This window comes from Strongylocentrotus purpuratus, unplaced genomic scaffold, assembly GCF_000002235.5.
Source record: "Strongylocentrotus purpuratus isolate Spur 01 unplaced genomic scaffold, Spur_5.0 spur5_scaffold_6, whole genome shotgun sequence".
In the NCBI taxonomy this organism is placed as follows: Eukaryota; Metazoa; Echinodermata; class Echinoidea; order Camarodonta; family Strongylocentrotidae; genus Strongylocentrotus; species Strongylocentrotus purpuratus.
This window is the reverse complement of record NW_022145612.1, coordinates 44,910,720-44,972,469: the sequence shown is the minus strand read 5'-3', so window position 1 is coordinate 44,972,469 and position 61,750 is coordinate 44,910,720. Positions and strand designations below refer to the sequence as shown.

General features: G+C 37.2%; 17 non-coding genes across 17 annotated transcripts; 1 reads left to right on the top strand and 16 right to left on the bottom strand.

Annotated features, from left to right (window-relative positions):
- The first annotated feature begins 33,810 nt into the window (after nucleotides 1–33,810).
- On the top strand, nucleotides 33,811–33,881 carry TRNAG-GCC. The gene has a single exon. It is a non-coding gene; the product is annotated as a tRNA-Gly (tRNA).
- Nucleotides 33,882–34,217: 336 nt separating this feature from the next.
- On the bottom strand, nucleotides 34,218–34,288 carry TRNAG-GCC. Its single transcript has one exon. It is a non-coding gene; the product is annotated as a tRNA-Gly (tRNA).
- Nucleotides 34,289–34,555: 267 nt separating this feature from the next.
- On the bottom strand, nucleotides 34,556–34,626 carry TRNAG-GCC. Its single transcript has one exon. It is a non-coding gene; the product is annotated as a tRNA-Gly (tRNA).
- Nucleotides 34,627–37,028: 2,402 nt separating this feature from the next.
- Nucleotides 37,029–37,099, bottom strand: TRNAG-GCC. Its single transcript has one exon. It is a non-coding gene; the product is annotated as a tRNA-Gly (tRNA).
- Nucleotides 37,100–37,709: 610 nt separating this feature from the next.
- Nucleotides 37,710–37,780, bottom strand: TRNAG-GCC. The gene has a single exon. It is a non-coding gene; the product is annotated as a tRNA-Gly (tRNA).
- A 412-nt stretch (nucleotides 37,781–38,192) lies between these two features.
- TRNAD-GUC lies at nucleotides 38,193–38,263 on the bottom strand. The gene has a single exon. It is a non-coding gene; the product is annotated as a tRNA-Asp (tRNA).
- An 812-nt stretch (nucleotides 38,264–39,075) lies between these two features.
- Nucleotides 39,076–39,146, bottom strand: TRNAG-GCC. Its single transcript has one exon. It is a non-coding gene; the product is annotated as a tRNA-Gly (tRNA).
- A 339-nt stretch (nucleotides 39,147–39,485) lies between these two features.
- TRNAG-GCC lies at nucleotides 39,486–39,556 on the bottom strand. The gene has a single exon. It is a non-coding gene; the product is annotated as a tRNA-Gly (tRNA).
- A 13,757-nt stretch (nucleotides 39,557–53,313) lies between these two features.
- TRNAG-GCC lies at nucleotides 53,314–53,384 on the bottom strand. Its single transcript has one exon. It is a non-coding gene; the product is annotated as a tRNA-Gly (tRNA).
- A 247-nt stretch (nucleotides 53,385–53,631) lies between these two features.
- Nucleotides 53,632–53,702, bottom strand: TRNAG-GCC. Its single transcript has one exon. It is a non-coding gene; the product is annotated as a tRNA-Gly (tRNA).
- A 557-nt stretch (nucleotides 53,703–54,259) lies between these two features.
- On the bottom strand, nucleotides 54,260–54,330 carry TRNAG-GCC. Its single transcript has one exon. It is a non-coding gene; the product is annotated as a tRNA-Gly (tRNA).
- A 578-nt stretch (nucleotides 54,331–54,908) lies between these two features.
- Nucleotides 54,909–54,979, bottom strand: TRNAG-GCC. The gene has a single exon. It is a non-coding gene; the product is annotated as a tRNA-Gly (tRNA).
- Nucleotides 54,980–55,753: 774 nt separating this feature from the next.
- TRNAG-GCC lies at nucleotides 55,754–55,824 on the bottom strand. The gene has a single exon. It is a non-coding gene; the product is annotated as a tRNA-Gly (tRNA).
- A 582-nt stretch (nucleotides 55,825–56,406) lies between these two features.
- TRNAG-GCC lies at nucleotides 56,407–56,477 on the bottom strand. Its single transcript has one exon. It is a non-coding gene; the product is annotated as a tRNA-Gly (tRNA).
- A 668-nt stretch (nucleotides 56,478–57,145) lies between these two features.
- TRNAG-GCC lies at nucleotides 57,146–57,216 on the bottom strand. The gene has a single exon. It is a non-coding gene; the product is annotated as a tRNA-Gly (tRNA).
- A 1,403-nt stretch (nucleotides 57,217–58,619) lies between these two features.
- Nucleotides 58,620–58,690, bottom strand: TRNAG-GCC. Its single transcript has one exon. It is a non-coding gene; the product is annotated as a tRNA-Gly (tRNA).
- A 1,405-nt stretch (nucleotides 58,691–60,095) lies between these two features.
- TRNAG-GCC lies at nucleotides 60,096–60,166 on the bottom strand. Its single transcript has one exon. It is a non-coding gene; the product is annotated as a tRNA-Gly (tRNA).
- Between the last annotated feature and the right edge of the window lie 1,584 nt (nucleotides 60,167–61,750).

The window sequence follows — 61,750 nt, the reverse complement described above, 5'->3', positions numbered from 1 at the left end:
CCCTCTTTCTACCCCCTCTCCCTTGAATATAATTATACAATCTTGTATTCGCCCCTTCTCTCGTTCCTCTCTCTCTCTCTCTCTCTCTCTCTCTCTCTCTCTCTCTCTCTCTCTCTCTCTCTCTCTGTCTGTCTATATAATACCCCCCTTTCTCTCTTCCTTGTCTCTTTGATTCCAACTTCCTGTCACATCTTCTACCCTTTTCCCTTCCTATCTATTTTCCTCATTGACGCCTTTACGTCAATACCATCACCGGGTCAAACTAAAGCCTATATCGAAAAACATGACCTCAAATTCAGAGTCGTACATCATATTTCGTAGTCTTATTTTCTTAAAATACATAGATGCTTGAAACGATCTGATAAAACCCACTGATGAGTTGCATTATCTCGCTTTTAACCCATTAACAAGGTTTATGACAATACGCAAACTTTCTGACAGAAATCTTGTTCAAGAAGCCATTTACTTCATAATCGACAACTTGACAGGGACTATACAAAATAAGAAATAATGATAAAAAATAGAATCTTTATAATATTATTTGACACGTCTGATGTAATAACTGAGTAATATTGCTTTTCACTTCAAGTATACGTTTTACAACACAAAAACAGACAACAAAAAACTCTCAGCATCCATATAAAAGTGTACCTTGCTATTGACATTGTCGTCGATCATATTTTGAATTTTAATCTAGGATAATTTGGGAATTTACCATCACTGTACAACATGTCATGTGGAATTACGCAATTATCATATTGTATATTATAATGATATATTCTATTATTTCTCGATACGGTATTATTGTTCAGATGATTTCTAAATCCCTTGATTTCATCCATTTTCGACTAATTCTTCTAGCAGAAGTTATGACGACAAACTTTTCCGAGACACTGAGGGTTATAATGGGGGCATTCGTTCGATGTATATCTCCAGATTCTTGTGTCCGTTGCAAGCAGTTCAAAAGTGGTTTATTATTTTCTTTGAAGAATCAAAATAAATAGTGAAGAATCACGAAACAATGTCGGCATCATAATTCATGCTATAAGAATATGTCCGAACACTTAGAAGCATTAAAGAGATTTGACAATGATCTTTTATGGCATATTTTATGGCACATTGCTTTTTTATGGCATCGAATCTGATATGCGTAGACGGACAAACTTTCACAGAATTTTACTCACTTCCTTTGTTCGCTCGCACTAAAAATGGGGTCATGGCATATCGATATGACTTTGTGGTGAATTTACATGGTAAATAAATTGCCCCCAAATCATGCTTTTCATATAGCCCTACACCTAAGCAAATTGTCCTCCAAAATGTTCGGATTTTCGAATTATCATCAACAATGGGCGCGAATTATCCAGTGGATAGTTTTTTTTATAGATTTTTACCAATTACAATCCATAGATGATAATCCACTCCAATTATTTACCCAAAATGCACGTGATACTGGTGGCAAATGGTTTATAAAAACCGATTTAAAACTTCTTTTTTTGTTTAAATCGTGAAGCCTGATTTGTAATGCGCATTGAGTCAATATATCGTATCAAGGTTATTATCGACGGTGCGAACTTCCCTCCAATCATACGTGCGAATGATGTAGTCCATGTATACCTCGCGCGGTTTGTACATGAGTGGCTCTCAATGCTGGGTCGAGTCAACGAGTAGAATTACTGCGTGTTTGCTCTTTCAATGTTCCTTATTTCTATATTTACAAGCAAATATAAGTAGTTCATTATTTAGGATAATGGAATGGGTTAACATCATTAATCAGAATAATTGTATATAATACCATGGACCTACATGATACTACCGTTGAGTACGTATATATATGTTTTTGTCAACGATGCATATCAGTCTATAGCATTGCCTAAAACATGAAAAGAAGGTCGGGTGAAGAGAATTTCGATAAGACTTTAATTGATCTTAATTTTTTATGGGAAATCATGTGATATCGGGCGTAATTCTGCCTTGACATTATCTGATTATTCACGCTAGAACTAAATATTCGATGACTCTTTGTCACTTTGTTAAATGTCTCGTTAGTATGTTTTTGTCGCCATTCCCTTTGAGAGCAAATAGTGATCAACGATTAATCTACAAAAATTACAATGTTTCTGCTTACTCATTTCAGAAACATAATACGCCGCAATCGATCGGATAACTAATTTCATTACAGCCTAACTTTGAAACTCAACATTCCTTTCCATTTTCAAAATTTCCCTGTACAGACATGCATTCTTCTTTCTTTCATTATGAGACAATAAACCGTTATGCTTTACAAACGAATGCTGATCTCTAACTTTTGATTGTCTCGAATTCTCAATAACACTTTTTTGATACTTATACATTTCACTCATTGTCTCAAAGTAAAAAAAAATAGTGTTATACGAACAAGGAAAAGTATGCGTGATCTTTTTCAAGTAAATAATGGGAAGCTATTTAACAATTTAATCAACGAGAAAGAATATTTCGCACTCACTAATTACTTGGTCTAGCAGTAAAGCCTTGAATAAAAAAAAAACTAAAGCTAAAGAGGGAGGGGGCTCCCGATGAAGGAAAAATTCATGGAAGTGGAGAAAAGAGAGAGAAAAGGGGGAAGAAATGTGTTTTCAATGCATAGAATAAAAATCTGCTGGTGGTTAGAACTTCTAGGAAGTGGACTCAAAAGGTTTTTAGAGTCTAGTCAACAACGTGCCAAGGCAGCACGAACAAGGCAGCCCGAACCGCACAGTAGCAAGGCAGAGCCATGAAAGCGCAGTCATCAGGTCGGTACGGAGTGGTGCCGGAGTCGAAGCCAGTCTGGCGCCGGGCTGGCAGCGTCATCGGACGGATTGTCTGTTCCAACAGGGTCTGCTTATCAATATACACTGCTCTGGTGTGAGCCTTGATTTCCTGTTTTCTCATAGATTGGCTTCGGTTTTTGTTTCTTTTTCAACGATTCGATGACGGGAAAAAAAAGAGCTTTTTTCTTTCAACAAGCGCTTTCTCGAGATCTAAAAAAGGATATATTCATATGTTAATATGTAGAGTTTGTCTATACCAGTTAGAGGTGCGCTCTTCTGTATAAACAAACCCTCTTCTATACTCATTATCTAATAGGTGCTGATATTATATACAAAAATCGTTACAAGATCCTAGAGAAATGGATAAACAAATATCATTTACATATCATACAAAAACAAACCAAATGAGACAGGGTAGGGTGAGCATGAGAGACAGAAACATCGGGATAGGCTCGGAATGGGCTATTCATTACCATATTGCTTACATGTGCCATCAATTCTACAATGACTTATTGCAAAGGAAATAAAACAATTAAACTGTGAAAACAAAGCGAAATTCGGAACTGACGACTCACATAATAACAAACATGTTTTCATGTATCGTTCCTCTTTAGCTACTTATGCATTAATAATTTTATATTCGAAAAAGTAGTCAAATGATCATTTGGCAGATATTCAAATCTTACCATGCACTGCTAATCTACTAATCTTCTTTAAAAACTAGTCCAGCAATGACTAATAATGTATGTTTTAATTAAGATTCTAGTTCTGCTTCTTTGCAAGTGTCTTTCGATTTTAAAAAAGCACGCAATATGAAAACACGAACCACAATCGAAACCATGGACCTACTATGAAACTCAGGTCGACGTAGCCCTAAAAAAAGTACTGTCAGAAATAAATATTCAATAAATAGCTAAGATAAATCTGAATGTAACGGGGGGGGGGGAGGACATTGCTATGAAATATATTAGACATACAAAGACAAGGATACTAACTGGATAAGCGATTTAAAAAAAAAAAATTCATTTACAATTCTTGACATAGAAAGCATTTGATTAGAAATGCATCTTGCCAAATTTGTTTATCAAAATTCGAGCTATTTAGAGGAAAATCAATACAGTGTCATTTTCAGAGGTTATTGATTCACAATGTCTCTAGCTCTCGATAAAATGACAATGTTCAGACATACTTTAGTAATTACATGAGAACAACTGTTGATGATGATCATGATATACCTTAACAGATGTCGGGTAATTAGTAGGGCTAATTAGGGAAAACCCCTTCCGTCAAGTGAGTCAAGGTAGAACATTCTACTCGTATGATGACACGGCTGCTTCATTATAAAAGTATAGCCTTGGGAGAATAAAGACAAAGATGAGTTCATTACTTGGTGAATTAAAACCACGTCCAGTTCTAAAAATATTTTCTTTTCCATCCATCAATTTCCTTCGATATTTCGCTACATGTAACTTCCATGTTCGTTGAATTAATAATGATTTTTCTTTCAGCATTTCACCAAGCTTATATTTCTAGGGCAATTTTTGCCAGAATCTGAGATATCAAATAGTAATGAAAATGGGAAAGGAGAATGGGAAAACGACGGAGAAAAGGGGGACTGAGAATAATTGATCGGTATGACTTGCAAGCATTCCCCCTTTTCCTTTTATATGTTTACTTTATATTTGTATCATTCTTTTCTTCTTAGTTTATTCGTCTTTCACAATAGAGGAGGAGGAATAAGGAAAGGAAGACGAAGAGAGAAGAAAATGTAGAGACAGTGAGGGATGGAGAAAGAGAGAGGGTTGTGGGAAGGGAGAAAGGGAGGGGAAGAGTGAGTGAGAGAGAGAGAGAGAGAGAGAGAGAGAGAGAGAGAGAGAGAGAGAGAGAGAGAGAGAGAGAATAAGAGAAATAGAGAGCGAGAAGGAGAGAGAAACAGAGGAACAGAAAAAAAGTGGTGCTGGTTCATTTCGTCTCTCACGTTTTATATACACCCTGCTCATGTATCATTGTGCACACATGTGGCTTGAGTTTGTTGAGCTTGTGCAGGGTCCTTCTAAAGTTCTATTCTTGAAAACCATCCACGAGGATTTTCGTCGAAGGCGGGCGCTCAACTCTTTCCGGTGACGGGAAGGAAATCGACAAGACGACGACACCGTCTGGTCGTCACTTACTAGTCTCATATCAAGACCTAACTTAACACTCTATCGTCTACCAGTTTGAATTTTAGTTACTACTTTAGACTTCAGTTATTGAGTTCATTTCTTAACCCATATTGCAATGGTTGTACCAATTATTGTCTCATTATTGTTTCATTACCGAATGAAATAACATCATCACTGTCCAATTAAAATGACTATCCGTATTAGTATGTAATTCATCATATTATTCGTTCTTACTCACACTATGTTATTCTCTTAAAGATATTTGCTATCCAAAGGGTCTTACGAATACGAGAAGCATGTGAGAGAAAGAGAGAGAGAGGGGGGAGTGTGTGTGTGTGTGAAAGAGAGAGAGAGAGAGAGAGAGAGAGAGAGAGAGAGAGAAAGGGACAGGGCCGTTACAAGACTGGTGACTTGCGAGGCATCCTTTCTGCGATTACACATGAGGGGTTATCATATTTTAAGACTAGGAATGGCGTCTCAAAAGTTAGCCTTAAATCAATGACTCAATATCAGTCATTAAGAAGGGATCTCCCAGTCTCTCTCCTCGTCTCGCTGGCATGTCATGCATTGATTAATTCCAGAATTAGTTAATGGTCAGTCTGTCGCCGATTAGCTCGGTCCAGCCTCAGACGTTTGGTCATCATTGCTGAATGGTCATTTTCACACGATTTCTCCTCATCTATACCATAGACGTAATCAGTTTGTGATAGAAATCTGAATGTCTGTATACGAGATTGTGGGAAAGGGGTAGGCGTCGAGATATTTGAAAAGCCCACGTTCCTAGGGAAACGAGATAGTGAGGATAGCGACGAATGTTCTTCGAGGGTCAGCATTTTCTAGTCTCTTGATCCGACTATGAACACGCGTGCTTGTATTATAAGCGTTTTAATATTACTGCTGTTAGATAAGGGATTCATCATTTTAGTTTGATTTATCAATCAATTACATTCTTGACGTCCATTGCGTACTTGCAATGTGGTTTTACAACTTGTAAAATCTGGAAACAAATCAAGTATCTTTCACGTGCACTCGAATGGTTTACCCAGGGATGATCCCTCCCATCTTTCTGGTTTACCCTTTCACATCTTAAAAATAAACTTAACGAAATTATTTCATTCAATGAACTAACTTTGACCAGGGGCAATAATAGAAAATGGCCAAATTTGCATACTACTGTGTCCGGCGTCCGTCCGGCCACGCATCGAAAGATAGGTTGTCAATTAAAACCCGTCTGCCTACATGATAAATTAAGATCAAATTAGACAGGCCGGACAGTGGAAGGGACAGTCTAAGGGACTCCTTGGACCGACCTACTGAGACACGGAAGGCCGGACATACCGAATCATCCTTTAATTACCTCGCTCTCTGTTCGGAGGGGGGTAACCAACCGCTCTCAATTCAAGCTCGCCTTATGATCATTATTCAGCCTGACAGGCCAGAAACTCAATTATGTCAGAATCATTCAAGCTTGTCCTGGTTATTATAGAAAGTTAGGATGAAGCCATTAAAATAGGGATAGCCCCTACATGTCAGTAACTATTTGCCATCACGGGGCTTGCAGATAATATATCCGATGAGAAAAGGAAATGTGAAAATAAAAGTAAATGGCCAGTCGTACAACGGATGTACGTCAATGCACTTAGGACGTTTGAAAATACAAATCCGGCAAGTGGACTAGATACCCATTTAAATTAATTTTTCATATTTTCAAAAATTAGATTATTTTCAAAATCATCTAAAGGAGTATATCTTGTCGATACATTTGACTGCAAAATTGAAAGAATATTTCTGTATTATTACGTAATTTGACCATAGCTTAATGAGGGTCAAAGAGACTAGGCCTTCTCTCGTGTATTCATGCTAAAATCAGTCGATGTTATCCTCCTATTCACGTTAAGTTTTTATTATACAAGTACAAAATCGGTTCACTTTAGATTTTTAGCATAACCCCTCACCAATCCTTGTAAAATGTCATACACTAGTCCAGAGGTAAACTATATCCCTCACTTAGATGACGTAACCATGTTCGTGCGAGACAATCATCGGTATACCTTTCCCATTTAGACAAAAACACACTTGAAAATTGTGATCCATTTGGGGTATGTTTTGTTTTTACAGGTAAATTTGTTAATTTGTTTGTTTGTTACAGGTATATCTGTTAATGTGTTTGTTTATTACGGTCTATTTGATAATTTGTTTGTTTGTTAGTTTGTTTTTTATGAGGAGGTTAGTTTTTGTCCGTGTTGTTGCTTTTTTGTTTAGCGTTGCTTGTCAAACTTGTCCCCCGCCCCCTCCATATCCCCAAAATGACAATCCTGCATGGACCCACCCCTTCATCATCTCCTTGTCAAACACAGGAGTTAAGACTTTCTAATATCAATTTTAAAGTTCATGAATGTAGGTCGACGAGTTCACATTGGCAATGTATTTGCCTTAGTCATGTTGTATGATAGGCTTCCTCCCAGGCATAATCGTGACAATCAAAGTTATTTTCTTCTTTTTTTTCATCACGTGTTAAAGGTACTGAAACATGCCAAATGACAGGACAAAAAGGTAAGCAGTTTCAAAAGGTTATAAGCATAAAAACAACCAATATAGTCAAGAGACATCGCAAGAAATATTTATCCAGAAGCTTGTTTATATACACATATGACAAGTTTGACCGTTTCATTTTCTTTGAATTCGTTCGTCGATCAACGTTAACAAAAAAAGTATGATGCTTTGAACCCCCCCCCCCCACAACTAAACTTTAAAAGAAAATCCCATGAATAATAAGGGTGTTCTTTCAACTCGGTCTTTCAACATTTAAAAATGATAATTCAGAGCTTGACGTGCGGAGTAGGATTAGGGATGGTGTTAGATATGCTACTGCTGTTGCTGATAATGATGAAAATGATAATTATAATAATCATTATAATGATAATGATAATAATAATAATAATAATGTAGTAATGCTAATAATATAAACAAAAATAACAATGATAATGATAACAATAATAATGATAATAACGATTATGATAATAATAGTGATAATAATTATAATAATACTGATATATGTAGTAATAATAACAATATTAAAGGTAACACAAAGTTTTGGGAAATTTTGAAAATTGGGTGGATGGTGAATCTTAACAATTTTGATATATTTGTATGCCCCTTTGGATGTATTATAAGCACTAAAAAAGTTAACCTCTAAAACACTTCTGTTTTCGAGAAAAGTTGAATACAAAAATTTACCGGTGCTCCCGGTAAATTTTGATAAATTTCAAATAGCGCCTACGGCCATGAAAATCTCAGAATATGTAGTTGTGATATATAATTTCCAAACGGGAATAGCTAATCGGTCGATTTTTAGTAAAGAAACATTGTTTCATAGTTAAATTGATATCTTGACCTTGAGAGGAAGCTATACAACATAAAGAGTTTATTATTTATAATTTCATAACTTTAGACTCGATTTCAACCGGGACAACGATCAATGAATATTGTAGGAACGCATATGCTTCCAATATGTTAATTTGAACCAAATTCATGACCCCATACCAAAACTTTGTAATACCTTTAAGAAATATTGATAATAATAGTTTCATTTGAAAGTCGTTTTTCCCTGAGGATGCAAAGGGTAGGATTTACGGTTATAGTGAAAGGATATTAAAGAACAAAAATACATGAAACGAACAGACATAAAGTAAGATACGTACACGTACAGTAAAAATAAGAATGTTTATCATGAAAACAAAATAGTAGTGAACATATAAAATGGTCAAGTTCCCGGATGTCAGACTAGTTTGGTATGAAGACAGAAGCAACCAAATAACTCACCAGGTTGATCATTAAAGTGACTGTCGTATCGCCGCCATCAATGACATGCCATGAAGAGGGGAAACAAACTTCCCGTCATGTTTTGGCTCGCTACTTCCTTCTTTGATCATAGGACATGTAATCCTTCCGGAACAGTGGGAGGGGTAAGGGGGAGGGGTAGTGGAGGGGATGGGGGTAACAAGGGATCTAAAGGGGGACAGGTGAGGTAAGAGGTGAGAGAATGGGGGATTCGATTCATTCGAGATGTGCATGTGTTCTGTCTAATGATGATTCACCGGGAGTGGGTGTCTGTCACGTTCCAACTATACTTTAGATGCATCCCAAACTCTAATCCTTACATACACGATACGGACGCATCCACACGGTCTGTTCGTCTCTCCATTATTTGCAATATAAAAGAATTAATTTAGGAAGAAATGGACCAGGGATAGTAAGGACACTAAAACATCTAACTCCGACAAATACGATTTACTGGTCGTTTGTCTTACAAACGAAGCGGGCATCCCCTATCAGTGAAAATGTATTCATATTGAATCTGAAGAAGACAAAGAAACCTCCTAGCTCCCACAAATCCTAAGAAAATTTATAACAATATTCAATGAGAATCAATTGAATGACACAAGCATTCGAAGCTGCCATTCCTTTCTTCTGTTTCGATTTAAAGAGGGCAAACAAATTGCGAACCGTTCAAACGGTCTGAAATAAGTGCCTCTATGTTTACTTTTGGCCGGATTTAGCATCATAATGATATTTGAGCCCCAAACACCATTCGTAATCATCTTCGACATTCATGATGTGACCTTAAACCTGGATGTAAGAGGCTTGGCACTGTCAGGTGATTAGGTAATGAACATTATCTCCCCCCAAACCACAGGAATGGTTCAGAAAGTGCACAATTATTTGCACTTTTCAAATGCTCCTCAGCATGACATGATCATAAAAGTATGTTTGGTTCATCCGCCTTGAACCATTCTTAGTTTAGATAACGATCAAAGAATACCATGAGGCATCGATTCTTCTTCTTTTACCATATCTGTTGTAGTGGGGGTTATTTTACCTGACTGCTAAGAAAGCATAAATGCTTGTTAGTAAGCAACCAGAGGACCAACGGCGTTAGGTCCTCTCCGAGAGACCTGATAATGAGGATTAATGCAAAGGGAAAGGCGCATCATCTTGATTTCAAACCCGGGTCGCCGGATTACGAGACCACTGCTCTACCATCTGAGCTAACGCGCCGCCATACCAGAAGTTATTCCTATCACTTTCAATTGCTAAAAATCTTTCATCCGTGTATGGACGCCCTGATTGGACCGTCATGCAAAAGGAAGAAGTGCAATCTCTTTTTTGATTTGCTGCTATATCAGCAAGAACGGTATGCGAGCTTGGGCTAAAAAAGATTCTGAGCTCTTGAGTGAACTCCTAAACATCTTTTCAAGAGGGGCCACATCCACATTTTGTCAGGAGCAAGATTAAAATCCTCCTTCTTTCTCATCCCTTCACTCTCTTCCTCCTCTCCTCCTTGTTATTCTCATTATCTTTGATGATACGAAATAGGAGGACTACTTTCCACATTATTACATTACTTTAATTTTTTGCGAAGCATGGTTTATCAGCTTGATAGGACTGATTCATCTGCCGAAGACCACATCCAACTTGCCACAAGACATGAAGGTGCCAAGATTTCAGACTCGGGAAGAGGTAGAGAGATACAAGAGGTTGCTTGCACCTTACCCCGAACCTAGAACACTCATAACTTTGAACTTTTCACCAACTCCTCTTCATCGTTATTAATTTGGATCCCTCTTTTGACATCTCTCTCATACCTTATGACAAGGAAGGTCGTGGCTTTCTAGGTTATTGTGTCATATTTGTAGGTCTTAATCCTCGCCAAGATTCATATTTAGTTTGTCGAAATTAGGGTGACGAGAGTGTCGCAATTAGAACTTAACCTAGATTTTGTCTCGATCTAACAGGTTTCGTTTCTTGTAAGTGGTCTTGACGAAGACGCGACAGAGGGAGACACAGTTGGAATATTACTATCAATTTGATTTGATATAATTATACAATCATGATGTATACAAACAGGCATGGGCTTACGTATCCGGAGAACTGCCCCCGCCCCCAGGACTCCCACCACCGGACAATTTTCGGCCGGACAACTATAACAATTACCCTATTACTCAGGACACCTACCCCTCGTCAATTTTGGAATTCTGGTGACAAGGTTTCATTCTTGTTTGAAAATTAAGCCATTGAAGAACCTTATTTATGCTTCTTGGAATACTTTCTCTGCTAACTTGACTGCAAAATTAGTTAATTTGTCGGTGCATTTTGAAATGGTCCAGTGATGGCCTTCAGTTCATGTTGAATTTTCGCGTGTCGGAAAACGATAAAGCATAGGAATAAAAGGGTAAAATGATTAGTCATTTTTAAAACAGATTGATAAGTATTAATCAAATTTAGCATGTTTGGAGCAATTATAAGCTTAAAGAAGGATAGAAGCAAAGAGGAAAACAGAACGATTGAATATGAAAATCAAGGATTTCTCTTCTTTTTTTAAACAAATAACATTAATGAATAGAAATCTCCACCACCTCCTTCCAAAAATGAAATAACGTTTATAAAGCATACTTTAATAAATCTCCTGAAAATTAAACAGCATGAAATTTGGTGTCATACAATAAAATCTAAAAAAACATAACTTAAAATTCTCGTATGTCCGTCGATGTGAATCAGGTTACTGTTTATCACTGTAGATTGTTTGATCTATACGTAAAATGTGATAAACCTGTTCAAATTGTCGTCTCTACAGTTATTCGCCATGCTCATATAGTTGGGAAGCTTTTATTGGTCTGTATATCCAATTCTTAATTAAATCATTCAGTCAAAAAGAACATACAGTCGTTTCAATTGGTAATATTGCATGAAATTTCATATTTGCATGATACTGGCATTATGTAATGAGCAATATTTTTTTAGTGTAGTCTCCACGACAGTCATCCCGTCGGTCAAGTGTAGTACAAGGCCACTACCGACAGACGACCAGGCAGGCTAAGCGGGTTAAAAAGATGCGCAAAGTTGAGGCGCCAGAAATTTGACAAGTCTGATCCCCTCATTTTGAACCGTTCCAAAAGATGTATTTCGCTCTACCTCATGATAGTGAATCTTTGGCTCGATGGAGAGACAGTCATTTGATTGAATAATCGGCTGAACTTCGCTTTCACTCGGTTTTCTGTTCGTTAATTAGGCTGCAAACAGACAACATAGAAAAGTAACCCTTTTCAATTTCAATGCCTCCATCTTTTTTATTCTTCAAACATTTATTATAAGATATACACATACAAATCTGTGGGCTGAGACAATATTCGAAAAAGCAAAAAGAACCTAACTAAACTGGTATTTTTACTATTCAATAGATTCCTTTCCTGTATTTGAGATGTTCATAGAAAGAAAAAAAACCTTGCACAGTCCTGTTGAGTTGTAGAATCGCTTATTAATTTCTGTTTGAAAGTTATAAGGGGATAATTTACACGATTGAAAAGGACTGATTAAAAGGGAGCAGGATATGGTATTTTAATTAATCAGAATTTATTATTATCTATGTTCTGTGATCTACGAAACGATGGTTAAGCTCTCTATATTGTATTCAATATATACGCATTTGTGATACTTCACATATGGTTTTCTTGTTCTTTTTTTTAACATCAGGAAAATATGTTTCAGTTTATTTAATACTATTACAAGAAATAATGTAGACCGTATTCAATAAATTTGTGTAAAATAGGTCGATAAAGCTTTTAGCATGCAGTCTATAAGTGTTGGTATAAATCTTTAAAATAATTATTTTAAATGCTGCACATTTGTGCTTTTGACGTAAAACCACAAGGGATTTCTTATCCCAAAAAGACAGTTATCTACAATCTGTACATCTTAATGCTCATATAAAATGTTTCATGTTAAATGTTAAAGCATACATATATTTTTCACTTTGTGCATGTCTAATCTGGTCGTTCTATGTTACTTTTGATGAGTCAACAATGACACAGGTTTCTACCAAAACATTGATTTTTATCAGTTGCCACGGTAACTCAACATTTTGTTTGTCTCGTCTGATCCACCATGAAAGTTTCGTTTATGCCTACATAGCAATTTTCTTTATTTACTTGTTTTCTATATAAGCGACTATTCTTGCTGAAATGGTTAGATCCTTTTAACCTCTACCTATATCGGCTACTCACTGAGTCAGGTAAGTCTTTTTGTTTAAACATTGCAACAAAAAAGGATAGAATAGTTATTAATGTTGGCATCAGTGATCATTTTGTGATGAAGGTTATCATTTCATAAGAACCTAATTATGCCTTTTACCTGAAATGGTAGTATTTTGACACTTTTGAGCTGATTTAAAATTTGATTAATGATGGTTTATGTCTCAAATAAATTTACAGAAATCAATTTACAGATTTTCCATCTACATGTACGTATTTTAGTTTGGTAAATGCAAATGTCTTTTTCATCTATTTGTATTATCATTGCATAGCATACATTTATAAATACCTGGACTGATTTGTAGCAGCAATGATTTGATATAACATTGATTTAATATTACTATTATTGAAAATGATTTTGATATTTTGACATTATTTAATTAATTTACTTCCAAAGTGCCCTGGATAGCATTACTATGGCTTTGGTTCCAAAAGCAGTTATATGCATTTCAAGGAAAGAATCAACATATATCCGTGAGAAAACTCTCAAAATGTCAAAAAAACATCCTTTGATATTATAAGTAAAAAAAGAGAAACCTTTAAAATCTTCTAAATGAAGGCTGTACGATAATGTTCATAAATGGCATAAATGATCATGGTGATTATAGTGATAATAATCGAGTTATGGTTTCAGTTGTGTGACACTACAAAATCGCTAGAGAAATCATTTTGAAGACGCCTAGAAATTAGATTTTCCAAAAATACTTATTGGAAAGTGTATATTTGGATCCAGCTGGATTAGATTAGATCTTTTAAAGATACTGAATTAAAGAAGTTAACACATATGCTGATAACAATTGTTTAAAAGTAAACGTATACATAAATCATATATCTAGCTCGTTAAAAGTAAGGTAGGACGGAAAAATTAATGCACGATACATGAGTAGATGGAGGGAATAAGTCGTAATGGTTCAGTGGAAGAATAATGGTAGGTCTCTGGTTCGAAACCCCCAAAGTTGGTGTGCTAATGCACTTCGGTTATCACCAAGTATCAGAATACCTATATCCACTTTTTACCTATCTATTAGGATAAGCATTATTTCCCTGTAGCGGATAGATTATAAGTATTTAACAAAAACAAGGAAAACGTAACATGTAGATAAAACAGAAGTGGGAGTAAAACGGAAGACAAAATGGAACATGATGACGAAGAATCAGTTTAGTAGCAGTCTGCCGGTGAAGTATATCATCATGGGTCTCTCATGTCCATATCACGCCCGAACGCCTCGTCTTTTATTTACACTCACATCATCACTATTACAGCAAGACCATTATATCAAAAGGTATCAAAAATATCGACAATGTGGATGAAATAAACCACAACAACATCTCTTCCCCAAATCAAATTCCTGCGATTTTTAATTCAATTCTCTCCGTATTTCGTCGATAACATCAAAACGATAAAGCCCTGGGCGGCGACACGCTAGCGTAAAAAATCAGAGCCACACTAAATTATCGCCTTCTCATTTTTTGCACAAAATTTCCTGAGCGCCTTTCAGCCCCCTTTTCCTTATTGAATTTCAGTCGCGTTGTAATATAGCGCGATATAATATGATAAGATGCATTGACTATAGTCAACGGGCAAGCCCAGCTATTTTTCTCCTATCTTTATTATATTTTCACAGTCATTTTTTCCCTGCATGCCGGAGGGCAAATAGCGTGTGAAATTGAGCGTTCAAAAATGGTGCATGATTGTTATTTTGTTAGTGATATTACGCTCACACTAAGTAAACCTTGGGTAGATTTCTTGTCTCGGTGTCGCCATGGAGGAAATGGTCGCTTATTTCAGTTTCCCTGGCAGGTTCCACCCGTACAAGGCTCGAGGGCTCGAGTGAAGAGAGATTGATCCTTCTGACTCTTCGTCACAAACCAACAAACCATTAAGCAAAAAGAGCATCGCTTTGATACACCATCTTGCTTTTCTATAGAAGTGCGCCACGAGAAATATGAAAATATATGTATTTGTGGAAAATATGTATGCTCGCTTTCACTGTGATTCCATTCAAAACCAAATAATATATATGTATATATAAAACGCAAAGAGTGAAGAGGGATGGACTGGAAAAAAGGGAAAAGGATTGAGAGAGAAAAAGAGAGAGAGAGAGAGAGAGAGAGAAGGAAAGAGAGAGAGAGAGAGAGAGAGAGAGAGAAAGAGAGAGAGGGGGGGGGGGGGAGGGAAGAAGGAGGGAGATGAGAGAGAGAGAGGGAGCGAGCGAGTTGCGATAGGGAGGGGGGAGGGAGAGAAGAAGATGATGAAGAAGAAGAAGTAGTAGAAGAGGAAGAAGAAGAAGAAAAAGAAGAAGAAGGAGAAGAAGAAGAAGAAGAAGAAGAAGAAGTAGGAGAAGGAGGAGAAGAAGAAGAAGAAGAAGAAGAAGAGGTAGAAGAAGAAGAAGAAGAAGAAGAAGAAGAAGAAGAAGAAGAAGAAGAAGAAGAAGAAGAAGAAGAAGAAGTAGGAGAAGAAGAAGAAGAAGAAGAAGCAGAAGAAAAAGAAGTAGAAGCTGAACAAGAAGAAAAGAAAGAAGAAGTGAAAGAAAAGGAGGTTTAGGAGGGTAGGAAGAGAGACGTGGTAGGAGTCGAAAGCAAACGGAGATTAGTGAGAAGCTTATTTATCCCATTACCATTTTCTTGCTAATGATTTCAATAACAACATATGTTTTTTCCTAGCAACGGCAATTTAATCTGCTGCATTTACACAGCTTTTCATTTCTTTTTAAAATTGAATTATTCTACTTGGAAAAGCCAAAGTGTATTTCTTCTCTCAGATCATTCCGTATTCACCAATCAAAAGTAAACAGCAAAGTTAGCAACCACTTTCATTTACGTCACTATTTGGGCGACAGGTAAAATAGGGATTAGGAGCTGATGACGTCATTACATCCTGATGGGGATCTCTGCTATTCAAATCGGACATTACTATAAGACTAAACGGTGATTGGTCAAGACTAGGATTGGCCAACTTACTGTCTAGGTGAATTTTTTCTGAAACTTTTATGGGTTCCTTTCATCTTCCCGTCAAAATATGTAGTAGTACTTAAAATGAACTATGAATTATATATTATGGAAGAAGATTATTTGTTAGATGAAAACTATACTTTGAATAATAATTGTATACAGTAAACATCTTTTTTCTATTTTAACTTTTACTTTGGCACTTATTTTTAAATTTGTGCAGCCTAAGCAGTTGTAATGTAATACATTTTATGTCCTTTACCATTCTCCTTCATACAAGAATAAGAATACTTTATGATAAATTACATTTTTTTCCCTTTAAAGCAGAATTGATGTTGATATTGCCTAGTAATCATTATATAGCTATTCTTAAAATGGTCTATAAGCATATTGTGGAACAATAATTATTTTTATTCTATTTCGATAGAAATGCACGATATTAACTTCATACAACTTTAATCAGCCAATTAATCTATTCGATAAGAGTTATTTTTCACCATCCATCACAACTCTTTACAAAAACTGCAAAAATGACATCACTCCGTTTTTCAATCAGTGATGGCACGCTGTTTCCTGTTGTCTGATAAAAAAAATAATGCATTCCAATTGGAAAGAAAAACATTTGCCTTTCGAAGTTTCAGCGCAATATGCCGATATATCAAGCATCGCATAAATAAATAGCGAAAATAGAAGTCAAATTAAATTGGGACGCCGATCGCCAGCTCAAGAAATAATTGTCCTTAATTGTCTGGGCGCCGGGCTTGGACAAATTAGTGAGGCCGATTAAAACCAGGGTTTAAAATGGTACATTCATGCCGCATTCATGACCTCTATTATACGGTTATATTTAACGTTTAACATACTGAAAACCGGTGTAGCGATGGTGATGAAGAATAGAGCGGCAGAGGAGGGGTTAAAGAAGATAGGATACACGAGATCAAGGCGAGTTATGGAAGGATTAGACTACTTACCGTGTGCAGGGAAAATTCGTTTTCATGATATAAATATTCTTTGTAAAATTCAAGAATTGTCTTTCGTCAAGGGCGTTGTTTTGTGGTAGACTGAATTATGGTGATTATTTTTCATTGTAAGAGGTTTTATGGGCGTCCTTGTCAATTTCATTTATTTTTTATTTTTTTTTAGAATGATAGATAATGTTAATTGATGTTTACAGGGTTTGAAATTTTCGAGCAGTATCTGAATTTCATCGGTTCCATGGAACAAAATAAAAAAGAGCATCGTTAGATATCTTTTAAACCGGTTTCTTTGTTTGTCATCCATTCAAAGCGGGTTCGCCTTGGACCCTTTATAGCTATTTAATTGAATAATTTTCATTATGAAGAAAATCAAGAAAGAACATGTTTTGTGTCCTATTTAAAAACAAATTGCTGTTTTGAAAGTTGAAGATAATTTTACCCCTAGCAAATAAGTAAAGTCCTAATTAGATTAAAAAATAATAGTCTATTCATTCATAATTTATTAATAGTGATTGCCTTTTTACAGTCTAAGGAGCATGATGCTAAAGAAATCAAAATTCTTTTAATTTCAAAAAGAAATTATACGATATATATACGATATAACCTTTCTTTAAGAGTTTTCGTAACAGTGTTAAAACGCATCTTTAAGAGGTTTTAAGATTTGTCTAAGATTCACAATTGATTTGCGGAAATATATTGCTCGTACATGGCACAATACAATGTAAATTAAATAGACAAATGTTTTGAAATCCCTCTTTCATATTGCATGTACTTTATATTTGTACGTTCAATATTCAATAGCTCTCTTAGACATTGCTATTCAAGTGTAATTGTTAAAAACGATATAAAATACTATTAATATTTTAAGAAATTGGTTGGATTAAACATAACTCTTCGAGTGTATGTGTATGTGGATGTGTGTATGTGGGGGGGGGGGTGGAGGGCTGAGTTGGGGGCCGCATGTGCTTGAAATTCATACCATCACATAAAACCATTGAAAGAATAGATGAGAATGTATTCACTCGAAGGTGCGTGAATAATGAATGAATAAGCAAACATTTTTTTTGCTAGCACCTGTTGAAATTGTTTCTGAGCAAATTAGTCCTAATCGAATTTGATTTTTACAAAGTTCCGATGAGGCGATTCCTTGCAGGCGAGTCGTCTCGGGCGGATGGCAGCTAAGACTTGAGAGGAAATTGGGGGCAGTGCCCAGTCGATTGGACCCCGTTCACACCTAGTATTAATGCGGTATTAAACATATCAGATATCATGTTACCCTCTAGCAATGACTGGCAGGATTAAAAAGGAATCAACTGGTGGCAATTTGTCAATCAACCTTCACCCGTTTTTTGTTCTACATAATATATTCACATAATTATGCTATTTCGTTCAAGTCTGAATTTTGCAGGAATATTAAGAAAACCTACTGATTGATCATTTCATAATTAACTTTCATAAGCATGCGTTATAGATGAACATAATACTAATTACATTTTGTTAATGTGTGTGTTATGTGTTACGTGTGTTTTAGTAGAACAATACACGTAAGAATGTTATTTTAGTACAAGACCCAAGTAAAGACTAAATTAATTGATTTAATCAACTCGGGTAACGTTATCTAGATTCTGTGACTTCATTATGTGAATTAAAAATGATAATCTAAAAGTGGAAGAGAAAGAGAGAGAGGGGGAGAGAGAGAGAAAGGGTGTGTGTGTGTGTGTGTGAGAGAGAGAGAGAGAGAGAGAGAGAGAGAGAGAGAGAGAGAGAGAGAGAGAGAATGGATCGAAAATGACATATAAGTGGAACGAAAATTACATGTTTTATATTAACAAAAACTAGCAAGAGCGCTTGATGAGGGTGAGCAGTTTTCATTTCATCGATTTGACTTCGGCGGTGATCTTTGAAGTATGAAGAGGGTCCCCGGGCAGGCTCCTGGAGTCGGTTGGTCTCTGGTTCACCATTCCTCTGCCACCATCTCTTTCCTCACCAGTCACTTAAATTCACTCATTAAGATCGGAGCAATCAATTTTCAAGCCAAAAGACTTTCAGTATATATATCAGCCAAGGTAAATGACACAATTAATTGAACGTTGTCGTCTCACAAACTCACAGACTCACAGACTCTTGTATACTCGGATGTCCACTTTATGTGAATTTGAGGACGAATAATGGTTGGTTTCCTTTTTTTCTTTAAAGTATTTAAATAAATAAAACCCTTGACTATTTTTTGTATTTTCCTCCTTTAATTATCCTTTTCTTTGAATGCTCTTCTTTCTCATTGATTCTTGCTATTAAATTCTTCCTGCTCTGGTGCATGTTTCTTTTCTTTTTTCCCTATGTAATGTTGACCCTCTTTTCTAATAACACTTTTTATTCGCTGAACCTATGTCTTAATGATATAATTTCGCATAATTCACCGTTGTGTATTATAATCTTCATGTTTAATATATTTAGATATCAAATTATCTTAATTGCAGTTTTAGAGCCCTCGCGGTCTGCACAAGGGCTCATTTTGAAAAGGATGAAATAGGATAGAGGAGGAACAATGTACATATCTGTACAACAAAAAGAGAATTATTATCATCATACAAATTATCTTGAAATAATGTTGAGAGAGTGACAGAGAGAGAGAGAGAGAGAGGGGGAGAGAGGAAGAGAGAGAGAGAGAGAGGAAGAGAGAGAGAGAGAGAGAGAGAGAGGCAGATATAGAGATAGAGAGAGAGAGAGAGAGAGAGAGAGAGAGAGAGAGAGAGAGAGAGAGAGAGAGAGAGAGGAGCAAGGAAGAAGAAAAAACGTTAGGAGAAAGAAAGGAAAAAGAAGGAGAAAACATGGAGAAAGGGAGAATAGGGACGAGAGAAATAGAGATAGAACGGTACAATCAAGCCTGTAGGATGCGTACACAATCATGCAGGTGAGAGAGCCCGAGAAATCACAGTATAGGAAGAACGGGCATGTTGGCGGGAAAGATGGGGGAGGGGTTCATCGTTTTAACTCTCCCTTATTATTATCTCCATGTTCCTCTATTCTCCCTTGTGATCAGTGATGAGAGGAAAGGAAATCAAACATTAAAGTTTATTAAATTCTAAATAAAACTACACATGACTCTGGAGTCTGCCCACATTAACCCAGTCGGCCTGTATATCCCGTACTTTTCCATATCAACCCTCACCTACTTTCAACCGAAGGTTCAACACATACGGTGACGTTCCACACCCCTAATCCTGATGAAATGAATACCTATACATGAGCACCTGTATCAGAATAATCTTCGTTATAAATTCACAGACACCTGTTGCGCGGCAACATTTGAAAGTTACACGCCATGGAGACAAGCAGTCCCATCCCTCGCATCCTCGTACTGGCAGGGGGGTATGCCGAGGAGAAGAAAGCCTCAGGTTCCCCGGGCGCCACTACCATGACTACACCAATCCACGTCTAAAGGAAGTGGGGCATGAAATATTGCCAAGGACTAATATATTTTGATTTTGAATTTGAATAAGTTTAGTTTTTCTCTATCTATGTTGAGTTATTAGATAAAGAACACATTGTACTTTCAGATTAACATGACAATTAAAAGTGACCTTCTATAATTGTTGCATGTTCAAACAATAATTATTAATGATGATATAGTTTTTTTGGCGTACATTTTGCTCCAGCTATATTTTATTTTTCGAAAACCGTTACTGTGATATCTGGCAGTTTCAGAATATCTTATGATGATAAAGCAACAATCAGATAAACCGATTAACCAAATTCGGGAGTGGCACTTCTTCTCTTTACCAGTGTTGACTGGAGTCTGTGCTAAATCCTAATCATCAACCTGTATTTTAGTCTTATACGTTTTCATTAAGAACCTTACCATTTATTGTGGAACAAAATTACCTTCTTATTCAAAAGTAAAAGATAAGATAAGCCTTTTTAAGGGATTCACATTTGATTTCTAAAAGTCATGTATACTAGTAGAATTAAACTTGAATTGAATTGAATTTATTATCTTCTGCAAAACATACAAATCAAATTACATTTCAACGATACAACATGTACAAAATATAACAATTATTTGAACGTATACACAATATGATAATAATAGAAATGTTGACATTAAAACAAAATGTAATTAGTAAGCGCACCTGTAATGGATTGTCGATTAGTAGCTCGAATCTGCTGAGGTTTTATCAATACAAATCTCCAATATAAAGGTAGTTTATGTTCCTGTCTAACTCTAAGGACAAGTCTATCCCCTCGCCCACGCACACTCTCAGTGCAACAACTGTTGAAATGGAATAATAACGTCCCTCTGAAGAGGTAAAAAGAAAAAAAAAATGTTGAATTGGGGGAAGGGGCAAGTCGTTCGATATTAAACTTACTTGAGCATCACAACCTGTGCATGGAAATTAACCGTCTAGCCAAAGTGTGATCAGTCAGATAACAGAATCATGTAGCAAAGATGATATCAGTTTGGTTTTATAGGAGCAGCAAGGTTTCCACCGACAACTCTCCAACTTCCAGAGAGTATCGGGTGCCATCGAGGAGGAACAACCGGACCACCTAGGGCCAAGTCAACAAACACCGTGAACGCACCAAAAGAAAAAGTGTTCTTGGACTTGAACACACAATATTTTGTTAATATTGACTGTGCTCGAGTAGCAGATATGAAATGGTGTCTTTAGGAATGGATCCTGAGTTTGATCTGAAATACTCTCAACATGCTTCAATGCAATTTTGTTCACAATATAACTAATGAGATGAGTTCAACCATTTTTAGGGTTCTAAACATATGCAGTATCATAATAGCAGGTATAAAGCGACAATCACATATTGGAACCTCACATTGCGTTTAAATCATACCTGCGTGTGAACAACATACAGACAATTCAAAGTCCCTGTAAAAACTCAAATGTTATCTATTTTTAACGATCAAACTATTCAGAATACAGTTAACTTTTTAAGCATGATAATTAGTCACATAAATTAAATTAAAATTCAGTAGCAAATGATCCTTTCATGGTTATGTCTGTTTTATATAAACCGCTATAACCAGAAACTAAATAACATAATGTATCTAAAGTTTTTATGAACACGTAAAGGATCGAATGCAGGAAAACGTCTAGTATATATAATTTGATAATGCAACCACTATGATGATTTTTCGGCGAATTCGGCATGCAGGTAATTGCATTATATTCCCTTTAAAAATGTATCGGATAAAACAAGACACTGGATTTCAATTACTCAGGTAGGGTTGGTTTGTCTTGCCATCATCCCTGAGGATAAAGCAACCGATTTCCTGATCTTTGGAAATAAAGTCTTGAAGAAATCGTTGTTTAGGTGTTATCAAGCAAGGTGCCGCAACAGGAAGAGATGGCGGACCTTGCTAAGACCCAGATCTGGAGCATTTTTCTTTAGTTGATTTGTCTTGCCATTGTGTTCCCTAGGTGCCCTTCTTTCCTATACTTTACATGGGAAGAAAGAATCAACAGGCAATTCTACCTTTTCAAAAGTGATCGAGATCTTGCCTTTTTGAAGTCTGTATTCATTTTGATGACACCCACGCTTTAGCGCGTGGGTGTCATCTATATTCTTTTCCACGAGTCAATATTCTTGACCATCAGATATTTCATATTTTATCGCAATAAAAAAATACCTATTTCGCAATGACATGACGTTTCATCTTCAGCATCATCACCCGGCGACAATCATTCTTTTCTCTGCATTCCCTCTACATTTTGTTCGGTTCGTTTCATATCTAAAAATGTATTTAGTCAAGCTTTGATCGATTTTTTCTCACTTCTTCCCTAATGATTTTATAGAGTTTGACGAAATATGATAATTGATATATTATCTTTTTTCCCCCTATAACTGTTGTTATGTATATTTGCTTATTCATTATTAATCGTCAGAAAGTACTTCTTATTATTTCATGTTTGTTATGTTACCGAAAATTGTTATATTTATATGGAATGCAAAAGAAAATAAAGAAAATAAAATAAAATATTTTTAAAACATTTCTGTTTATTTTACTTTTTAAATAAAGATAAAATTGAAATTGATGAAGAGCTCACATAGAAAAAAAAGCTCGTAAGTCTGAAGGAAAATAATGTAATGTATGAACGCATTCAATGATATTCTCGCATAAATTCTCATGTTTTCTGCAACAGGAAACATACAACTATGAAACATTTATCCATGATGATTCAGCACAATTTATTATTGAATAAATCCGTAAAGCACTGCGTCATGAACTAGCTGGAAACATAAACATTATCGAATTATGAAATCGTCAGACCGTCCATTGTTAAGTTCCGAAAGTTCTTCCGCCCAAATTATGATTTTTTTTATTTTGTACTCTACGAATAAATGTGTGTCGCTAAATAGAATCATAGGAACTTTTTGTCCATATTTCCCTTGTGTAAGATAAATCCAGAAAAAAGTTGAATTGAATTTGACTATAATAATAGTCAGAAAGGTTTGACCATCTAAAGGGGGTATCTCACTGAGCGGCGAGTGCTTGCGAACGTAGCGAATTAGGGGTTTCGCCAGGTTCGTAAAAGGTTGAAAAAGGTTGCAAGAAAGTTCGCAAACAGTTTTCATTGTCGCAAGGAAATTTTGAGCATGTTCAACATTTCTTTGCGAATTTATTTGTCAGCAAACAGTTGCAAGCATTTGCAAAACAGTCGTAAGCGTTTGCAAAACAGTCGTAAGCCTTTGCAAACGACTGTAAGACGGTGTCGCTGAAGTTCTTTTTTATTCGCCAATGCTAGCGATCACGTTAATATATATATGGTTCCTATATGAGATCGACCCATCGAGTACTAGGAGTTTGCAAAAGGTCCCAAACATTCACAAATAGTGGCAAAGGATTGGAAAAGGATTGGAAAATAGTTGCTAATCTTCGCAAAAACTGTCGCTCACATTTGCTTACAGTCGCTAATAGTCGCCAACTGCATGCATTTCGAAAACAATTTCGCAAACATTCTGTCATAATTATGTTGCTAATTGTCGCTAAACATCGCTAAAAGTCGCTAAATGTCGCCTAGGCGAACCCGATTTTGGCCAACATTCGTCAGAAAAGTTGACGAATCCAAATTCGCAAAGTTCGCAAGCATTCGCCGCTCAGTGAGATGCTCACTTTAACGAACAGTGCGTCACTTTCAACATTACTATCGCTACCTGTACCTATTTGCCTCCTATGTCAAATACTAATATTTTATTCACCATTATACAAGTCAAGGAAAACCACCTCAAACCTTCCTGTAATATATTTCCGTCCTTACAATTAAGTCTAAATCTCTAACATTGAAACGATTTCTCAATTTCTAATTCAATTACTTTTTACGATGAACACTCTGTAATTGGTGGCTAGCCAATAATATCGGCGATATGTTCCGTGTCTCCTTGCCAGTCTGTGACGTCATTGAAATAACAAACCAATCATAACGTCCTTCTTGGAGGAAATGAAATGAATGGTACAGCTTTCATCATTATGTAAGATGGGGACACGAATAAATGCAAGCAATTCTTGGACGCATTGTTAAGTTGAAATTTAAGTTGAAATAGTCATGATAGTACAATTTTATAGATTAATTAATAATTCTCGTTGTCCTTGTTCTCGTCATTATTTCCATAGTGACAGGAATATAACATTGGTAGCCTTTATCCTTATCAAGGAACCCACACTTTGTCCCCTCTCATCGTTCTCTCTCTCTCTCTCTCTCTCTCTCTCTCTCTCTCTCCCTCTCTCTCCATCTGTGTCTTTGTCATGTGTCGGGCTATCTCTGTCTCTCTTTCTGTATATATATATATATATATATATATATATATATCACCCTGCTCCCCTCTCTATATGTCTCTCTATATCTGTCTGTCTCTCTCTGTCCCCCCCCCCCCTCTCTCTCTCTCTCACCATGCCCCTCTCTCGCTCTCCCTTCACTCTTCCAACCAAACACCTACATATAAAAATATAAACATTACAAAAATGAAAAAAATACATATTATCAACGTAAGCTAGAGATAATACCAGCAAGAAGCCCTTACTCCTCCTTAACCTGAGGAAGTAGGATGCTGTGTATATGAATTCATATTTTGAGAAGGAATCATGATGTTGAGACGCCAGGGAATACCCACGGAAATCAGATAATCGTCCTAGAAAGTCGCCATGTCCGCCAGCATTAATGGTCAGGAATCCAATCTCGCTATCAGATCACAAACTATTTCGGATCCACAGAAATGAGAAATGGGGGAAATGGTAAAGTGGGCTTGGCTACGATTTTGCCACGGCAGAAACTCGGCTACAATTTACAAGATAAATTTAGTTGCCTATAGTTACCAGCAATTCCGTAATTTGCTGGGTGTCTCCACTGTGAGACTGCTAGAAGACAAGTCGAAACAAATTTAATCTCTATTTCCTTGCTTCATTAACAAGTCCATAGATTGCAATGAAAATTGGCAATAGCTTCAAGGCGTGTTATGCCTCTCTCTCTCTCTCTCTCTCTCTCTCTCTCTCTCTCTCTCTCTCTCTCTCTCTCTCTCTCTCTCTCTTCTCTTCTCTCTCTCTCCTTTTCTCTTTTTCATTCTCGCTTTCACTTTCTCTCTTTAATATTCTCTCTTTCCTTTTTCTCTATATCATTCTGTTTCTCTGTTTCTCTGTTTGTTTCTGGTCTCTCTCTCTCTCTCTCTCTCTCTCTCTCTCTCTCCCTCTCTCTCTCTCTCTCTCTCTCCCCTCCCTCCCGCTCCCTCCCTCCTTTCCATACACACTCCATCCATACATCCATCCTGTCATCTTCCTGTTCCACTCCTTGTTGGTCTCCTTCCTTACCCACGGCAGCCCAGCTAAACCCTGCTAACCATATATACACTGAGCAGACCCAGGGAGTTCGCTCTCCGGGTCACTGCCACGGTATCTCGATGTCTCCAAGCGGCCGACCAGCATCGACGACACACGTTATTATTAACAACAGCCCATCCTTAAAGTCACATTACCATCGACAAAAGTATCCAGGCAGATAATCTGATCTCATCTGCGCAGAGAAGTGATATATTGAGACTTTTTCCGACAATGATACAATAATCCTTCGTTTAAAAAAAAGTTTTACACTCGAATATAGGATACACGAGACTAAACGAAACATTAATCCATGGAAAACTAGCCCCTTGGTCAACGTCTTACATAAGGAAATTCCTAACTTTAACACAGGACCCCAACCCCATACCAATCATTAACCCCTCGCCCTAAATGTAATGTTAATCCCATTTGTAACCCTCTAACGCCCAGTCTATTATCCTAGACAAACTAAAGTCCATAGTTGTTGTTACCGGTGCAAATGTCCAAACAACATTGTATCGATACATTGATTCTGAAAAGTTGGAGATGTTAATAATTCAAACCCGTATTATAATGTTTAACAAACAAAATTGCTGTGCATATCGTTTTATATCAAACATTAAACATCTTTGCAGCTTCTTGACTTTGATTCTGGATCGATCGAATCAACTGAAACAGGGGGGAAATGAAATAAATTAAAATAAATTGTGTAAACTGAATCCAAAAAGAAGCGATGCAAGGTGAAACATAAGTATGTGACGTCTGCCAATTAATATATTTGAAATATAACAATCTTACATAGGTATAGTTACTTTCCCAACTACCGATAAAAGAAACATAATTATAGCCGATTTGATATGAAGAGATAGAAGGGAGCTTCGTCTCCTAGTTGTGAAAGTAGCTCGGAGGACTGAATAGATATGATTGTGTCTTTAACGTCGGGAGGGATAAATATTCGTTTGAGTGAGTGATGTGTTGCCCTGAATATGCGTGCAGATACACTTTCTGGAACGTGGTGACAGAAGTTTGGAAAATAGTCATCCGTGACGCGATACCAAGTAAGAAAATATGGGTGCTATAGTATACATCGAATAACATTGCACCAGACTTTTTAGCATCTAAGCAGAATGAATACATCACAGAAAATGTGCAGCAATAATCACACAAATTTGAATGTTCAAGTAATGAATCAAGATGGAATATTATAATGTTATGACTGGAATAAATGTTATATAATATGAAGATGGTTTGTCAACATAATTTGAAATATTCTTTTCCTACCACTGTGCCCTTTGTTTAATTCCAACATACATGTGTAGTTTTAATTGGAATTTGATTCTATAGACAGGATTTTGTGTTAATGAATTCGATGCAAAGTTAGAATGTTCTACTTGTTTTGTTTTATCAAGACGTGAGAAAATAGAACTAATATTATTTTGTCATCTTATATATAGTTTTATCACTTATGTTATGTTTACATATTTTCACATTTTCTTTTTTCCCCTATCACATCAGCAATGTAAGAATGTCAAAAAAAAACTTGTAGTTTCCCTTGATATTATATGATTGTGTGTTTTGTAGAACAATTCGTCTGTTCTTAGAACGGTTTATTTCTACAATCTACCAAGACCAAGCAGTAGTTCTGTGATAAATTGAAGAATCGAAATAAACACAGAGAGAATTTTCAATGCAATCATGAACCTAAAAAGGCAGTACATTTGGGATAATATCGTGAGCAGATGAGGTGTGAAATCGAGGGGACTATTTAAAGTGCACAGTCATGGTGAGGATCAAAATGAAATCCGTAACAGCTTCTGTAAACTATGTCATCCTCAAAAAAAAAATGTGTTCATCTAAATTCGCTCCTTAATCGTTGCTTAAAATATCAGCGAGTGTCGCCTCATGTGAGGTCCCAGAGGACGGGGAACTCCCTCGCTGTTCCGCTCATTAAAGGCAGGAGTAATTACGGTTTGAATCATGACTTCATTTGAAGACTTTACAGTTTGTCACGTATAAAAGCAAACTAGATATACTTGCGAGCAGACAAGAAAGTCGATTATGTACCCTACCATTGTAAGTATACTTTTAAATACAAGTGAAGGTCATTTTCTCATATATTGAAGTGTGCATTGTCAATTCAGTATGGATCCGAATAAACAAAATTCTATACCTTTGCCTCGTTTGCAGAGCTCTTCTTTGTTGTCTTCCGAGATCACTTATCATTCTTTTGATTAATGATATAGTAATTTGTTCTAATCAGATAACTGGGGAATTTACTATAAACAATTTTCCAATAAAACACAAAAGTATCAGCCAGCGGACAAGTGCCTCTGCCTCTGGGCTGCACAACGCCTCGCGCCACCACTGATATCATAAGACACTGGGGACTGAGGTCTTTAACCAAGCGGTTCATGGCTCTTGACTTCTTCAGGGATTAAATGAGACAACCGGATCCCCCTGAAGCTTCCAGGACTTTGACTTGACTTAAGCCGTCCACACCATCACTGGGATGTATGATGGCTTCTGTTTCACTATGGCTTGCCACACCTTCCTGTCTTCTGTTAACCTTGTAGCTTTAGTCAGGGAGTCAACTTGTCTGTTTTTGCAGTCCGCCTTGATGCAGTCTGTCCATCTCTTAGCTGGTCTTCCCCTTGGGCGTTTGCCATGTATATTTCCATTGAGAAGGATGTGGGGGTATCTTTTTGAATTCATTCGGTTGATATGTCCAAAGTATCTCAGTCTTTTTGTGGCAACCCTGTCGATGATAGTTTCTTCCATATTCAGTTGTGTTCGTATGTGTGTGTTCCTTAGCCTGTCAAATCTGGTCACACCCATGATTCTCCTGAGGCATGCCATCTCAAAAGTGTGAAGTCTATTTTCATCTACCTTCTTTAATGTCCATGTTTCTGCACCATATAACAGAATAGACAACACCAGGACTTTGTACAGATCTACCTTTGTTGAGCAGCGTATATCTTGTGATGCCCAGATTTTCTTGAGTGCTTGGAATGCTCCTATTGCCTTTCCAATGCGGTGCTTTACCTCTTCCGAGCAGGATCCTGTCTGGCTTATTGTTCCTCCCAGGTACGTGAACTTATCTACTTGTTTTAGCTGTTCTCCTCCAACGTTTATATTCAATAGTTGAGGCTGTTTGCTTATGGCTTGTACTTCTGTTTTGGTAATGTTTATTTTCAGTCCAAAGTTTGAGCTGCTCTGATGTACTAGGTCAACTATTGTTTGGAGGTCTCTGTCATTGTCAGCTATAAGGACTATGTCATCCGCAAATCTTAGGTTGTTGATTAGCTGTCCCTGTACTCTTACGCCGATCTTGGTGTCATGTATAGCGTAAAGCATCACAGCTTCGAGTAAGATGTTAAAAAGTTGTGGGGACAGGGCACATCCTTGGCGTACCCCAACTGTGGTTTTAAACCAGTCGGTCAATTCACCATTCACTCTGACTGCACTGCTTGATTGTTGGTAGAGTGCTTGAAGTAGGTGTATGTATTTTGATGAATATCCAAAGAAGTTCATTGCTTTCCACAGCCCTTCCTGCCAGACTGAGTCAAATGCCTTTTCGTAATCGATGAAGCAGCATAGGAGACTTTGATTTCTTTCAAGGCGCTTTTCCATTATCTGTCTGAGGGTGAACAGTTGATCCATAGTGGAACGTCCTGGTCGGAATCCAGCTTGTGCTTCGGACAGCACTTCTTCTGTTTTCTTCATGATCCTTCGCTGGAGGATGATACTGAATACTTTCCCTGCATGGCTTAGCAGGCTAATACCCCTGTAGTTTCCACAGTTGAGTTTGTCTTTTTTCTTGTAGATTGGTGTTATTATGGCTTTTCCCCAGTCAGCCGGAAAACTTTCTTCCCGCCATATTATGTTGCACAATTTGTGAAGTATGGTGATTCCTGTTGGCCCAGTAGCTTCCAGGACATGCTCCACTAATCCACTAGAGATTAACTAATCAGGAGCGGCGAGACAGCGTGGAGATAAACCACTTCTTGGAGTACAGCGCTGTAAGATCGTGGATGAGATCTCGATGGTTCGGGAAATTGAGAGTCAATTTTGATTTGTTAAGTGGGCATGGATGTTGCTTCAAGGCAAGGCACGAGGGAGGGAGTTGTGGATGCTATTTTCACCCAAGCCCCTTATCGTTGAGTTAAATATTAATTTTTGCAGTCTCTCTATGATATTTTTAAAGAACCCTTTAGACGAAAGAGGCGGGAACTCTTCTACCCCTTCCCCCTTCTCTGTAGTTTCTGTTGCTTTCTTCATGGCTTGTATACCTCTATACATACCTTAATTCCCTCTCTTTACCCGTCCATATCTCTCTCTCTCTCTCTCTTTCTATTTCTCCCCTCTCAGTCTCTTAAACACACACATACACATACATATATGTCCTCTCTCTCTCTCTCTCTCTCTCTCTCTCTCTCTCTCACCCACGTCCCCCCCCCCCCCTTACTCAATTTCTCTTTCACCCCACCCAATCTCTATATCAGTGTAACACACTATCCCATTCGCATTCACAAGCAATTCATGAAAAATTGAAAGATGTTTTTTTTTATTGTTTATCACTGGATATAAGCACTGGATAATAAATAAAAATAAATGATTAAAATATGGTTAATATTACCCCAGAGAATTTATCAAGTGGCACAGACAAATATTTTCGGAAACTGAGAAATTTAACCCAAATTTTAAATACACAGTCATTATTGATGATGATGAACAAAATGTATGAAAGAAGGGGGTGATAGTGATGTACAAAATGTGATGGTATACGTTTTACTGTTTCGCGTGCATGGAGTTCATAGCATGGAAGCGTTATTTGCAGACGATATGAGAGATACAGTTTTTAGTCAAATGTTGCTATGTTCCCGCCCAAACGATTAACCAAGCAGACTACTTCACACACCGACTTCCGCGATTATCATTATTGATATCCTGCCCGATCGATCACACTGATCACGATCTCCCACGCCCTGCAATAACGTCGCCCTTTTCGACCCTCTAACATCAAGATATATATGTATAGGTCTGTATCTAACAAGACTTCTCCCTTAAAAAGATTCTCTCAAATCACGATCACAGACACCGGGGTAATCGATTGGGCGACAGGACGAGGATGCCGAGCTACTGCGCCCAACGATTTCCCGCCAAAAAAATGGAGTCCACATCAGGCGAGTCTCTGATATCATAATCTGCTAATCGAAAAGGAGACGGAGTATTACAGGGCGACTCTAAGCGTCAACTGTAAGGACAGTGTCTATATTGGGACACCATGTGGTCTGTTAAAGCAACCCCTTGATGTTTAGAAAACTACAAAATACAAGATCAATAAAACCAATGAACACATGTTTTAGATAAATTTAATGAATGCATTAATATATGTTAAGGCCTACTAACATTTGCCTCGACTTTTTGTCACCACCCCTTAACGCGAGCACATCCACCATTTTCTTTCTGTTAAAGATCGGGGAAAGTGTTGCAACAATGTAGTTCATTGAATAAACTAACCCAGAGTGTTTATTTGAAAATAACATATCGCTTATTGTTCATTTTGCTCATTTCTTACAACGATGTACCAATAGTTTTTATGGATTCATTGTCAAAGCCCCAAAACGTTACACCGTAGAAGGTACCATTAACTAGAGATCTCTAATAACTGCTAGTCATTTAAAATGTGTTGTCGACAGCGTGTACCAAACGCAGTCAACAGTGTCTATACACCACGTGCTCACGAATGCAGACGACATCATTGCAACCACACATGACAATTCTATTTAAGAGGATGCATCATTAATGACCCAGGTACACTAGCAGACCTTGTCACATTGTCATTATTTTGATTTAATGTAAATGTTGTTCGGACTGTTATCGGGGTGTTGCCGGTCTGCATGGTCGGTGTGACTTGGGTATATTGTGTTCATATCGAGAGCAACGCCTTTCACTCACGCTTGATCCTGTGGGATTAACAGACATTGAACCCTGTCTGGATCTGAGATTTAAGGTTTGTAATTCGATTAAAGACTGATCTCAATTCAGGATGAAAACAACGACTTATTATAAGAAAGGCGTCGCTTCCAGTCTCACCGAAAACAGAAGGTTGGCTGTGTTAGGAAAGTATATCACGATCTGATACAAACCAATTTGTCCTCTCGAGCTTCACGACTTTGAGAACCATGTGCACGAATGATATCTTTCATTGATGATGTTTTTCATATTGTTATATGAAAGACACCATAATAAATTACGTCATCATCGCTGCTTGTTTCGTTAATCTTTGCGATTAAACAGGGTTTATCCGTCGTTTCCTGACACTAAGCGGAAAGGGTATAAGAAGGAAGTTAGGGGGGATGACGGGGGCGCAACAGCTTCTCAGTAGATCTTCTTGTATAATCTTGCGGTTTGCATGGTCGTACACACCTGTTTTCAAAGAAAGTTAAGGTTAGACATGGCTTGTATTCATCATCCTCCATTGTTCCCTGCTACCGATTGGCAAATTACGCTTCACAAAAAGTGATAATTTGAAGTTTTGACAACAAAACTCGCCCTGTACAAGCTGGAAATGGAAGATTATTGTTTAAACTCTTTTAATATGACTTGAGACACAGATAAAACATCTACCTACATCTAATGAAAAGATTTTAAATACATTCTGCGGTGCTTCTTCGTAGATAATTTTGTTTTAAAGTTTGTTTATTTCAAAACACCCTCTCCATTCCTTGTAGCATTAGCCCGATGGTGCCACAACCTGATATGGCTGACAAGTTTATTATAAGTTCATTTTCATATCATTTAGGGTGTGGATATTTAGAACGTTTAAATGATTGAATTCAGAAATTGTGGCCTTAAACAGGGTGTAGACCAGGACTTATTGTTGGAAGGCTTTTGCTCTCAGGGATGTCAGGCCATTAGGGCGTAGGGTCATAGGGTTGTCGTATTGATCAACGTGATCATGCACCTCTGAAAACTCGGTCACTTTGGAACGCCAAGCCAATGTGTTTTTGAGGGACGTTGGGCCATCGGACCATCATGACCATCGAATCATTGGATCGGTGGATCGTTTCGCATCCTTCATGATTGCACAACTTCAACCAGTATCGTTCCAACTGTCTGTGTAAGATGACAGGTATAAGGTTACTCAGGTTTATTTTCCAGCGTCAGGCATTAACTGCTGAGTCATTCTATAACAGCGACCCACCTGACCAGACCGGGGAGAGCAGCTGCCTAACAACCATCGAGACAAACCGGCGAGGCGGACCTGTAAATTAGTCCTGTAATCATCATACACCCAATCTAGGTCAAACTCAAAGTCAGGAGATAGACTCCAAGCAAACTCGGTTAGTCTGCCACCTGGTCTGCTTGGGTCTCAGAGGATATGATTTAAATTCTAGGGGACCGACCAGAACTTGGTGTAAGGAATTACTCAGCTTCTCTGTGGTATTCATGTAATCATAATGTTTGTATTATCCCGTTATGATTGTTTTAATAGGTGAAAATAAGTAATAATTGAATGCTAGTCTGTCTTCTCTGAATCCACTAAGAGTTGGTGAGTCAGCTGTGAGTATGAGTCAGCAGTGGGTCCATTTCCCTGTTCCGATGACATAAATTCCGCTGTTTGTTACTTAGCACCAGGTATCAGGATATTCATATGTCCGTAAATAATTGTTTAATTTGAACATGCATTGGCTACATTGTCTGTTAAGTTGACTTGTTAATCTGACTTGATAATTGCAATTCAAATTGAAGTAACATAAGTGACAATTTCTTTAATCAATTTAGACAGCTAATTAGCTCGGTTTATATTAGGACCTGACAGATTCAATGTTATCACTAGACTTGAAGTAATTTCAAAGCAGGGTCCCTAGTCTTTGTATCAATGATTAGAGATTGTATGTTCAAAATAAAATGTCGAATAAATTAAAGCACACGTTCTTTTAAAACTATATGATTTTGTTTTCTTAAACAACTTTATGATCTGGAGGCAAGAATCTAACCTCATCGATGATGAATGTGAGCGCATCGGTGGTTCAGTGGTAGAATTCTCGCCTGCCACGCGGGTGACCCGGGTTCGATTCCCGGCCGATGCAATTTCCTTTTGTTTTTAAATGTACATACAAAGTAATTAATTGACAAAACACATCGAAATAATTTACTGGATATCCTGCGGTAAACATAATGAACACAGTTAAAGTATTGTCGAAGTAAAAATATATTTCTGCTTTTGTAGCACTATATCTCATTTGCAGCCCAACAAAGGTTAAATTCCAACGGCATTTGAAAGATTTAGGACTAATTTAGGACTTCCCTCGAAAAGAAAGGGCTTGAAAATGTCTGGAAGTGGGAAAATAACGACCATTTTTTAAATGTATTATCTTGATGTTTTTTGTTTTTGTTATTTGGTACATTTAAAAACAAAGGGTACTTGCATCGGCCGGGAATCGAACCCGGGTCACCCGCGTGGCAGGCGAGAATTCTACCACTGAACCACCGATGCGCTCACGAACAAACCTGATGAAGTTAGATTTTTTTGTCCAGATCATAATGTTGTTTAAAGGTATTATGTCTCGTTTGCAGGCCAAAAAAACGAAAAGGTTAAATTCCAACTGCATTTGAAAGATAATACTAATTTAGAAGTTCCCTCAAAACGAAAGGGCTTGAAAATGTCTTTAAGTGGGAAAATAACGACCATTTTTTAAATGTATTATCTTGATGTGTTTTGTTAATTAATTCTTTGTGTGTACGTTTAAAAACAAAAGGAAATTGCATCGGCCGGGAATCGAACCCGGGTCACCCGCGTGGCAGGCGAGAATTCTACCACTGAACCACCGATGCGCTCACGATCAATATTGATGAGGTTAGATTCTTGGCTCCAGATCATAATGTTGTTTAAAAGTACTATGTCTCATTTCCATGCCAACAAATAAAAGGGTTTAATTCCAACGGCATTTGAAAGACAATAATATCTTAGGATTTTTCCCTCAAAACGAAAGGCTTGAACGTGGCTTTTAGTGAGATTTAACGACCATTAGTTGTCAAATCGATTTTAGTGATTGCAATCACTTAAGTAATAGTCTGATCTTCAGTGTTTGACTGTGAAGTCTAGAAAGTAAATGAGTTTCCTTGCCTAATTCAAATATTAGGACACTGCTAAGATAGGATAGGACATACGTGACATATTCATAATTCCTGAAAAGTTCTACAGAATTTGATGTTGGCTTCAAATGGAACATAGTAAGCCTACTTTTAATAATGAAACACAAAGCCCCTTACTGAACAGGTTTTGACGGGAGTTGAGGTAGTTGGGGACCAATTTTTCCAGTCTGTTATTGTGGTATGGACCAATATGACATTACTTCATTATATCCTTGTCGACAAATCTTTAGAACTTCTTGAGTAGGTGGGTCGGTCTGTAAATACATATATATATATATTTTTAATATTTATTTGTTTGTTGTTGTTGTTGTTGTTGTTGTTTTTTTTTTGGGGGGGGTGGCCAATTTATTAAATAATTTTCCGTGACACCCCTCCCTAAGTCTACTGCCCACTAGACCGAAAATGTCTGTATTTTGGGTCTGCTAGCCACTTTCCGGAGGGTTCATCAAACCAACGGTCCTCTAGAACGACAGCCGACAACAAATTATTCACTTTGTCGGTCTCTTAGACTGTCGGCCAACTGCATGGGAACCCTCCTCGATCCTTCCACCTTCCTCCTGGTTGGTCCTGTTGTTCCACTAAACGTGCTCCGGGGGGGGGGGGCATTTGCTCCGCGGTCATCATCTTTCACAAACCGAATTCATAACTTTAACTCTGTACCAAATTCATAAATTCAACTCTGAACCAAACACTAATATGAAGTTCCACTCCCAACCTAAACTACAATCCGATCGCAATCTTAACTCTAACCCTATCTAATAAAACCTTACTGGGGAACAGGCGATGTCTACTCCAACACCGCGTTTGGAGCAAGGGAGAAGAGTCTTCTTCGAATGCTGTCATCGTTGAACGAGGCAAGGGGAAATCCCCAACGAGTCTCAGAGTTAGGCAGCAGTGACGCCTCTAAGCCCACTCGGTGACAATACAACGGATATTGGGTAAAGCTTTGCTGAAAGATGCAGAAACAGAGCCCATGGATGGAGCCTTCATACAATATCTCCGAAATGAGCACAAGACATGAATTTCGAAATAATGTACTTCGTGGTACTGTTTGAGGATTGCTTATAGATAAAATTGAGTTCTGTGGGGGTGTTTCACAAAGATTCTAAGTCGAACTTAACTCTAAGTTGGACTTAAATATTATGTAGAGCCATTTGTAGCCTTATGATGAAATACATTCAAAAGCAAAATTCAAGTATTTCAGACTTTTCATAAATTCTATATCAAGAAAATGAAATCTCCCAAGATAATAGAAAATATGAATGATTTGAATCAACATTTTAAGCCTTTTAAACTATTTTTTACAAAATATTTACAATGATGCTAATGGTTCTCCATAATTTTTTAAGTCCAACTTAGAGATATGTTGAACTTAGGATCTTTGTGAAACACCCCCTGATCATGCAATTGCATTGTGAAGAAACGGAGTGGAATCCTCGCTACCCCTCTCCATCTCGTCCTGTCTATTGCAAGTTCCAAATCGATTTCTCTACCGTCTAAGTTCGTCCTCCTTAAAGGTAAAGACCAGTTATGGTCATGCGATTACATTGTGAAAGAAACGTTGTGGAATCGATCAGAAAAGGTTGATCATCTAGCATATAAGTATTGGTGTGTACTGCAAGGTTCTGGAATCATCAAAATGATAAGAAATATGGCCCAGTCTTCGTAAAGTTACAAGCACTGCACACAGAAAGATGTATATGGGACTATACGCACACGTGCGCGACACCGTGCGTTTATCTCTCACAGACCATGTAAATAAACTAATTTACCAAATATATCAATTAGTAAGCGATTTCCCGGCAAATTTTAAATCATCATGTATTAGTCAAAACATATTCTTTCACATGATTGGTAATAAGAGCTTCCATTTCATTTTTTGAAATTGGGGCGTTTCCAATACTGGTCTTTACCTTTAAACAATCTATCCACTTCTACCTGGGTCTTCTTTTTAAACCATATTGTCACATAAATTTCAGGAAAACAGGTAAAATAACGATCATTCCAACTAGTTTCATTATCTGGATGTTTTTTTTCCAGAACTTTATTTTCTTTATTTGTACATTAAAACAAAAAGTACTTGCATCGGCCGGGAATCGAACCCGGGTCACCCGCGTGGCAGGCGAGAATTCTACCACTGAACCACCGATGCACTCACATTCAAGTACAAAAGCAGTTTGTTTTTAATTCTAGATTATAATGTTGTTAAATACCCCTAGATGCTGTACGAAGTTCAAAAGATTTGACTTCGTGTCTTTTTAGTTGCACATGATGGGAGCGGCGAGAACAGAACAGGTGTTGACAAATGGGCAAAAATGGTTTTAGGTGGCGCGCGAAGAGGTCTAAATTGTGTCAATATTTGTATCCTTTATTTTTCAAATACATTATATATGTTGATTGAATCTTTGTGCAGCACAAACCGTTCGGTAAAAGGGTTTGAAAATGGTAGAATATTACTTAGTTAATTTCAATCACTTAAGTCGATTACACAACTAATGGTCGTTATTTTCCCAATAAAAGCCATTTTCAAGCCCTTTCGTTTTGTTGGAACTTCTAAATTACTTTCAAATGCCGTTGGAATTTAACCTTTTCATCTTTTTGGCCTGCAAATGGGACATAGTGCTATAAAAGTAGAAATATGTTTTCACTTCGACAATACTTTGACTGTGTATATTATGTTTACCACAGGATATCCAGTAAATTGTTTTAATATCTTGATGTGTTATGTCATTTTTTTTGTATGTTTAAAAACAAAAGGATATTGCATCGGCCGGGAATCGAACCCGGGTCACCCGCGTGGCAGGCGAGAATTCTACCACTGAACCACCGATGCGCTTACGATCAATATTGATGAGGTTAGATTCTTGCCTCCAGATTATAATGTTGTTTAATACCACTGGATTCTGTACGAATTTAAAACAAAAATTGACAAATAGGCAAAACAAATTATTTTGTTCATGTGTTTTTAAATTTCAATTACCTTCTAAAGTTGCTTAATCCTTCATGGTTTTATATTGGTACCGTCTTGACAAACTTGCTTTATTAAAAATCATTTTGCCTTGATGACGATTGCGTATATTGGGTTACACAGGATACTGCTATCAAGTGAAGTAAAAAAGAATTTTAAAATTATCTCCACATCTAGTATGTGAAACGATATCCAAATTCCAGTAAAAGAGTTTCATCACAATGATGTGTTATGCCTATTAATTTCTTTGTTTGTACAATCAAAAACAAAAAGAAATTGCATCGGCCGGGAATCGAACCCGGGTCACCCGCGTGACAGGCGAAAATTCTACCACTGAATCACCGATGCCCTCACATTCAAGTTTAAAAGCAGTTTGTTTTTATTTTTAGATCATATTGTTGCTAAACGATGTTAAAAAGATTTGACTTCGTGTCTTTTTAGTTGCACATGATGGGAGCGGCGACAACAGAACAGGTGTTGACAAATGGGCAAACATGTTTTAGCGCGCGAAGAGGTCTTAATTGTGTCAATAGTGTTATCCTTTATTTTTCAAATACATTATATATGTATTGTTATCGTTTATTTATCATAATTACAAATAGTTTCGTGCAATCACAACTACAAATAGCATCTCGCAAAATTAATTGATACTGTAAGTCCTGACAAACTTGCTCAAAAAACATTGTCGCCAACTTATAACAGACCCAACCCTTACCCCCCCCCAAAAAAAAATTAAAAAAATAAATAAATAAATAAATAAATAAATAAATAAATAAAAATAAAAAAAAATAAATAAATAAAAAATAAAGTTTTGCCCACATAAGGGCTGTGTCTCAAATAATAAACCAAAATCTGTCTTCACACTAGTATGCCTTGGCTGCATATAATATTGATAAGTCTACAATGGAATACTCATTTTTTTTAAAATTATTATTTTGCCCATCTCATGCACGACACTATTTCTAATTAACTTTTTATTTGCCCTAAGCCCAATGGCTTCAGAAAATTAACCAACACGATTGTGTCTAAGATTGACTACACAAAAAATGCTGTAAACTTTAAATATGTCTTTACATCGAGTTAGGCCTTGATTATGTCTTCCTCTTCCATCGTGTTTTGTCAATTAATTTCTTTATTTGGACATTTAAACAAAAAGTACTTGCATCGGCCGGTAATCGAACCCGGGTCACCCGCGTGGCAGGCGAGAATTCTACTACTGAACCACCGATGCGTTCACGTTCAAATAGAAAAGCAGTATGTTCTTTTTTCCCCCAGATCATAATGTCGATTAAAGATATAGTTGAGTTCTGGTCATGCGATTGCATTGTGAAAGAAACGGTGTGGAATCGATCAGAAAAAATTGATCATGTAGCATATTAGTATTGGTGAGTATACTGCAACACTCTCACGCACTATACACATAAAGATGTATGTGGGACTAAAATTGTAACTTCCTTATTAGTTTTCCAATTTTACACAATTTATTTTGCTCTGTTTCTCTTGTTTTTCTGCATCTATATTAAAAGCAAATTCTTTTTGGATTGGACTTAGCCTTTAAACAAAAAGTGCTTGCATCGGCAGGGAATCGAACCCGGGTCACCCGCGTGGCAGGCGAGAATTCTACCACTGAACCACCGATGCGCTCACGTTTAGAATGGAAGATGATATTTTGTGGTTTTCAGATCATCATGTTGTTTAAAAGCACAAACTATCTCAAGACGCCTTGATGGTGAGAATGTTTTGACATATGAAATAAATTCCTCACCTAGACTAGTTTGTTTTACACCAAGTGCAATGTAGCGGTTTCAAAATATGGCACTTTGTCCACGATTGCACCACCCCTTTCTCTCGGTTCCGCCCCTCCCAATATCGTTTACATCTCTTCCCCTCTCTCCCCCTCTATCCTCCCTCTTTCGATCTCCTCCCCTCTCTCCTCCCCTTCCTCCACCCTCTCTTTCCCATTTCTCCCCTCCCCCTCTCTCTCTATATCTCTCTCTTTCTCTATCTTTTCGCTTTCACTTTGTTTCTACTGTTACTAATTAAATCTGGATATACAAAGGATGAGAAGTCCACTCATATCATTTGATCAGGATATTTTTAGAATAGAAGTGATCAAGTTTTCATGTAACACCTATGAATGCTACGACCAAAACTTCAAAAAGGATGATAAGATTATAGTAAAATATATAAAAGAATGTATTGCTTTTAATTGGACTATAATATATATCCATATATTGCCCATAGGAAGAGATTATTTTCATGAACTGTATTAGATTCCCTTTAGCAAACAACGAGACAGTCCTCCCAGTAGTACCTTTTAAAGCTAGGCTTTTTGTAGAAATAACCAGAAGGGTGATCTTCTTACTGTCACTGTCTTTGTATAGTAAATACAAGATTCTTCTAAAAGAGACCTAGAAAGTCTTATGAGACTAAGGTAATATTTTTTTTTTAAAGATGTGTTTACTGAGATAGAAAATCACTACATGACCTAAATGTCGCTTTCTCTCCCATAGCAACGACTTTCGTTTTATTTTCTTTAAAGAAAAGTCAGGCCCAAACACGGTCAAACATAAGTAAAATAAAATTGAGCTACCCGGATACATCTAGTTAAAACGTCAAATTTATTTGCAATTTCATCTTCCATTTTCGGAAACTATAAATCAAAGCTCTCTCTTTCTCTCTCTCTCTCTCTCTCTCTCTCTCTTTCTCTCTTTCTCTTTCTCATTTCAAACAGAGAAAAAACGATTGTTCATGGTTCTTAAGATATTATTACATGAGTCGTAGAAAAAAAGGAAGCAAATTGTTATCTTATTTAAAGTTGCTTTTGTTTTAGAGATTGATACACCCGAGACAAGATGGTGCGCGTCGAGAACAAGAAGCGACCTTTACCCATTGATCGCAATATCCCTTTCATCATCATCATCATCATCATCATCTCCGCAGCCTGCGAAGAGGCGGGTGAAAGGGGACTTGTAAGGGTTTGACTGGTCTTCTTTAAATGTCGGTCTGGCGTCTCAAGGGGAACGGCGGAAACGACTTATCATGATCAGAAGGACAGATCATTCAGAGGAATGACAGAGGACAAATTAATTTATCATGTTTATTCAAATAGGAAATGTAGCAAGACACCCATTTTCCAACCCCCAATTACCAAAAAGCAGAATCATCGATCCTTGTTGGAGACGAATCAATTTGTCTATTCTAGATCAGAGTGATACTGGACTGGATGGCCATGGTGGAATTAGGGAAACTTCTTTCACGGCTGCTTGCTTGCATCATGCCGTTTATTTTAGAGATGAAATATTATCTGATTATAGATGCCATGAACAACGTTTTCTATCAAAACCAAAATAGTTTGCAAATACTTGAAAGGTAGAGTGCGTCAGAAAACACGTTCTGAAACCATGCCTGCCATTTTGAGAATTTAGTTTAGAGACTGAATTAAAGTCCACTCATCCTCTAGGATATAAAATGAGATCCTGACATTAGAAACATTTTGTTATAAATATATATATATATAATCTGATCAAAATCACTGACAATTCATGTAACACCCTTGAGGCATTTTTGTGTATACATATTGAATACAAAATTAAAATAGAGAAAGCTTTGGGGGAAAAGATCTTTTTTTGAAACTGGGTTTCGTATCCAAATTAAAGGTGTGCGGGATGCCATCAATTACCAAAACGGTTTCACTTTTTATGCAAGAGATAAGAATGATATAATTATAACCTCCTCTCCCCCAAAACCCTCTACCGCTACTACATTTTCATTTCACGAAGGAGTGCTCGGATGGAGAGCGGCCATTTTGTAGGTCGTGTCACTCACGTAGGCTGTCGTGTGAGTCTGTTGTCACCTGCACAGTATCGGTATTGAAAAGGTAAATAAACAAATACATAATAAAAGCTAACCTTTCTCTATATCAATTGTGTCTTTTTTGATTCACTTATTTCAAATCTTGTCTTGTCGGAAGAGCTGTCGCCGCCACAGACAGTACAAGCCCCTTCGAGCCTAAAACCCCGGTCCACATCACTCGAAAATTTCAGCTCGCCCCAGGGACGTCTCAAAACTTTTTATCTCGATTTTCCTGAGCTCTACCCTCCATAAAATCGTGTCATTCGATGTAAGAGGCACCTGTTAAGCAAACATGATTGTTAAGAGCATGAGTTACCCCCATTTTACGGATATCATATTCAAGATAATTTCGTTGATAGCTAATTATGATAGGAAACAGTCTAATAATGTGACGTCGTGGGTTCGGAGGTATATAGTTCAGGCTGATGACCTTTTTTCTTATGTGACAAATTGCGTAAACTATCTCACCATGCCCCTTTATCATTTTCTTCCGTCGTTTTTTGTCTCCCTGTATCCTACTTCATGTTTCCTGTTAATGATATTCTTCTTCTCCTTCTTCTTCATCGTCATCCTTTCCTCCTCCTCTTCCTACTTCGTCATCATCATCATCATCATCATCATCATCATCATCATCATCATCTTTATCATCATCATCATCATCATCATCTGTATCTTCCTCCTGTCATATAACTTAATATAATACATTGGAAATGGCAAATATACCCGATCTGAACTTGATATGAACTGACTGTGGACGGGGTACAAACGAGACGAAGTGGACGTATTGAGGACGGTATATGAACGATCTAGGATCGTATTATAGACATTATTTACACATTCTACCCCGACCACAACCCATTTAACGATTTTCTAGAACGGTTCCAGAACGTAGTGGGAACTAGTTTGGTGTGATGGGGCTTATACATAATACTGCTAATTGATGCTCGACCATGTCACGTTGTAACACCTTCCTAATAGTAGGATCAAACTACGGCAATTCCGTTCATAGTACGACAATCAGTCTGTTCGTAGTACGTCCATCTCGTTTTAAGTACGTTGTCACCCTGTCTAATTGCAGGACGGGAAAATTGTTGAACATGCTCAAAGTTCTAGAGCAACCTCCCGTCCAGCCCGTCCGAGTCCGTCCATGACGTTCTTAAAAAGATCGTAAACAGTCGCTACTACGTTCAATTCCGTTCGCACACAGTTTGGGCCCGTTCGGCAACATCTTCAAGAACGTAGTGAGAACTATAGTTCGGTGTGATGGGGGCTTAAGTCGCAGAGCTGTGTGAGCGGGGTATAAGTAAGAACATTTTGAACAATACAAAATCGAATGATTGCTTTTTGAGGATGGCGACTTCTGTACCATTTCCTTATGTTTGTTGACGCTCAAGGCTTTTGCCCTTTAAAGTGTCTAACAAAAATTGACGACAAATCATATAAGAACAAATTGAATGCCCCTAAGAAATAGAGGAAAAGTACAAAAATGACGCAAAAAGAGGGATTAATAATGTCTGGCTTGAGAAAAAAAGAAATACGAGACACAGACAATAGAAAACATGCATATTTTTGTTTTCCTTTTGTATTTCTTTAACCCCCGTACACCAGACCGCAAAGATTCTTAAAAATTATGTCTGATATTCTCTTTGAAAAGAAAAATATAACCTTCCTTGAACCTCAAAATGAAGCAATATTACATCGTAATTGTTGACGTACGTCAGAGAGTTTTTTAAGATATACTTTGTCAAGCGATACGTTTTCACTGTCAACCTGAATCTATGTAATTTAATTTGTATATAGAGGATAACAGGTACTTGATTGGAATGCCGTTTGAAGCTATCATCTCCGCACAGTGGATAACAATGGTGATGATGGTGATGATGAAGATGATGATGCCGGTGGCAATTACCTCAAGAGTCAATGTAATCGTTAAGCATATCATGCATTATTACGCCAAAATGTATAACACAATTCATTATTATTACATGAAATGTATTATGTCGGATCGGAGAATGTTGCTCTTGTTTTTTCTCCATGAAAGCCTGCCACTATCACGATGAAAACCTCGTCAACTCAGACATTGACTGGCGCCGTAAGCGCAACGCGCGGAAACATATGCCACATGAGTAGAGAAAGAAGAAGAAGAGAGAAAAAGAAAAAAAAAACGACTTGTAATCATGAAGATCAATAATAAATGATACAAATACACAGAGCTTTCGTAAATGGAATATACTGTCTGACGTTGACATACTCAGTGATCCACCCATAAAACGAAGTATACTCTACTCGGCACCACTTTGATTATATGGCATTCTCCAATCAACTATCGACTGTTTGTTGTGTTTTTGTTATTATCATTATGAGAGTGCAAGCTAAGAATGAAAAGATTTGCTGAATGGAGTTTCAATAACATAGCATCATGGACTTGGATAGTTCAAACCCTTATGATCTTTTCTTCCAATTTTGGTACCGAGAGCTACCCTCATGATTAAACATGAAGAAATATATTGTTTTTATGATGATTTCCTTTTACCAGCGCGGCTTTTGTTTACTAATGCCGACCGTTTAAAAACAAAAGTTCTCGTCTATTTCTAAAAACGCAAGCATCAAAATTGCCATCATAAATGGAGTCTGATCATAAAAATAAAAATGTTTGTTTCATCGCTTATTGTCCTGTTCATTATTTTGGGAGAATCTAGAAATGGCTACTGTTATTGCTGAAGAGCCAACATGTCGCCGATAAAAGCAAAATTACAAAACTTGGACATGTGATCTGTACTCGAGCAACATTCAATTGAATGCGAGACAGACACGCCATTATTCTTATTGTCTGTGCCCAATCTACACCACTCGTCAACAAAGCTATAAAAAAGGGGGTCTTTCTTTGTTTCGACATTGGTCTATGGAGACAGCATTATTACTTTCGAAGAAAAGTTGAAGTGCAATAGCTTTAGAACCAGACATTACATGCGATGATTCAATGTGAAATCACCAATGATTCATGATGAAGATCCGCAGGTCTACTATCAAACACTTTTTAGAGAATATTTGTGTCTACAAAATTTGTAGGCACAAGAAATTGTTTTACTTAGACGCATTTCTTTGGTGAGATTTGCGATGTAGCATGGAAGAAGACAGAAAGTAATCTTGGTATTCAGATTGTTAACTTTGTTCCGGTCGCAGGAACGTTTGTTCCAATCAACTACAAAACGATAAATAACGAAATCCTATGAGGTTAAACAAAAAAACGACAATCAAAAGAAAGAAGCCTTGAAATTTAGCTTAATATTCCCCAAATCCTTATGCTTGTCCTGTGGTTCCACAAAACTATGTTTCGTAAAACACGAGGATTTTAGGGGGAGGGTTAGGAGGGGGGCTGTCACTCATTGCAAATTACATGATTTTGATTTAGCGAATGTATAATTTTTTATCTAAAATGTGACTCAGTTTGAAATATACACTTTTCTAAACTGGATCTTATAAAATGATCTTATTAATCAAAACGCGGAATTACGTTATTACATTATTTTCTTTTACCAGTTTAGATGGCTGCCCCCATTATTAATTCTTAGATATGGGTTGATGGGCCCCTTCCGGTGGTTTTTCTCCTTATTATTTAATGAACAAGTAGACCTGACCACTGTAGACAAGTCATATGATAAACTTAACATGACGTCGTAGACATTCGTCTAGAATTCCGACCACAGCCTTCATGCCAAAACTTATTTCTTAAATGTTATAATGGTACGTTATAATTGATATCCTTAGTATATATTGTTAACGCGCAATATGATACGTTTCATAATGTACTCTATCATGATTGTGTTCGCAATGTAGCTATCGGCAATGCTTATCTTTGCTTTCATTTGTCACCGTTTCGTTATGAGTTGCCCTACTTTTCAAAGCTTTTGGAAATAAATATATAAAATACATTTGTGACTTAATGCAATGTTGTTTAGTGAAAGTCAGTTTATAACACAAATCTCTTTACATGTGCCTAGCAAAAGCCAGAGGATGGCGACCATGCGTTTAAATATTACTCATCTGTCTTTCTCCCATCATTTTAAAGGTACTATGTCCCTTTTGCAGCCAACCTCAAATGCTGTAGAACTTTACAGGAATTATGAATATGTCATGTATGTCCTATCTGTGAAATTTAAACGTTAGCAGTGTCCTCATATTCAAATTATGCAAGGAAACCCGTTTACTTGGTAGACTTCACTGTCAGACACCATTGAGTGACTGACTGGCTTTTTTCTTCTTTGGTAATAACATACATGAAAAGAGTTGTAAAGGGTACATGAGCATTTGTCTACATCAATAACCCACTTCTTGTGATGGCCAAGATTAAACTGATTGAATCTTTGCGCAGCATAAAACGTATGACCATTCGGTACAATTGTCTGAAAAGCAAGACTATTACTTTTGGGCTCTATAGCCCTAAAGTCGATTTGACAACTAATAGTTGTTATTTTCCCACTTGAAGACATTTTCAAGCCCCACCTTTATTAGGGAAGTTCTAAATTAGTATTATCTTTCAAATGCAGTTGGAATTTAACTTTTTCATTTTTTTGGCCTGCAAATGGGACATAGTACCTTTAATATAAATGAAAAAAAACAAGGAGCTCATGGAACGCATCGAGAAACATTTTGTCAGTAATTTTGCTACATTATTTTGTTTCTCATCTAGTATTATTTATTATACCAAATACATTTTAAACCGTCATGAACATTTCGATTAATTTAATTAAATATATCCTACTTAAATTTCATTCAATGTTCTAAACCATGTTTCGAGCCGGACCGTCTCTAAAGATACGAAATATCATAACGTGTGCATAGCAGGAAGAAATCCTGATTGTTAACATGGTTAGAAAATATTTGAATGAACACGAGGCCGTTCGCACTGCTAGATATTTCGTCTTTCTGAACCATATTTAAGGATACAACGTCTCTCAATTAAAGGCATAATTTGAGATCAAGTTACAAGAAGTCTGATTCAAAACGAGACTTAAATGCCTCTTTAAAATATGGAAAGGGATATTTAGATAAATATTAAAAAACCCCGGAATGGTTATGCGTTTGGAAAGAAACAATCATATTAAACATTCATCTTTAATAGTACAGTTTCACCTTAGAATGATATTTGCCAAGAACAATTCATGTGTTGGCAGATTTACGGGCCCAACATTTGATACGGGTGGAATGACGATTTATAGGACATCCTTAAGAAAAAGAAAATCTGCAAGTTGGCATTTAAACTTCCTTTCCACTTTAATGTAGGTCTACAATTGATATTTCAAAGTTACACATTCTAAAATTGAGTTACTTAAATCGCATGAGACGGGCGGGATTCATCATGATTTAATACTACGTGAGTGATATTAATTGATAAATGAATTTGCACTCGCATGGGGGAAAGGATATCGTACTATGTTGAGATAGGGGAAGGCACTAGCGTCTATCAAAATGTTATTATTACCGATGCAAAGTGGTCCTTGCACATGCATGCCGTTGTGCATGAACTTGTAATTGCTCAATTTATGGTTGTTCAACAAGCGAACATCGTTTTATATCGGGATGTAACCTTGAGTACATGAGTATTGATCGCGAGGCAGTGCGGATGAAGAGAAGGCGAAAACCTGCCATCAATATTAACAACTGTTACAGAAAGCTTCCCCTGTAAAATAAACGAACCCGTACAATTCAATAGATGAATGCAAAATAAATAGAAGGCAAGCGTGGCAAAATATTTCATGCATTAATAAAATCATAATGCTAATGACACAGCTCCATGCCTGGCGTGAATAGAGCGGGAATTTCTTTGATGTTGGTTGGATTTTTTTCTTCTCCTTTGTAGCAATAATTGTTACGAGTCATCAGAGCGTCCGATGTCGATACATGGAAAGAGAGATATGAGAGAAGACTGAGCGACAAGGAGAGAAGGGAGAGAAAGAGAGAGAGAGAGAGATATAGAAAGACAGAGAGAGACAGAGAGAGAAAGAGAGAGAGAGAGAGAGAGAGAGAGAGAGAGAGAGAGAGTAAGAATGGAAAAGAAAGAGAGAGAGAAGAGGGGAGGGAGAGACATACAGAACGAGCAAGAGAAAAAAGAACGCAACCCTGGCGATAAGAGAGAGAGAGGGGGGGGAGAGAGACAGAGAGACAGACAGACACAGAGAGAGAGAGAGAGAGAGAGAGAGAGAGAGAGAGAGAGAACGAGGAATAGAAAAAAAGAACGCAACCCTAGGGATAGAGACTGAGACAGAAAGAGGGAGAGACAGACACACACATACATCGAACTGGAGAAAGTAGGGACAGACAAGGGAGAGAGAGATAGAGGGGGAGGGGGACGAGAGGAGCTTTGACAGGAAAATAGAAAAGGAAAGAAAACAGAACAACCGGTAAATATAAAACAATGAGAAATGCCCATGTTTCCCAGTAAAAATCAAATACATTAGTCAATCTAGATTACGGGTAGATTCAAATTCTATTTTAGATGGTAAAACCATTACATCATCAACCGCAATAATGCCAATGTGCGTATTTTAGAAGCGAATAGACGCACACAATTTTAACGGAAGGGATTTAAGGCTGTCATCTCTAACCTGGATATCGACTATCTGAAAATGTTTAGCGAGCGAACGAGGCGAGGGAGAGAAGAAAAAAGGATCTGGTGGCGTATAGCGTCCCAGTGTAAATTTCCCCAATAAAGTATATTGATCGTAGATCAACTCGCCGCTCGATGCCATAATACTGGTGATTTCAAATTTTTCGGGGGCTGCAGCCCTCCTAACAATAGACGTACGCGAAGGGGCCTCGCGAGGCGGTCTCTTTTAATTCATATTTCCTATAATTTTTGCAAGAGACGTCAGCTCCCGTACAAAATCATGTCATTACGCATAATGTCGTCCCTTATTCCACCTCCAATGCATGTTCATGCAAACTGAATTCTGCATTTTCTGAACGAGCTAAGAAAATACTGTTTTATCATTATTATAATGGGATACGGTATCGGCAATCTGTACTTTTACGACATGAACACCTTTGTCAATAACTGTATATAAATCATAAAATAACGGTTATCTTATATTTATACAAATTCTATCCATTTATGACATTATGTTTTCATTTTTTTATATTCTCTAAAAATAATAGCACTCATCAAAATAAATTTTTTTATGGAAACCGAGGAAGAGGACGTTTGAGGACTAAAGTTCATGACGGGCTTGGCACTATTATGGTTGAAATCATAAAGTGAGCTCGATATCGGCTTGATTTCAGGCGCTCAACTGGTCGCCAACGTCAGGCTCTGGCAGAGCATGGACATGGGCAGAGCACCTGTACAGAGATTTTGTCAGAGAGTCATGCCTCACAAAACAACATTGCATTAACCTCGCATTCTCCCATTCATGATCTTACTGAAACCGTGGAATGTTTCTTTTCAGAAACCTGTTCCAAGAATAAAAATTCATAATTTTCCCAGCGAAAAAATCTTTCACCAGGTGACTGTGATTATCAGTGACTTCTGTTCGTAAAACAATATTCTAGTTTAGATAAAAGAAGATCTGGAACTGTCGTTAGTATAACTCTGTAGTTGCGCAATACAAAGACCCAAAAGATGGTTTTTCCCAAATAGAATATTTGAGACCATATGTATTCGACGTGTCTATTTCATTATGTGGAGTGTTATCAAGGAATGCCAGAACATTATGATAACAATACATCCACATCGCTCCATTTTCTCAACTAACTTGACATAGTACATCAGAAGTTGAAGGACATTTCATCGTCTCTCACGGCGAGCGTGCTTCATTAAAATACTACGAAAACAGAGAGCGGTAAGAAAAACACAATGGAGAGCTAGGGAAAGGCGTTTCTGGAACAAAGAGGTCGAGTGGCGTCCAATATTTTGCATGCGCAATATCTGTTTTGTTTTTTAATTTCAGTTACACGGATCTTTCAATTCGTGGATTCCTTCTCTCTTGTATTTATCTACCACATCTCTTTCTATACACAAAGGCGAGAAAGCTGTATGCAGTTATGTATTTGCGGATAGGCCTATATGTATATTATATCGTTCTTTTTCTATTCTCTAGTCTGTACCCTATCATCCCTGTGTGTGTCTCTCTCTCTCAATCTATTTAACCATCCATCTATCTGTCTATCTATCTATCTATTTATCTATCCATCCATCCATCTATCTATCTATCTATCTATCTCTTCATTGTTATCTTCATATTTATTGCAGTTCTACTAATCTATTTGGATGTTTCCAGTTTTTTAAAACAACTTGATGGTTAATGCGAGCTCTCTCTCTCTCTCTCTCTCTCTCTCTCTCTCTCTCTCTATATATATAATAATTCAAATCATGAGTACACACAACGTTTCCACGAAGGCTCTTAGCTCTGACACATTTATAAGATCTGTCCTTAGTCTGATCCTGTACCATTTCTCTAATTCTTTAATACAATATCATAATGAATCTGACGCCTTTTCGTTCTCCCCCTACAACACGATCCGGAACACGATTCCCAGACTGATTTTATCATTACAATTATGGATAAATATAAATCGATTTACTTGTAGTTGTTGCTTCAATCATATCTTAATACTCTGTTTTAATCCCTCTCGTCTCTTCAAAAGAACTATTTGAAGGATTTAACGCAGATGTCTGCTTCCAAAACTACAAGAGCTTAAATTTGTGTCAGAAATTGTATGTTTCCGAAACATGCACACGCATCCCACAAAACCTCATCTCGACCCAATCGACTTCAGTAGTGAGCCCTCATCGTCAGGATTAATGTAAAGCTGAAAAGGCAAGATGGAGAAAATAAAATATCATTGAAAAAAAAAAAAATCCTTGCTTCTCCGGAATGTATGCAGCTCGAGAACCACTGTTTCCTCTTTTCTAGCTGGAGAAACTATATCGTAAAGATAAAATGATTACAACTGTAACATAAATTCTTGTAAAAGGTATTAACGAAGGCGAATTACAAATGCATATTTTCCACTTTAAGCAATTTTAACAGTAAAACACAAGCCACATGATGGAATCGTTTCCCCCCTCTCTCTCTCTCTCTCTCTCTCTCTCTCTCTCTCTCTCTCTCTCTCTCTCTCTCTTTGGTACGACCTTTCTCACGCTCTCATGTAAGAGGCAAGTCAATGGGAACCAATTCTCGAAATCACACATGTCATGAAAGCAATTATATTTGTTTCATTCTGTACTCCACCTCTTCCCCCATTCTCCTTTCCACCCATCCCATAATGTATCATTGAGTATGATAGAGCCGTTTATTGACCCATGTCTGGTCGGTTTGTCTGCTACCAAACAGCAGTCGTCTGCCTAATGTTATTGTTCTTGCCTTTCACCCCTTAATTGTTTATTTTGTCATAATTGTTCAGACTGTGTATATATGGAAAAGAAAAGCGTTTCCGTCGATTTTTTTTTCCCTCTTCATTCTCAGTCGGCGCTTTTGTGACCAGCGTGTCGGTTACACTGAAAAGGGGCCAACAGACAATAGGATGGAGTGTTAATTGTATTCCCTTAGCTTCCCATTTACACGATACGTTTAAAAATAGATGAATGTTTGTCTTCATCGAGAATGATGTAGTTTAATAATTTATGCATTTTCATCATAACCATTTTCCTCAATTGAAATAATGTGATTCATATTACCCGAGTATATCAGTATGCATGAAAACGTTCGTCCCCTCTCTCTCTCTCTCTCTCACACACACATACACACATTCTCTCTCTCTCTCTTTCTCACTCTATCTTCCCTCCCTTCCCCCTCTCTCCCCATCCCTATCCCCTTTCTCTCTCACTCACGATTTCTCTCCCCCTCTCTCACTCTCTCTCCTCCCTCCCCTCTTTCTCCCCATCCCTACCCTCTCTCTCTCTCTCCTTCTCTCTCTCTCTCTCCTCTTTCTCTCTTGTCCCTCTCTCTCCTCTTTCTCTTCTCTCTTCTTTCATGTTGTCGGTCAGTAGAATCGTGGGGATGTTAGCCCCTAGAAATAGTAACAGAGCAGTAGTATTAGTAGTCGCTCTATACAGAGCGAATTTCTTTCTTTATTTTTTAAAATTTCTTTTCACATAATATAAACAATGAATGACAGTAATAAACGTAATTACATATCATAGTTGAGTATTGTTTTTTAATCTTTGTAATGCAAAATTATTTTGTTACAGAAATTAAAAAACGAACCTACTTGAAAGCATGCAATGCTTGTTAGATGTAGGTTCGCACCATTATAATCAAACTTTATATACTTATAACTTAATTTGAACAAAATTATGGAATTAAAACAAACATGACAGACAATTTTTAAAAAATTAACGAGACAAAAGACAGGATGATGTAAAGAAAAGAAGAATGAGAGAGTGACAAATAGAAAAAGGAGGGAAACAGCAGAAAGATAAGAAAAAGACAGAGAGAGGGGGTAAAGTGAGGGAGAGAGAGAGAGAGAGAGAGACGGAGAGAGAGAGAGAGAGACAGACAGACAGAGACACAGACAGAGGCAGAGAGAGACAGAGAGACAGAAAGAGAGACAGAGACAGAGAGAGAGACAGAGAGACAGAGAAAGAGAGAGAAAGAGAGAGACAGAGAAAGAAAGAGGAAGAGAGAAGAAATGGTGGCCATAGAGGAATCATTTTTGTTTAATTCATCCCCTCATCTTTTTAAAGAAAGAAAAGAACTAATTTATTTACCAATATAGGCTACACAACTTTGTAATATCACCATAAACATGATAAACTATACTTTGTGATTAAAATGTCGGCTGCCATATGGGATTCTAGGAAATATATGGGCCAATCCAGGATCGATTCAGTTTAGGGATAGATTGAACAAAAATGTGAAAACCTCATGATTGTCGCAAAGTACTTTTACTTTCCATATCCCTCATTCATCAAAGGTACAGTTGAGTTCTGGTCAAGCTAAAATATACCGTCTGAAAAAATTGGAAAAAGATTTTAATACATAAGAATTGATGTGTTTTGAGAGGTTCAAAATCATCAAGACAAGAATAAGAAATAAAGATGAAGAAGAAAGTCAAGAAACTGACTTAATCTTGTTGAATGTGACGTGTAGGCCTATACATCACACATAAAATATGGGCATATGGGACTAATGAAACACGTGGCATGAACGTTTGATTTATTTCAGCTATTTTTGCCATATTTCAAATAATATGAGCGCACTTGAGGAGCAATTCCTTGTCAAGAGACATATTTATTTTTCATGAGTCTTCCAAACCTGGCATGAAACTGCGCTCACAGTTTAACCTTTATATTCTTTTCGACCCAGTTTTATCCAAAGAAACGTTGCCGATTTGTTTGTCTACAGTAATGAGGACTACGTCTCAGATAATAAACCAAAAATATCCCTTGGCTGCATTATAATATTGATAAAATTTAATACTCAATTACTTTCTATTTACCATAGCGCTACGACTTCAGAAAATTACCCACACGGTTGTGTCTAAGATGGACTACAATGCTGTAATGTCTTGTTTTTTGTTTGTATATTAAAGCAAAATGATCTTGCATCGGCCGGGAATCGAACCCGGGTCACCCGCGTGGCAGGCAAGAATTCTACCACTGAACCACCGATGCGCTCACGATCAAATTTTCAAGCATCATGTTCTTCTTTCCAGATAATAATGTTGTTCAATACGAAGTTCAAGAAGTAAAAAAAGATTTGACTTCGTGTCTGTTGACAAATATAGGCCTAGACAAAAATGTTACAGGTGGCGCTCGAAGAGATCTTAATTATGTCGATAGTTTTATCCTTTATTTTTCAACTATATTTTGTTTTATAAGTATACCTTTCTGTGTTTGTACATTAAAACAAAAAATAACCTGCATCGGCCGGGAATCGAACCCGGGTCACCCGCGTGGCAGGCGAGAATTCTACCACTGAACCACCGATGCGCTCACATTAAAAATAGAAGACGGTATGTTTTTTTTTTTCTTCAGAACTTACGCTGTCGCCCATACTGATTGATCAATTTATGTTATCTCTTTTCTTAAAATGATTGTGACAATATGCATGGTTTATTCTTGATAGATAAAGTTTATATCTTTTCAGGAATTTATTGATCAATCTGAAGGTCATAAATTTTGATCAATAAAGTTCTGAGAAGACCGAACTTTATCTATCAAACAATGACCATCACCATCATCATCACCATCATCATCCCGCGGGTCCCCTCTATGGGGGGGGGGGGGGCGGATCTCCTCGATACCGCTCTCTATCTCATCATGTCTGTAGCCAGCTCAAAATCAATTTCTCTACCGTCTTCCTTCATAATCTATTCACTTATACCTGGGCCTTCCTTTCAAAACATAGTGTCACATAAATATCATGAAAACAGGTTAAATATAACCCATTCCAACTGTATGGGCAAAGGCGTAATAGTTTCATTATTTGGTTGTGTTTTTTTTCAGGGCTTTAGTTTCTTTGTTTGCACATTTAAACAAAAAGTACTTGCATCGGCCGGGAATCGAACCCGGGTCACCCGCGTGGCAGGCGAGAATTCTACCACTGAACCACCGATGCGCTCACATTCAAATTTGAAAGCATCATGTTCTTCTTTCCAGATAATAATGTTGTTTAATAACCCTGGATGCCCTACGAAGTTTAAACGATTTCTTTTTAGCTGCACATGGTAGAAGCGGCGAGAACAGAACAGCCTGAGCAGGTGTTGACAAATGGGCAAAATATTATAGGTGGCGCGCGAAGAGGTCTTAAGCCTCGGTCACAAATCCCATTACGAACTGCTACGAACGCCGTACGAACGATTTTCAGACAATGGAAATTCGGGAAGACAATGGCAAAACAGGGAGATACGTACGAAATTATCGTTCGTACGAATCTTTGTGACCGTAGCATTAATTGTGTCAATATTTGTTTCCTTCATTGTTCAAATAGGCGTATTATGTATTATGTTTGTTTCTTTATTTATCATAATTACGAACCCTTACCCCAAGATAATATTGCATACAGTCATGAGGTCTGCGTCTGAGATGGGTTACAGGATTACCAAGTTAAAACTATAAAAGTAAACATTTGTTTTAGCTTCGACTATATGCTTTGACTGTGTATATTTGTTTGTACATGTAAAAACAAAAGGAAATTGCATCGGCCGGGAATCGAACCCGGGTCACCCGCGTGGCAGGCGAGAATTCTACCACTGAACCACCGATGCGCTCACGTTCATAACAGAAGACTGTATCTTCCTCTTTTCAGATTATAATGTTGACCCCTTGGATGTTGCCTAAGAAGTTCAAAAGATTTAACATCATGTTTTTTGGTTGTTCGTGGTGACGGGAAAAGAACAGCATATGTTGACAATTGGGCAAATATGTTATACAGTGTAGGTGGTGCTTAAAAAGCTGTCTAATAACAAATTGTGCCCATATTTCTATCTTTAATCTTTTAAATATTTGTAATGGCTTCTTTATAAATAATATTATCGGAAAGTATCGTGCAAAATTACTTGAACTTGTAAGGTTTTATTACGGCACCGCCCTGACAAACTTGCTAAAATTTTAGAACTTACAACTTATAAAAGAACTAAGCCCTTAACAAAATTGTGCATACAAGAGATCAGCATCTCAGATGGGTTACAGGTTATTGTAAAGTTGGTCTTCACATCGAGCATGCCTTGGCTGAATATGATATGTCTTCCAACTTATACTGTCGCCCATAATGATGAAATCAATTTAATTTACATCTTTTCATAATATAATTGTGACAATATGGTTTATTCTTGATAGATAAAGTTTATATCATCTCGGTGACTGTATTGATCAATCTGAAGGCCATAAAGATTGATCACTAAAGTTCTTAGTTTTCAGATAAAATATAAATCATTCCAACTGTATGGGAAAAGGCGTATATCCCGTAAAAAGTTTCACTGTCTGGATGTGTTTTTTAAGAAGTATACTTTCTTTGTTTGTACATTAAAACAAAAAGTACTTGCATCGGCCGGGAATCGAACCCGGGTCACCCGCGTGGCAGGCGAGAATTCTACCACTGAACCACCGATGCGCTCATGTTCTATAATGTTGAGGTTAGAACGATTTCGTCCATATCAAAACTTGTCCAATATTGTTTAATACTACCACTGGATTTTGTACGAAGTTCAAGAAGTTATTAATATTTGACTTCGTGTCTATTGACAAATAGGCAAAATGTTACAGGTGGCGCAGGGATCTTAATAATGAAGATATTTTTATCCTTTATTTTTCAACTTTATTTTGTTCATGTTTAAAAAAAAAAAATCTCAATTAAAATACTATAGTATCTTGAAAAGCTGCTAAATCCTACTCGGTTTTATATTGGCACCGTCTTGACAAACTTGCTTTATCAAAAATCGTTATGTCGTGAATTTAGAAAAGTCCTAACCCTTTCCAAAATGTTGCCTACATGACGACTGCGTCTCTGATGAGTTACAGGATACTGCTATCAAGTGGAAGTAAAAAATAATTTTAAAATTGTCATCACATCGAGTATGTGACTGCATATGACACGATATCCAATGTACATGCATATCCAGTAAAGAGTTTCATCACATTGATGTGTTATGCCAATTAATCTCTTTGTTTGTACATTCAAAAAACAAAAAGAACTTGCATCGGCCGGGAATCGAACCCGGGTCACCCGCGTGGCAGGCGAGAATTCTACCACTGAACCACCGATGCGCTCACATTCAATATGGAAGACGCTATGTTCTTTTTGCTTTCAGATCATTATCTTGTTTAAAGATAAAGTTGAGTTTTAGTTATGCGATTGCATTGTGAAAGAAACGGTGTGGAATCGATCAGAAAAAGCTGATAAACTTATGTAGCATAAAATTATAAATATTGGTGTGCTGGATTTGGAGTCATCAAAATAATAACAAATTTGACCCAGTATTGGTAATGATCATGATCTTTATTGATCATAATTACAAATAGTATCTCGCAAAATTATTTAATACTGTAAGGTCTTATAACGACACCGTCCTGACAAAATTACTTTAAAAAACATTGTGGCCAACTTATAACACACCTAACCCTTATCCCATTTTTTTGTATGTCTACATTAGGACTGCGTCTGAGATAATAGACCGAAAAACTGCCTTCACACTACTGTGCCTTTGCTGCAATATGATATTGATAACTCTACATTTTTGAAATTATTATTTTGCACATCTCTTCCCTTTCTTTTTATTTGCCAAGAGCCCTATGGCTTAAGAAAATTTAAGATGGACTACATACTAATGCTGTAAAACTATAAAATATGTGGTCACATCGAGTAGGCCTTGATATTGCATAAGTAAACTTTCTTTGTCTGTATATTGAAATAAAAAAATGAAATAAAAAGTACTTGCATCGGCCGGGAATCGAACCCGGGTCACCCGCGTGGCAGGCGAGAATTCTACCACTGAACCACCGATGCGCTCATGTTCATAATTAGAAAGCAACTTATTTTTTTTCCCCAGATCATAATATTGTTTAATACCCCTGGATGGTGTACGAAGTTCAACGAATTTGACTTCGTGTCTTTTGAGTTGTGCGTGGTGGAAGCGACGGGAACACAACAGGTGTGACAAATGTACAGGTGGCGCGAGAAGAGCTCTTAATTGTGTCAATAATTATGTCTATCCTTTATTTTTCAAATAGGCCCATATAATATGTATCATAATGGTTTCTTTATTAATCATAATTACAAATAGTATCTCGCAAAATTCCTATATACGGTGCCGTCCTGACAAACTTGCTGTAAAACAAAATTGTCGCCCAATTTTAAAACAACTAACCCTTACCCGAATATAATTGCATATAATGAGGTATGCGTCTTATACCCCATTCACAGTGGTTTTGAAATTTGTAGCGGCGTTGTAGCGGAGCGGCGACACCGCCATAACACCGCTACAAATGCATTCACAGTAGAAAAGTTATCCCGCTGCAGCAGCGGGATAAATATCATGTACCCATTCACGCTGCAGCGGGTGATTTTTATTACCTCCGTAACAAACACGTGTATGCATGGCTCATGACCCGCGAGTGACCCCGATATGACCGGAAATACTTGCTTGAAATTGCGCGGTAAACATGTCAAGTTGCTTTTTGTATCCTCGATCATATTACTTTTTAAAAAACTAGCATTTTTATTGCTTCCAGTCAGAATATTTTAATTTTTTGAAGTGTGAAATATTTTTATTTGGATAATTATAATACCTACATAATAATAAAATCAATTTGAATCCACTGGTTACTTTATTTCTATTTCACTTTATGTTCCCCATTGCTGTAGAAAAGAGGTCAGTGATAGGTAAGTAAACAAATCACACGTGTTTGTCGCGGTGTTATAGCGGAGAGCCTTCACACTGAGTAAACACCGCGACAGCAGCGGGACTGTCCCGCTGCTGTAGCTAGGCGTCCCTAGCGATAGTTTGTGTCGGCGTTATCGCTAGGCGGTGTTATCCCGCGATAGTTTATAACGGGTCCGAGCCTTCACACTGAAGACAACACCGCTACAGCAGCGGGACAGTCCCGCTGCTGTCGCGGTGTTTGAGGCCACTGTGAATGGGGTATAAGATGGCCGGGTTATGCCGGGTAATAATCGGGAGCGCCAGGAGGGTCAACTCTGACTGACATGAGCGCTATACAAGAACCCACTATTATTATTATTACAAGATAATCAAGTTGATGCTATAAAAGTAAAAATTTGTCTTCACATCGACTATGCTTTGACTGCGAATATCATGTTTACCGAAGGATATCCAGTAAATTGTTTCAATATCTTGATGCGTTTTGTCAATTAATTTCTTTGTTGTACCTTTAGAAACAAAAGGAAATTGCATCGGCCGGGAATCGAACCCGGGTCACCCGCGTGGCAGGCGAGAATTCTACCACTGAACCACCGATGCGCTCACGTTCATAATGGAAGACGGTATGTTCTTCTTTTCAGATCATAATGCTGTTTAATACCCCTGGATGCTGTACGAAGTTCAAAAGATTTGACATCATGATGTTTAGTTGTTCGTGGTGGAAGCGACGTGAACAGAACAGATGTTGACAAAATGGGCAAAAAATGTTATAGGCAGTACTTGAAGAGCTCTGTAATAACTGTGTCCATATTTCTATCTTTTATTTTTGAAATATATTTGTAATGACTTCTTTATAAACTATATTTCCAAAAATAATCGTGCAAAATTGCTTAAACCTGTAAGGTTTTTTATAACGGCATCGTCCTGACAAACTTGCTAAAAATGTTAGAATAGAGGATTGGGTCTCCTTGTTACAGCGTTCCTTCTCGTCCTGTCTGTAGCCAGTTCCAAATATATTACTATTTTAACTTATTAATTTTGTACATGTCTGTAGGGGACCCACATGGAAATAAGCTCTCGAGCTTTCGTGAGTTATCCTGTTCAAACTGACTTATTTTTGATCGGTTATTATTGTATATTGTTGTATTATTGGTAGCTTGTCGAATAAAAATCAACCAATCAATCTAATCAATTTCTCTACCGTCTTCATTAATAACATCCATCCACTTATACATAGGTCTTTCTTTCAAGCCATAATTATTGTCACATAAATCTCATAAAAACTGGTAAAATAAAAATCATTCCAACTATATGGGCAAAGGAATATTTCCAGTAAAGAGTTTCATTATCTGGACGTGTTTTGTCAGAAGTTTATTTTCTTTGTGTGTACATTAAAACAAAAACTAGTTGCATCGACCGGGAATCGAACCTGGGTTACCCGCGTGGCAGGCGAGAATTCTACCACCGATGCGCTCGCGTTCATTAATGATGAGGTAATATCCCTTTTTCCAGATCATAATGTTGTTTGATATCACTGGATCATGCACCAAGTTCATATTGATTGGACCTCGTAAAAATGTTACAGGTGGCGCTCGAAGAGATCTTAATTATGTCGATATTTCTATCCTTTAGTTTTCAAATTTATTTTGTTCATGTTGTAAAAATCTCAATGACAAATTCTGTAGTAACTTGCAAAGTTGCTTGATAATAACCATACGGTTTTATATTAGCACCGTCTACACAAACTTTCTTTATTAAACATCATAATGTCGTGAACTTAGAAAAGACTTTCAAAAATGTTGCCTACATGACGACTGTGCCTCCGAAGGGTTGCAAGATACTGCTCAAGTAAACATGAAAGTAAAACAAATTTAAGTGTCTTCACATCGAGTGTGTCTTCACTGCATATTATACGATATCCAAGTTTATGTATATCATCCAGTAAAGATTTTCTTCACCTTCATGTGCTTTGCCAATTGTATGTACAATGAAAAACAAAAGAAATTGCATCGGCCGGGAATTGAACCCGGGTCCCCCGCGTGGCAGGCGAGAATTCTACCACTGAACCACCGATGCTTTCACGCTCCATTGATCGGATGTTAGCACTGTATTCCGGCTTTGTTTCTAGATCATAATAACGTTTAATACCAATGGGTTCGGTACGAAGTTCAAACGATTTGACATTCTGACTTTTAAGCGCACGTGGCATCTATATCAGATTACAAGTGAAAGATGAACAGAACAAATGTTGACAAATGGACCCAAAAATGATATAGGGGGCGCTCGACCACAATTTACACAAGTCTTGATTGCTTAAATTTTACTCAAACTATCTTACGCTCTATTATGTTTTTCTCTGTGTGACAATGATAGGCAGCGGCGTTATATTTTGGAAGTTTACGCATTTTAGCTCCTTCTGCCTACGCCCCTATGATGTTGAGATGTTTAGATAATAATATAGCGTTTAGGTGTAGAAATATCTTAATTGTGACAATATTTGTATCCTTCATTTTTCAAACAGATTTTTGTTTTCGTGGTTTAATATTATTCTTCATTGATCGTATTTATATTGTAAAAAGTTACTTAATCGTGTAAGGTTTAACTACGACATCGTCTTGATAAACTTGCTAAAATACACCATTCCACGAACTAAGAAAAGACCTATCTTCACCAAAGCCATGGGTGACAGACAAGAGTTTGGTGGCAGATCTATGCGTGTCAAATGACAAGATGCTACTTATTTGGTGACACAAGGTGGCGCTATACTGAAACCGATGTAGTGAGACCTACCTTGGCGGGCAAAATATTCATTGTTGCTTTATTTCCATTCATATATTATGCAAGACTTGTCCTGCGTCAGTCCACATCCCTCTTTATTGTAACCCATACCTCAAATCGTGTTATTTGTACCCCCAAAATCAGTTTCGTTGATACGTAACGAGAGTGAACAGGCGTGAATTGCATGAAACATTCAGATTCACAGTAATGTATTTCATCAAAATAAATGAAACTCGTAATTACAGTATCAATTAATGAAACTCGTGAACGCGTGAATTGCATGAAACATTCAGATTCACAGTAATGTATTTCATCAAAATAAATGAAACTCGTAATTACAGTATCAATTAATGAAACTCGTATTTATAGTATTCATTTAGTGGTAATCAATTGTTTTCTGATGTAATATATATGAATATATACAGTATTCTTCCTTTGTCACTTCCTGTCGTTATCTCAGAATTTTCATGAACTCTTCAATCATATGGGTGAATACTATTAAATGTATGAAAAGATTATTCTCAAAGCATCCAATATTTTTAAGTGATTATTATTGATACAAAATGTTTTTTTTGTTCATTACGTTTGCCTTGGTATCGTGCGATTGAGGATTTCCAAAATCATCTTCGTTAATCTTTAGAAAGCTTTGCAAATCATTTCTATGAAAAGGCGTCTCTTTTCAATCTTCTTAGTAAGCCAAGTGTCCAATTCCACATGTATATGTTCTTATTTATTGTGTGTCTTCGCTTTTTTTCTATTTCTCTATCCCCTATAACCTTAATAAAACCTTTTTTCCTCTTCACATCTCTTCTTTGTATTCTCCCTTTCTCTTTCTCTCTTCTCATCTCTTCTTTGTATTCTCCATTTCTCTTTCTCTCTTCT